We start from the raw sequence: 63,357 nt of genomic DNA, 5'->3' as shown, positions 1-63,357 counted from the left end.
TATTTAGTCGATCTGAGACAGCATGTTGTAGCTAGTCGATCTGAGTCAGCCTGTTGTATTTAGTCGATCTGAGACAGGCTGTTGTAGCTAGTTGATCTGAGACAGCCTGTTGTAGCTAGTCGATCTGAGACAGTCTGTTGTATTTGTCAATCGGAGACAGCACCCTGTAGCTAGTCGATCTGAGACAGCCTGCTGTTGCTAGTCGATCTGAGGGGCCTGTTGTATTTAGTCGATCTGAGACAGCCTGTTGTATTTCGTCGATCTGAGACAGCCTGTTGTATTTCGTCGATCTGAGACTGCCTGTTGTATTTAGTCGATCTGAGACAGCCTATTGTTGTCACGTTCTTTCAAAATCGAACCCAGAAGCAGACCAGGACAAGGAGAGTAGGAAGAAGGTGAGTATTTATTTACAAGTGAATGTGAATGGGTAGATATATCCAGGTGGCGTAGCGGGCAGCGGTGGTGAGTTGATGGGAGTAAATAGGTGGATCCAATGGGGTAGCGGAATCCTCCGACGACCAGGCGGGAATGGGGTAAATGATCCGGGTGAGTAACTGAAAACGGAGGTAAGTTTAAGGCAAGCAATACGTAAAAAGCAACAAAACAAATTCTATCCAACTTGAGGCTGACACTATGGCACAACATACTGTTCATGGCTAACGATCCGGCAGGGAATGGATGTCAGGTCAGAGCTTTTGAAGGGGAGAGGTGATGATCAGGACAGGTGTGCAGATTACTGATGGGATACAGGTGCGGGTGAACATCGATCTCACAACAAGCTAATTCGCCCGGCAACCAGACAGGGTGCGTTCCAGGACACCGGAAACACACTCCAGGACAGAAACACAGGCAAACAGACTCAGGAAGCGGGATTCGTGACAATTGTAGCTAGTCGATCTGAGACAGCCTGTTGCAGCTAGTCGATCTGACACAGCCTGTTGCAGCTAGTCGATCTGACACAGCCTGTTGTAGCTAGTCGATCTGAGACAGCCTTTTCTATCTAGTAGAGCTGAGACATCCTATTGTAGCTAGTCGATCTGATTCAGCTTATTGTAGCTAGTTGATCTGGGACATCCTGTTGTAGCCAGTTGATCTGAGACAGCATGCCTGTTGTACCTAAACGATCTGAAATAGCCTGTTGCAGCTAGTCGATCTGACACAGCCTGTTGTAGCTATTCGATCTGAGACAGCCTGTTGTAGCTAATCAATCTGAAGGGCCTGTTTTTTGCTAGTCGATCTGAGTGATCTTTTAGAGCTAGTAGATTTGAGACAGCCTGTTGTAGCTAGTTGTTCTGAGACAGCCTGTTGTAGTTTGTCGATCTGAGACACCCTGTTGTTGCTTGTCGATCTGAGATAGTCTATTGTATTTATTCAAACGGAGACAGCCCGTTATAGCTTGTCGATCTGAGACAGCCTGTTGTTGCTAGTCGATCTGAGGGGCCTGTTGTATTTAGTCGATCTGAGACAATCCGTTGTATTTCGTCGATCTGAGACAGCGTGTTGTAGCTTGTCGATCTGAGACAGCCTGTTGTAGCTAGTCGGTCTGAGGGGCCTTTTGTAGCCAGTAGCGCTGAGACCTCCTGTTGTAGCTAGTCGATCTGAGACCTCCTATTGTAGCTAGTTGATCTGAGACAGGCTGTTTTATTTAGTCGATCTGAGACAGCCTATTTTCACTCGTTGATCTGAGACAGCCTGTTATATTTTGATGATCTGAAACAGCCTGTTGTAGCTAGTTGATCTGAGACAGCATGCTTGTTCTATCTAGATGATCTGAGAAAGCATGCCTGTTGTAGCTAGTCGATCTGAGACAGTCTGTTGTAGATAGTTGATCTGAGGTGCCTGTTTTAGCTAGTCGATCCGAGTGACCTTTTGTAGCTAGTAGAGCTGAGACAGCCTGTAGCTAGTCGATTTGAAACTGCCTGTTGTAGCTAGTCAACCTAAGGGACCTGTTATAGCTAGTCATTCTGAAGTGCCTGTTTTTACCTAGTCGATCTGAGTGGCCTGTTGCAGTTCGTAGAGTTGAGACAGCCTGTTGTAACTTGTCCATCTGAGACAGCCTGTTGTGGCTTGTCCATCTGAGACAGCCTGTTGTAGCTAGTCGATCTGAGACAGCCTGTAGTAGCTAGTCAATCTGAGACAGCCTGTTGTAGCATGTCCATCTGAGACAGCCTGTGGTGGGTATTCGATCTGAGACAGCCTGTTGTATTTAGTCGATCTTAGACATCCTGTTCTAGCTATTCGATTAGAGGAGCCTGTTTTAGCTAGTCGATCTGAGTGACCTTATGTAGCCAGTTGATCTGAGACAGCCTGTAGTATTTAGTCGATCTGAGACAGCCTGTTGTAACTAGTCGATCTGAGACAGCCTGTAGTATTTAGTCGATCTGAGACAGCCTGTTGTAACTAGTCAATCTGAGACAGCCTGTTGTAGCTAGTTGTTCTGAGTCAGCCCGTTGTCGCTAAACGATCTGACAGCCTATTGTAGCCAGTTGATCTGAGACAGCCTGTAGTATTTAGTCGATCTGAGACAGCCTGTTGTAACTAGTCGATCTGAGACAGCCTGTAGTATTTAGTCGATCTGAGACAGCCTGTTGTAACTAGTCGATCTGAGACATCCTGTTGTGGCTTGTCGACCTGAGAGATCCTGTTGTAGCTAGTCGATCTGAGACAGCCTGTTGTAACTAGTCGATCTGAGACATCCTGTTGTAGCTAGTCGATCTGAGACAGCATGCCTGTTGTACCTAGACTATCTGAAAAAGCATGCCTGGTGTATTTAATCGATCTTAGACTGCCTGTTGTAGCTAATCGATCTGAAACAGCGTGCCTGTTGTAACTAGACGATCTGAGACAGCCTGTTGTAGCTAGTCGATCTGAAACAGCGTGCCTTTTGTAGCTAGTTGATCTGACACAGCATGCCTTTTGTAGCTAGTTGATCTGACACAGCATGCCTGTTTTAGCTTGTCAATCTGAGAAAGCATGCCTGTTGTAGCTCGTCGATCTGAGACAGCATGCCTGTTGTAGCTCGTTGATCTGAGACAGCATTCCTGTTGTAGCTAGTCAATCTGAGACAGCCTGTTGTAGCTAGTCGATCTGAGACAACATGCCTTTTGTCGTTTGTCGATCTGACACAGCATGTCTGTTGTAGCTCGTTGATCTGAGACAGCATTCCTGTTGTAGCTAGATGATCTGAGACAGCATGCCTTTTGTAGCTAGTCGGTCTTAGACAGCATGCCTGTTGTAGTTTAACGATCTGACACAGACTGTTGTAGCTTGTTCATCTGAGGGGCTTTTGTGTTTAATGGGAGGTTCTGTTAATGGTCTAATACCAGTTGTAATTGTCAGGGAGGAGAGATGTACATCCAATTCTCTCCAGTGGCCGGGTTTAGATACAAGGCCCTCTGTGGGTGTTCCTTGACACTGGGGGTGGACATGGATCGGACGGGCATGGCTGGAACAAGAGCCTTACGGACCGTCTAACAGACCTGTGCAGTCAGATCCCTGGCTAAGAGGAAAATCATTATTACTCTAGTGAAAATTGTATCTTCTGAAGATGGGCCAAGCCCAGAGGTCAAAAGTCAATGGAGCCAACCCAGGCCAGAGGTCAATGGGGTCAACCCAGTCAGGGGGCCATCTGAGGACAATCCAAATAACTCTTCCCAGGCTTTAAATGTTAAAGTGTAACCCGGTAAACCCACTCCTCCCTTTAATATAACAATGACTCAATCACATTGTGACTCCTAGAGCCAGGGTGAATGATCAATCTATGGAGTCAGTATTATCTCAGAGTGCTGATAAGGCTGGGCAAAGTAAACATACCTACTGAGACCAGGCTACAGGCTCACACCTGTTTCATTGGTTTGTGTTTGATACCTAGCTTTCTACATCATGTCATGCTGAACGGTCCCGTCTGATTCGTGGGTGATGTAGAGCTTTGAGACTAGGCCAACACTTGTGAGGCGTGTGATGTCATTGCAACCTACTATACACCTGCTTGCCAAAAGCTTTGCCACAGGTATGATTCATTCATAATGTGAAACCTCTCGATATGATGCCATAGTACAGTCAAGTTATCCTACATTTATATTACGTATTATTGATCATTTAGCAGGCACACTTATCCAGAGTGACTTACAGTCACTTACAGTTACCCTTTAGGCTTCCCAGGAACCATTAAGTCACACTCTTGTACAACCTGTTCATGAAGGACCACATAGTATCATTTATTTGCTGATACCAGGTACGTAATAGTGAGTTATACATGCCTTTGAGGAACATCTTTCCGATTGAGAATAGCAATAACACTAGACTTGCGTTACCATTCTCCCAAGTCTACATCAATCAAAACCGAGGCCTGGATTTCCTCTGGACTGCATTAGATCCACGAAATAGCGTGCTTCACATTTAAAGGTAATATCCAACTGAGAAGAAATCTGCAGCATTTACCTTGCATGCGATCTCAGCAAACGTGGTCACATTGCCTTTAAAAAATGCACTGTCTACAAGGGTGATCCGATTGAATCCTGGCCTAAGATAACACTGTGTTATCCAGGATTGTAAAAAAAATTGGACTAATTTCAAGGGTTACGGGGGTGACTTGCTTATGAGATGGAACACAGCAGACAAGACAGACAAGCTCCAACAGGATGGGCCATGAAGCCAGTTAACCCCTATCTGCATCAGTCTTCTACCCCACATCAATATCTCTGTTTCCCAAGCAGGTGTGGCACAAGGGAGGATCAGGCGAGACTCGGCAGGCCTTTCAACTTGATGAGCCTAGAATATTAACATTAGCCATAAAAAAATATCATATGAGGTCTGGTGGGCTGTGCCTTTGGTAAATATAGCCCACATTATGTCTCTTACCATTTGGATGAACATTCTATTCTTTTATATCCACCACAGCATAAGGGAATATCTACTGTACATAGAGTGGCACACTTTCTCTCAGACTGTCTAAGACAGAGTTTCTCATGGTTCTAACCAGAGATATATACAGTACTAGTCAAAAGTTTGGACACTCCTACCCATACAAGGGTTTTAAGTCATTTTTACTATTTTCTACATTGAAAAATAACAGTGAAGACATCAAAAAATGAAATTACACATATGGAATCATTTAGTAGTAACCCAAAAAGTGTTAAACAAATCAACATATGTTTTATATTTTAGCCACCCTTTGCCTTGATGACAGCTTTGCAAACTCTTGGCATTCTCTCAACCAGCTTCATGAGGTAGTCACCTGGAATGCATTTCAATTAAGACCCTCGAGTTACCTCTGCTGCATAGGATAAATTCTTTAAGGTTGACTGCACCTCATATTGCAACCCTAAGAAATTAACAAGCACATCTCAACATCAATTCTTCAGAGGAGAATGGTTGAATCAGGCCTTCAAGGTCAAATTGCTGCAAAGAAACCATTATTAAAGAACACCAATCAGAAGAATAGACTTGCTTCGGGCCAAGAAACACAAGCAATGGACATTAGACCAGTGGAAATTTGTCCTTTGGTCTGATGAGTCCAAAATGTGAGATTTATGGTTAAAACAGCCGTGTCTATGTAAGATGCAGAGTAGATGAACTGATGATCTCCGCATGTGTGGTTCCCACCGTGAAGCATGGAGGAGGAGGTGTGATGGTGTGGGCGTGCTTTGCTAGTGACACTGTCAGTGATTTATTTAGAATTCAAGGAACACTTAATCAGCATGGCTACCACAGCATTCTGCAGCGAAACGCTATCTCATCTGGTATGCGCTTAGTGGGACTATCATTTGTTTTTCAACAGGACAATGACCCAAAACACGCCTCCAGGCTGTATAAGGGATTTTTGACCAAGCAGGAGAGTGATGGAGTGCTGCATCAGATGACCTGGCCTCCACAATCACCTGACCTCAACCAAATTGAGATGGTTTGGGATGAGTTGGACCACAGAGTGAAGGAAAAACAGCCAACAAGTGCTCAACATATGTGGGAACTCCTTCAAGACTGTTGGAAAAGCATTCCAGGTGAAGCTGGTTGAGAGAATGCCAAGAGTGTGCAAAGCTGTCATCAAGGCAAAGGGTGGCTACTTTGAATAATTTTATTTGTTTAACACTTTTTCGGTTACTACATGGTTCTATATGTGTTATTTCATAGTTTTGATGTCTTCACTATTATTCTACAATGTAGAAGATTTTCAAAATAAACAAAAACCCTTGAATGAGTAGGTGTGTCTAAACTTTTGACTGGTAATGTATATCGGAACTGTTAAACAGAAACCACATTAGCCCAACTCTATACAGTCTATGACTCTGGATATATCTATGGAGACCTCCAAGAGAGGCTAAGTTAGTTGTTTTAAATTTGTACAGAATTCTTTCTTGACTTAATTTCCTGCCTCATGCTCCTTCCTGATTCCTTGGGACACATATACATTCTACTGCATGAGAAGAGACAATAATACTGCAGGCAGCAATGAGACAGTGATCTTTATTTTATTGGCTTTGTAGGACAGGCTTGTTAGTTCATGGCCTCTTATATTAGGTCTATCCAAACACTGCTGGATTATTGGTGGTACAAATTGTAAATAGGTGACTGTGTGTATACTGCGAACACTAACATTGCTTTATCAGTGTAATACTGTGAGTTGGGTGGACTTCAGAAGGACAAGAAATTGAACCATTGTTCACTCAACAAACTCGTCTCACAGTGGGATTAATGTATAAAAACATGTTGAGTCGAGGTACAAATTCATGTTTGCCTTTTGAATGCAACACTGTGAGATAGAGAGGGGGAGAGGGAGGGAGAAATATAGAGAGAGGGAGAGATGGAGAGGGAGAAATAGAGAGAGGTAGAGGGAGAGAAAGATATAGGGAGAGAGAGAGGGAGAGAGGGAGGGAGAGAGAGCAGGAAAGATAAAGGGAGGGAGAGAAAGATATAGGGAGGGAGAGGGAGAGAGAGCAGGAAAGATAAAGGGAGGGAGAGGAAGATTGCTAGGTGGATGACACTTAACTACTTTTCTCCTTCCCCCTTCTGACAACCAGCTGGTGACTCGCATCTCTGCGTGCCTGGCAGACATCTCAGCATAGATGTCGGCCCACCACCTCAAACTCAACCTCGACAAGACGGAGCTGCTCCACCATGTCCCTCTCCCAGAGTGCAAAGAACCTTGGAGGGACCCTGGACAACACCCTGTCATTCTCTGCAAACATCAAAGCAGTGACTTGCTTCTGCAGGTTCATGTTCTACAACATCTGTAGAGTACGATCCTCCCTCACACAGAATGTGGTGCAGGTCCTAATCCAGGCACTTGTCATATGCCGTCTGGACTACTGCAACTCGCTGTTGGCCGTTGCCATCAAAACCCTGCAACTTATTCAGAGCGCTGCAGCACGCCTGGTGTTCAACTGTCCTAAGTTCTCCCACGTCACCCCATTCTTCCGCACACTCCACTTGCTTCCAGTCAAAAAAAAAGCAGGGTGCTTGTCTACGGAGCAGCAAGAGGCACTGCCCCTCGCAACCTTCAGGCTATGCTCAAAACCTACACCCCAATTCGAACACCCCATTTTGCCACCTCTGGTCTCTTGGCCCTCCCACCCCTACGAGAGGGCAGCTCCCGCTCAGCCCAGTCAAAGCTCTTCTCTGTCCTGGCACCCCAATGGTGGAACCTAGATTCCCCCTGAAACTAGGACAGCAGAATCCCTGCTCATCTCCCGAAAACATCTGAAAACCTTCCTCTTCAAAGATTCTTAAATAATCTCACAGCATCCCTTCCTCACCCCATGGAAAGAGATCGAGCGAGACAGAGAGTAATGTTTACTGTTAATTTTTTATTGTTTATTTCACCTTTGTTTATTGCCTATTTCACTTGCTTTGGCAATGTAAAGATATGTTTCCCACACCAATAAAGCCCTTTGAATTTGAGAGAGAGAGAGAGAGAGAGAGAGAGAGAGAGAGAGAGAGAGAGAGAGAGAGAGAGAGAGAGAGAGAGAGAGAGAGAGAGAGAGAGCAAGAGAGAGAGAGGGAGAGAGGGAGAGGGGGAGAGAGAGAGAGAGAGAGAGAGAGAGAGAGAGAGAGAGAGAGAGAAAAAAAGAAGAAAAAGAAGTAGAAGATCAATTAACTGCCAAGAGAATGGCATCTGAGAAAACAGCCTGTAAGAATTTTCCCAGCAGCTTTATTGTACAGTGCCTTGCGAAAGTATTCGGCCCCCTTGAACTTTGCGACCTTTTGCCACATTTCAGGCTTCAAACATAAAGATATAAAACTGTATTTTTCAAACTTTTTTAACAAATCAAAAACTGAAAAATTGGGCGTGCAAAATTATTCAGCACCTTTACTTTCAGTGCAGCAAACTCTCTCCAGAAGTTCAGTGAGGATCTCTGAATGATCCAATGTTGACCTAAATGACTAATGATGATAAATACAATCCACCTGTGTGTAATCAAGTCTCCGTATAAATGCACCTGCACTGTGATAGTCTCAGAGGTCCGTTAAAAGCACAGAGAGCATCATGAAGAACAAGGAACACACCAGACAGGTCCGAGATACTGTTGTGAAGAAGTTTAAAGCCGGATTTGGATACAAAAAGATTTCCCAAGCTTTAAACATCCCAAGGAGCACTGTGCAAGCGATAATATTGAAATGGAAGGAGTATCAGACCACTGCAAATCTACCAAGACCTGGCCGTCCCTCTACACTTTCAGCTCATACAAGGAGAAGACTGATCAGAGATGCAGCCAAGAGGCCCATGATCACTCTGGATGAACTGCAGAGATCTACAGCTGAGGTGGGAGACTCTGTCCATAGGACAACAATCAGTCGTATATTGCACAAATCTGGCCTTTATGGAAGAGTGGCAAGAAGAAAGCCATTTCTTAAATATATCCATAAAAAGTGTTGTTTAAAGTTTGCCACAAGCCACCTGGGAGACACACCAAACATGTGGAAGAAGGTGCTCTGGTCAGATGAAACCAAAATTGAACTTTTTGGCAACAATGCAAAACGTTATGTTTGGCGTAAAAGCAACACAGCTCATCACCCTGAACACACCATCCCCACTGTCAAACATGGTGGTGGCAGCATCATGGTTTGGGCCTGCTTTCCTTCAGCAGGGACATGGACGATGGTTAAAATTGATGGGAAGATGGATGGAGCCAAATACAGGACCATTCTGGAAGAAAACCTGATGGAGTCTGCAAAAGACCTGAGACTGGGACGGAGATTTGTCTTCCAACAAGACAATGATCCAAAACATAAAGCAAAATCTACAATGGAATGGTTCAAAAATAAACATATCCAGGTGTTAGAATGGCCAAGGCAAAGTCCAGACCTGAATCCAATCGAGAATCTGTGGAAAGAACTGAAAACTGCTGTTTACAAATGCTCTCCATCCAACCTCACTGAGCTCGAGCTGTTTTGCAAGGAGGAATGGGAAAAAATGTCAGTCTGTCGATGTGCAAAACTGATAGAGACATACCCCAAGTGACTTACAGCTGTAATCGCAGCAAAAGGTGGCGCTACAAAATATTAACTTAAGGGGGCTGAATCATTTTGCACGCCCAATTTTTCCGTTTTTGATTTGTTAAAAAAGTTTGAAATATCCAATAAATGGGTAGCTATTTGGTTAACTATTTCACTAACTATTTAGCAGTCTTATGGCTTGGGGAAGAAACTGTTCAGGTTCCTGTTGGTTCCAGACTTGGTGCATTGGTATCGCTTGGCGTGCGGTAGAAGAGAGAACTATGACTTGGGTGGCTGGAGTCTGACAATTTTTAGGGCCTTCCTCTGACAATTTTTAGGGCCTTCCTCTGACACCGCCTGGTATAGAGGTCCTGGATGGCAGAGAGCTCAGCCCCAGTGATGTCTCGCAGACAGATGCCAAGCAGTTGCCAAACCAAGTGGGAATGCAGCCAGCCAAGATGCTCTCAATGGTTCAGCTATTGAACATTTTGAGGATCTGAGCGATCATGCCACATCTTTTCAGCCTGCTGAGGGGAAAGAGGAGTTGTTGTGCCTTCTTCAAGAGTCTGTTGGTGTATTTGGACCATGTTAATTCCTTTGTAATGTGGAGAACGAGGAACTTGAAGTTTTTGACCCACTCCACTACAGCCCCATCGATGTGGATGGGGGCGTGGCTCGACCCTCCGTTTCCTGTTGTCCACGATCAGCTCCTTTGTATTGCTGACGTTAAGGGAGAGGTTGTTGTCTCATTGTCGCCGCGTCGCAACGGTTTGTGTTAAGAACTGCAACACTGCTGGATTTTTCATACTCAACAGTTTCCCGTGTGTATCAAGAATGGTCCACCACCCAAAGGTAATCCAGCCAATTTGACACAACTATGCGAAGCACTGGAGTCAACATGGGCCAGCATACCTGTGGAATTCTTTCTCCACTTAGTAAAGTCCATGCCCAGATGAATTGAGGTTGTTCTGAGGGCAAAAGAGGTGGGGGTGTGCAACTTAATGTTAGGAATGTGTTCCTAATGTTTGGTATACTCCGTATATATAAGGATGACATTTTGTGACATTTAGCCCGTTTTTCTTCTTTTTAAGTTTTTAATCTCTACAGGATTGGTGTGTCCCCCGCGAGATGGTTGAGCTTATCGTAGGCTAATGTGATTAGCATGAGGTTGTAAGTAACAAAAACATTTTCCAGGGCATAGACCTATCTGATATGAGCAGAAATCTTCAATTCTTGTTAATATAACTGCGCTGTCCAATTTACAGTAGTGATTACAGTGAAAGAATACCATGCTATTGTTTGAGAGTGCACAGTTATGTACTTGAAAATGTATCAATAAACCAATTAGGCACGTTTGGGCAGTCTTGATACAACATTTTGAACAGAAATACAATGGTTCATTGGATCAGCCTAAAACCTTGCACATACAGTACGCTGGAGTTGTCACATCTTGAAATAAAAAGTTCTATGTGATTCCAGGTGTTCTCAGGAACATGACTAACCCCTGCTCACTATCCGTCATTTCTCAAGAAGAATGTATGCCGGTCAGGAAATTGAGAAACACCTTGTGTAGGGAGTGGAACACAATCGGAATTGCGCCGATCCTGGAATAATACAGTGTGGCCTTTCTCTTGCATTTCAAATATGATTTAAAAAATAAAAAAAAAACATGTTTCTTTATTTGTATTATCTCTTCCCAGATCTCGTGTGTTATATTCTCCTTCATTCATTTCACATTTCCACAAACGTCAAAGTGTTTCCTTTCAAATGGTATCAAGAATCTGGATATCCTTGCTTCAGGTGCTGAGCTGCAGGCAGTTTGGTTATGTCATTTTAGGTGAACATTTAAAAAAGGGACCGATCCTTAAGAGGTTTTAAGAAGCTTATATTTTGGGGTTCTGATAGGGTAAGACAGTTGATCTAAAGTCATGAGACATTTATGAGATACATTCTTCAAGATTCCATGGCATTAGCCTATATAATTTAATCTATATAAGTCCAAAAATGCGTTTACCAATTCTGGATTGCGCCTTTTTTACGCCTGTGTGGTTTGCGATGCAAACTGGCAGGGACATAGAAAAGGTTCTATGTGATTCCAGGTGTTCTCAGGAACATGACTAACTCCTGCTCACCACCTGACATTTCTCAAGAAGAATGTATGCGGGTCAGGAAATTGAGAAACACCTTGTGTAGGGAGTGGAACACAAATACATTAATAACACATTACAGTTCACACACGTGGTTCATATAATACATGACCATATTTGGGTCCAGAATTAATAGTATATACAATCAGAAAATATTTCTGATTACCATCACTCTGTTGTACCAGTCCATAATTAATATACATTGATTACTTACTTTGTGACATTTTAACTAAAGAGATGAAAATCTCAAATTACAGATGGACTTTGACATGGAATAGTTACAAACTGAGGCAAACAAAAATTCACATTTGAAATTACAGTATATTGTAGAGTTTCAAGTTTGAGAGTGCAAAGCCAGACAAAGGATTCTATTAAAAAAAAGTGCTTTTGGTGCACAGAGGAGAGAGGGAGGGAACTTGGAAAGAGAGGAGTGTTTAGGGGGAGGGACTGTGGGGGCCAGCAGGGTTATAAAGTTTGAGCGGCTTCCTCTCTGCCAATGCTCTGTGTGTCTGTGTGCTCCTGTTTCTGCCGGCCCACTCTCAACTCTCTGTGCCTTTCTCAATCTCACTCCATCTAACAAAATGAGTGTCAAACGAAGCAGCGTCAGGGGACCCGGCAGTGGGTACGGCTACTCCATCACTCACAGCTCTTCTGCTCCCACCTACCGGGCCGCCAGCACTTATGGTGGTGCTGGAGGTCAGGGGACCCGAATCTCCTCTGTGTCCTATTCGGGTGTGCGAAGCGGGATGGGAGGGATGGGGGTTGGGATGGGAGGCTCCGGGGGCTCCATGTCCAGCAGCATCCAGGTGAGCGCCAGCGGGGACACTGCTCACATCATGGGCAATGAGAAGTTTGCCATGCAGAACCTCAACGACCGCCTGGCCTCCTACCTAGAGATGGTGAGGAACCTGGAGCAGGCCAACGGCAAACTGGAGCTGAAGATCAGGGAGGCCATGGAGAAGAGAGGCCCAGATGTCAACGACTACAGCCGCTACAACGCCATCTTGGATGACCTGAGGAAGAAGGTGAGAGGCCAGGGGGAGGAAGGAGTACTGGCTGATATGAGATGCTGGACAAATCTACACCATAGAGCTTTAGGGAAGTAATATATATTTCAAATGCAAGTTCACTGTAATAGAATGGTCTACCCGACAGAAGAGAGTAACAGAGTGACAGAGAGTAGTTTGGGAGTGAAAGAGGAAACACAGTGGCCCTACTATGTCCTTGTCAGGTTATTGACCTAGGTAGTAAAGACCCAGTGTAGCTGGTTCGTCCGTTAGAACCCTGCTGATTAGTGATGGCAAGGTGCCGGCATCCCCAGGCAGAAGGTCAAGGGGCAGACAGAAAGCAATAAGAAGGGGAATTCCAAGGGGTTCTGCTAGCTGACCTTCGACATGGCCAGAGTTCCAGGTCCAGCTAGCATTTTCAGGGGTCATGGATGTGTTTATTTGACTTCCTGTTATTAGTTAACTGTTTAGCACAAAGATTGTTAGCAATGAAATGATGATACTGTAGCATTTCAAATGATTATCTGCATTATAACCATCAAGAGTCATGCACAAATTTAACCATGAAAACTGGGAGAGTCGTTACAGCTGTAGGTAAAGTTAAAAAGGTTATTTTGATATTTTCTCTCAGCTGTGGAAAGTGTGTAGCAGTAAATTAAATGAGAAAACTCCATCATAGACTATAGATGAGAGAAAGTTGAACTCCTTACACAAGGCTGGGCACAGACGTCAATTCAACGTGTATTCCACGTTGGTTAAATGTAATTTAATTGAAATTAAGTTGGTAAACAACGTGGATTCAACCAGTGTGAGGTCTGTGGGTCTTTTATGGTGTGGTTTTACTCACAACTTACACAAGGCTACTATTTCATGGTGTGGTCCTTACTTTGATGGTGGAGCATGGTAAATGAGTTTTGGAGTCAATGTACTTTGTCATTAAAAAGTAGTCTGTCTAACCACGTCATTCCATTCCCATTTCTCTGATAGTGTTCCATGTATATATACCATGTATATATATAACAGTACTGAATGATTGACATATGGGTTTATAATGGTTTATGTGTGTATACTGTTGGGCGAGCAAGGATATTCTGAGTCATTCAACTGGAAATGTTCAGAGCTGCTGATACTTCGGAAAAATACTGTTCGACATCTAGTAAACAGTCATTATTATAGGCCTATTGCATCTGCAACAAGTTACTCTTGTACTTTAAAGCATACAGTAAATACTGCCTGATACTATATTATATTATTTATAAAAATATAAAAAAACATATCCGAAAAGCTCTTTCCATTGGATTCTGGAACATTCCAGTCATGCTTCTGTGGTTTTGCTGTGTAGACCTTGCTGGAGCAACGTGCCAAAGTCAAACCACCCAAAGTGACAAGAGTAATAACTATGCAAAATATGGAGATTAGATGCAAGATACCAATAGCGAGAGACAAAATGCAAATATATCACAAGACTATCATTACAGAATTGATATTGCTAGCTACCTGAGCTCCGCTCCATTGTGAATTAAGTTCCTGATGAACTCCACCAACAGAGTGGAGCAGAGACCAGGCTTTGTGGAATTCGGCTCCGACTACATCGTTAGTCACTTCCTTCACCATGGAGTGGAGTTCAGTCACTTCCTTCACCATGGAGTGGAGTTCAGTCACTTACTTCACCATGGAGTGGAGTTTAGTCACTTCCTTCACCATGGAGTGGAGTTCAGTCACTTCCTTCACCATGGAGTGGAGTTCAGTCTGCTATCTTATTGCTTCTCTTTGTCCCTTTGAAAAAAATTCCAAACAAGGACATTGAACTTAACCTTGAAAATTAGAAAAACAAATGGTAAACTGAACATGCTGTGTGTAAGAGCTGTGTAAGAGCTGTGTGTAAAATATATGTGTAAAATATTTGCTAAAATATTTGCTAAAATATTTGCTTTGTCTGCTGCTCTTGTAACGGTTGTCATTCTGAAGCATTACATAAAAGGTCAGGGTAGGAATGTCTAGGGAGTTAAACTGGTGTTTGCCAACATGGATGTGTTGGCTTTACCAACTGCCCATGGCACGTAATCAACCCCCAACGCATAGATCACAATGGGTTCATTTTTCTTTGTCGTGATACCAGGATGTGACCGCTAGTTCAAATATTCCTCCTTTACAAAAACAAGGCTTCTCCCGACAGGAACAACAGGAAACCCAACCCAGTAACCACCCCCTCCCCATCACACACACACCACCCCCTCCCCATCACACACACACCAACCTCCCCCCACACACACACACACACACCAACCTCCCCCACACACACACACACACACACACACACACACACACACACACACACACACACACACACACACACACACACACACACACACACACACACACACACACACACACACACACACACACACACACACACACACACACACACACACCAACCTCCCGCCTGATGCAAATCACCAGCCTCCATCCTGACATGTAGTCCACTGCACTTTCAGCTTGGCTGTTTGTTAATGATTGCCTCCCGAACTTTGTAACCTGCATCCATCCATCGCCAGCCTTATCTACTATACCATGGAGAGCAAACACTGCGGCTGTGGGGCAGCTGGCCTCCGCTGCTCCTGGCTGCCACTGTCATCAGCCTTGTCACTTTCATACTCATTACACAATAGTACAGCATTGAAACTGCTGTGAAATAAATGAAATGAAAAGTATGTTGACGTTAACTTGTTTTCTCCTTGTCAATGGCAGGTGTTTGATGCCACAACAGACAACGCCCGTATGTGTCTTCAGATCGACAATGCCCGCTTAGCAGCTGATGACTTCAGGGTGAAGTAAGTCAAGCTAGGCAAAGCAGACAGTTGCACACGCACCTTAATTAACGGTGACTAAACAAGCAGACGGTTGCTGACACGCCTTAATTAACGGTGACTAAACAAGCAGACGGTTGCTGACACGCCTTAATTAACGGTAACTTAACAAACACCGTTGATGTGCCACATTAACTGCATACCCTCCATACTCTACAGTCTATGCTTTAACTGTCCAATGCAGCCGTTTTTATCTCAATATCCAAATATCTAAATACCTTACTGTGATTGTTTTCAATTCAAATGGTCAAACTGACACAAAAATAGCTTCTTAGCAAAGAGACATTTCTCAATAAATAATTTAGGATTTTCTGGAAGTGTTCTTAGTGGGGAGTGAAAAACTGAAAACTAGGTGTTATTGGCAGAGAGGTTTGGAACTCTCTTTCTAATTGGTCTACTAACCAAATGATCGCCTGGTGATGTCAACAGGCAGGCCAAAACCCCATCCCACCAAAACAGGCTGAAATTTCAGGATGTCTTTTCAAACAGCTCTTACACTAATTGGGCATTATCATAATTCTAACACTTTCACAGCATATATTCAAATCTCATATGATGGAAGTATATACAAAACACAGGAAAATTATGTTTTGACCTCACTGGGCGTTTAAACGGACACTTTGGAGAATATTTCACCGTAGTTCTCCAGGGCATTGTATCTGATGCTGTTTGCTGTGTGTTGCAGGTTTGAGTCTGAGCTGTCCATACGCCAGTCTGTGGAGGCTGACATCGTCGGCCTGAGGAAGGTCATAGATGACACCAACATGGGCCGCATGAACCTGGAGAGTGAGATCGAAGCTCTGAAGGAGGAGCTCATCTTCCTGAAGAAGAACCACGACAACGTAAGTTCACCATGGCCCAACCCCCCCTTTCAACCACCAAACCAATATAGTACACAACCCCACCCCTCTTGCACCACCAAACAAATGTTTACCATCTCCCTTGTCATCACAATGGCTTAACTAGAGCAAGACCTAGCATGACACCATCGGAGAGAGTCAAACATACTGTAAAAACAGGGGTTGTTTCGTGTGAGATCTTTGGGATTTAGCGGGGGTGTGGTGGGTGCGGCACACACATATGACGCACCCAGGGGGCCACGTTGAGTACCCAAATGAACAGCCTAAATACGGACGCTGACTTCACTCTTGAAAACATATTGCTTAATGAATTTTAACGTTGTTGTCCTTCTACCCCAACAGGAAGTAATGGAGATGCGTAACATGATCTCCCAGTCTGGAGTGCAGGTGGACGTGGATGCTCCTAAGGGCCAGGACCTGGCCGCCATCATGGCTGAGGTCCGGGCCAAGTACGAGAAAGAGGCCCTGAAGAACCAAGAGGAGCTCAAAGCATGGCATGAAACACGGGTAACACCTACCAGCTTATTCATTTTCCACACACTGATGACTTCACAGTGAAAGCATCACAGAAACTCCTACTTAACCAATGATTTTAAAACTGACATCTGTATCACCTCTATGTCCCTTCCAGATCACAGAGGTGCAGTCTGTGGTGTCACAGAACACAGAGGCCCTCCAAGGCGCACACACAGAGATCAACGACCTCCGTAGACAGCTACAGACACTGGAGATCGAGCTGGACTCACAAAAGAGCTTGGTAAGATCCCTCAACAATACTATATTCACACAGCCAGTGTGTACAAAATACATCATGGCATCAATACTATTGGTTAAACTCTATCTTTTGGTATTTATTTCATTAGCCTATTGTTGATATTGTCCCAGGTTTTACATGTCAGCCGTATTTCTATATTTTAAAAGTTATATATCTTGAAAACTGGATTGCTGACATGCACCACATTTTGGGACTATATCAACAATGGACTTATGAAACAAACACCGAATGATAGTTTTTTGGGTGGAGTTTTTCTTTTAAGTTTTATGTTAATTTACAAGTTACAATCACCTGTACTGACTGTCTTTACTCTTCCTCTCTCTCTGTCTAACAGAAAGGATCTCTGGAGGGGACGCTGCGAGACACGGAGATGCGCTACAACATGGAGATGGAATCCTTGAACAAGATCCTCGTGGGTCTGGAGTCTGAGCTGACCAACCTCCGCTCCAACATCCAGCAGCAGACGCAGGAGTACGAGCACCTGCTCAACATCAAGATGAAGCTGGAGGCGGAGATCGCCACATACAGGAGACTGCTGGACGGAGGAGACTTCAAGTGAGTAAGACAGAGGGAGAGAAATCCTTAATTGGTGTTGCATGCATAATTCCTATAATTAAGCAGACTTGAGAAAGGGAATTAACATGAAGTTTGTTGCCAGCCAAGAGCCTACTGTGGTAAATAGTCATCCAATGACCATTTTCTGTCTTGGAGGCATAAATATTTTTATGTTGACTGATAGTTATGAATCTCTCTCTCTCTCTCTCTCTCTCTCTCTCTCTCCCTCTCTCTCTCAGGCTCCAGGATGCTCTGGAGGACCAGCGGACAGTGAAGACCAAGGTGATGACCGTCACACAGACCCTGGTGGACGGGAAGGTTGTCTCCTCAAGCACAGAGACAAAGGAGAGGAACCTGTGAGACTACATCCATCATTCCACATTGTCCTGATTGTACAACACCATCCAACACACCAAAGACACAAGATAACATCTAGCTGGATAAGAAGAAAATTATCTCCACTTTATTTATTTCATCATGTTTCTTTTGCTTTTGAGTCTTAAGTGTTTTTTAACTTACGCATTTAGTCGTATATACATTTACAGTAGAATTTCAGAACTGAGTAATTTGGGATGAAATTGGCTTTAACCAATATGATTTTACCTTTAAAACTAGCAATTGGATTAAGTAAAATATCTGTAAACCTGTAAAATGTATTTTTCTACCCTTGTCATCTTAGTTTTCTTTCTGTCCAGTTGAATTTGCCTTGTGTGATGTACTTTCATTGTCCAATAAAACATTGGTCAGACTCTTGGCTCTTCTCTTTTAATGGCTATGCACTTGCTGTGTAACTCAACAATCAGGTTTTATAGGTTATCACTTCTCATAGATTGTGGTCAATGTCATCATGGCAACTTTAATACAACAAATTGACACCAATAATTAACAAACATTGAACAGAGAAGTTAATCATTTACACAGATCTGAAATATGGAAATCAATTTTTTAAAACCTTTTTATTTAACTAGTAAAGTCAGTTAAGAACTAATTCTTATTTTGAATGACAGCCTAGGAACAGTGTGTTTACTGCCTTGTTCAGGGGCAGAATGACAGATTTGTACCTAGTCTTGCAACCTTTCGGTTACTAGTCCAACACTCTTACCACTAGGCTACCCTGCCACACCTGTATCTTTTATAGTTAGTGTTATGTTACCTACTGATAGTGCTTTACAAAAGATCAAATATGACATTTTAGTCATTTAACAGACGCTCTAATCCAGAGCAATTTACAGCAGTGAGTCCATACAGTTTCATGCTTTTTAGATACAGGTCCCCTGTGGGAATTGAACCAAAAACCCTGCCATTGCAAGCGCCATGCTCTACCAACTGAGCCACATGATGAAAGAAATATTTGCTTCATTGGTTAGCTTTGATTCAGAGGGGTTGGGTTATCTACGGAAGACACATTTCAAATCAAATGGTATTTGTATTTGTCACATGCTCCGAATACAACACAATACGATACACATGTGCTGTGTACGTGTACAGTAGAGCCCTTAAGCCCTTAACCAACAATGCTTTAAGAAGTTAAGAAAATAAATAAAAATAAGTGTTGAGCAAAAAAATAGAATAGTAAAAAATGTCAAATAAAAGTAACAAATAGTTAAACAGCAGCAGTAAAACAACAAGTGAGGCTATCTCCTACGGCTATCTCTTCGGTTGAAGGCATTCAGTTGTGCAACTGACTGGTATTCCCTTTCCTTTTCCTTCCTTAGCTATTGATATTAGATTACAATAGAACAGCAGTTTTCTTTCAATATTGATTCTGAATGACTTCCGAATAAGAGTCTATAACTGCTATTTTAAATTCAGTACATTTGCTATCTACAGTTCAATCTTACATAAGTAGCATAGACTACACTTTCCCCTTCCTCATTGACAATAGTTACCAAACCACAGTCACAATGTGGGGTGGAGAGGTGGAGAGGACAGAGTCTATGTAGGAGACTAAAGGTTAGAAAGTGATAGTGATCGAAGGGAGTGGCGCATCAGAATGCAGCCTGGTATATAAAACCTCTAACATCCATCCTCCTCGCGCTCGGTAGAATCAATCTGTGCCAGTGTCAGGTGGTTCTCTGTTTCTTCTTCTCTTCTTCTTGGATTTCCTCTCTGAAGACATGGAGTCTGTACGTATCAGTACGCATCCTGGATTTACTTGTCATCGTGCTGAAAGTGGCAGTGGAGGCCTATACGCAAAGCCATGGAGCTCACAGAGTGCCCATGGCGGTGGCGGGGTACACGGGACCAGAATCTCCTCCGTCCACACCAGCAGGCTCGGGGGCTTCAGAGGAGGGGCAGAGCACCAGGTGTACACAGGTGTTACAGCTGATGGTGGCTTCACTATGGGTAATGAGAAGCTCAACATGCAGCTCCTGAATGACCGTCTGGCCACCTACCTGGAGTCAGTAAAGAACCTGGAGCAGGTCAACAGCAAGCTGGAGCTACAGATCAGGGAGGTACTGGAGAAGAAAGGGCCTGCTAGGGCAGACTACAGCCGCTACGAAGCCACGCTGGAGGACCTGAGGAAGAAGGTGAGGCCCTCAAATAACGACGTTAAATTCAAGCGTGATTCATACAAAGTATTATGCGTGTGGAATCATATCCTATTCAGGGTTTTAAATCAAGTCAATTCAGAAAGTAAACCAAATTCCAATTCCACATTTTTTTTCATTGAAAATCACTGTTTTTTGGGGGTACTTCCAGAATTGACTGGAATTTAAATGGAAATGACCCCAACCCTGATCCTGACTGCTCCAAACTGCCCCTACTGTATGGTTAATTGAGTCTCCCCACTCATTAATTTCACAATATTTAAAGCCAATATTTGCAGTTCTCAAATACCCCCAAAAGTACACATTTTTGCTATAACCCCAGACAAGCACTCCTGATTGAACTCGTCAACTAATCATCAAGCCATTGATGAGTTAAATGAGGTGTGTTTGTCTGGGGCTACAACAAAGTAATCTATACTGCTGGGGGTACTGGAGGACTAGAGTTGGGAAATACTGTCTCAAGCCTTTTATTAGGCGAGGTTTCACAGAACCACCTCACAGTAAACTGAAACGATTTACAGCACATCTTATCAGAGGTGGCTCCAACATGTTGACGCTGTATAGATATTTAAGTGAGTGTCACTTTGTTTCTACCTGCACAAAGATGGAGTGACAGGTTTCACCAAGGGACATGTTTATGTTGCTCCACCCTGTAGAACAGATCCACAGATATACCCAGAATCATCCCTCTCCTCCCTCTAATATTCCCTCAGATATCGGAGATGACAGTGGGCAATGCACAGATCGCTATCCGAGTTGAGGGTGCCGGCCTAGCCGCAGAGGACTTCAAGGTCAAGTGAGTGCTTATAAACAAAGAAACGTGTCATGTGCTATCATCTGTTGGCATGAATCTATAGGGCCAACATTCTTTCATTATGGCTATGTCCACGTCTTTACATTCTTAATGTTGTTGTCAATAGGCATGAAAGTGAGATTGGGATGCGCCAGACTGTCGAGAGTGATGTCGCAAATCTGAGGAGAACACTTGATGACACCATCGTGCTCCAGCTGCATCTGGAGAACGATATCGAGTTTCTGACAGAGGAACTGATCAACCTGAAGAAGAACCATGCAGAGGTAAGGAATGGTTCCTGTCAACTGACACATTTTCAAATAGGTTACATAGCTAGGTTACTACCATAAACACCATGTCATTAATTGAATGGATTTCCTGTTTCTTTTGTGTCAGGATGTGCTGGAGCTACGTACACAGATTTCCATGGCTGGAGTGCAGGTGGAGGTGGATGCTTCTAAGGGACACGACCTGGGAAAGATCATGGAGGAGATGAGGGCCAAGTACGAGAAGATGGCATTGAAGAGCCAGGAGGAGCTCAAAGAGTGGCATGAATCCAAAGTACGACTCATTCCTAACACTTTTCAATGTTCTGCACTGTATTACTGTGGGTTAACATGTTGGTGTGTGTGTGTGTCCAGATCACAGAGGTGCAGGTCCAGGTGTCTGAGAATACAGAGGCCCTGAAGGAGGCACACACCACATTCAGTGAAAGCAGGAGGAGCATTCAGTCCCTGCAGATTGAGCTTCAGTCCCAGATCAGCCTGGTAAGAATTATTATTTTATACAATAGCTACCAAACCATTTCAAAATGAACTCAATCTTGGTGGATCCATCCTACGACCACGTACTTTCCTCCCAACCACAGAATGCGTCTCTGGAGGGGAACCTTCATGACATTGAGATGCGCTACAACATGGAGTTGCAGAAATACAACGCCGTCCTTCTGAGGCTGGAGGCTGAGCTGACCCAGATCCGCTCCGACATCCAACATCAAACACAGGACTACCATATCCTGTTCAACATCAAGATACAGTTGGAGGCTGAGATCGCCGAGTACAGGAGGCTGCTGGACGGAGACTTGAAGTGAGTAAAACAAGGAGAGATGACAGGTGGAGCTACATGTCCTGCTTGGTTAGGGTAGTGTAACAACTACAATACCTGAAGTATGTTGAGATGATAAAACTATCAAGTTACTGGAGCGATACAGCTGTACTAGTAGCTTATCATTAAACGGCTGGCCTTGTTCTATTGTTTGCTTGTTATTCTATGAGGCATGGGAATATTTGCAAATTAGATTCAAACTAGCTTCATGCGACTATGCACAAGGGCTCAGGTCTGATATGGAAATGACTGTGTTGTAGTTATGGTATCTGTCTATTCATCTGTGTCTCTCTAGAGTTGAGGTTGCTGTCGAGAAGAAACCAACTAAAGCTTTCCGAACAAAGACGCTGATTGTCACCCAGACACTAGTGGATGGCAAAGTAGTGTCTGAAGGAGTGACTGAGGATGTCAAATCTGAAGGAGGGATTGAAGCTGTCCAAGCATAACCACCCAGTCAAGAAACATCTTCTCTCTCATCATCATCATCACCATTTTCATCATCACCACCATCATCATCATCACCACTATGACACACCACAACACTCCCAGAATAACTGTTAATTGTTCACAAAATGACCAATGAAACAATCACAATAAATGAAGTCAAACACTTAATGTAATGGTTGTATGTGTATGTCTCTGTTTTCATCTACTGTAACCAATCAGGACAAATCAGTTGGTTTCCTCTCTAAATGCATACAGGAAATACATGCTAAATTGGGGCTCCATTGAATCTGTATTGCTGATAGTAATGTCTTATTGAGCCAACATCAGCAGCATTTATTTATATAGCACATTTCAGACATGAATGCAACTTAAAGCACTTCACAGGAAAAAACATAAATAAAAATAAAAATATATAAATATTTACTACACAACAAACATAAGAGGATGAAAAACAAAAGAATAACAATAAAAACTAAGGAAAAGCAAAGCTAAAAGAAGGTTTGCTTTAGGATCTGTTTTAAATATGTACACAGTTTCGCCCCCCCTGTCACGCCCTGGTCGAAGTATTTTGTGTTTATCTTTATGTATTGGTCAGGCCAGGGTGTGGCATGGGGTTTTTGTATTGTGGTGTGTTTTGTCTTGGGGTTTTGGTATATAGTGGGATTGTAGCTAGTGGGGTGATCTAGCAGAGTCTATGGCTGTCTGGAGTGGTTCTCAATCAGAGTCAGGTGTTTATCGTTGTCTCTGATTGGGAACCATATTTAGGCAGCCATATTCTTTAGTTGTGTTGTGGGTGATTGTCCTTAGTGTCCAGATGTCCTTGTTCTGTGTTAGTTTACACAAAGTATAGGCTGTTTCGGTTTTCTTTACATTTTGTAGTGTTTGTGTTTTTTCGTGTCTACGTTGTTTATTAAACATGGATCGCAATATACACGTGGCAGTTTGGTCCGACTCTCCTTCACCACATGAAAACTGTAACACCCCCTCAGGTTCTCTGGCAGGCTATTCCAGAGGCCTCTGCTAACACAGAGACATTGCCTTTACATTTAAATCACACTGTAACTCTGAATTTCCATGATACAGATAAAATAGAGCTCTTGATGTGACGTGGAAAGCAACATCACTCAAGCAACAACAACGTAAAACCCAGACACAGATATACAGCTTTAAAGAATTGGCACACCCCATCCAGCTCTGTTCCCAGTCTAGCCAGATACGTACATGTCTATGAAGTTCTCTGGAATTCTGGGTTCATTCTGCATTTTGACCCAACATTCTCTCTCTACCCCCTTACTGATGGACTGGGCCTCCATTCCAATGCTATTTCATTACTCACAGTCCACTCTTTTCCTGCACATTAGCTAGTCTGCACTTTATTTGAGGAACTTTTTTGGTCTCTATGGTGATTCACTTGCATCCTTTATGACGATCAGACATCCAGTTCAATACGTTAATATCAACAGGTTGTTATTGGTCAGTTCAAAGTTAAAAACTAGACCTCACACAGATATATGTTGTTAGAGCCAGAGATCCCCAGCCGCCTTGCATTAGAGGGATGGAAGCAGAGCAGCGAGTGTATCGGGGAGACTGAGCATGCCAGGCTAATTCCAGAGACAGTGTGCATAATCTCTATACTGCATACCTGCCATTCCTCTGCATCCATGGGCTCCACTGGACTCTCCTGCCAAGAGATTACCCCTGCAGGCCATCAAAGGTGAGCCGTTATTAGTCCACAGGGATCAGATATGCTATTATTCTGTCTCTCATCCTGTCAGATTCAAAGGAATACACAGGAATGTCCATGGAGTTTTTCCTTGGAAGTACTGTCGGCCTATTATAATAATTGAATTGTGCCATATAGTAATATATTATTAGACAGTCGGATATTACAGTAGGGGGGAGGATTCATACAGTAATATATTACAGTAGGGGGGAGGATTCATACAGTAATATATTACAGTAGGAGGGAGGATTCATACAGTAATAGATTAGACAGTTGGAGGGAAGTGTCATTCAGAAATATATTACAGTAGGAGAGAGGTGTCGTACAGTAATATATTAGACAATAGGAGGGAGGTGTCATACAGTAATATATTACAGTAGGAGAGAGGTGTCATACAGTAATATATTACAGTAGAAGGGAGGTGTCATACAGTAATATATTACAGTAGAAGGGAGGTGTCATACAGTAACATATTACAGTAGGAGGGAGGATTCATACAGTAATATATTACAGTAGGAGGTGTCGTACAGTAATATATTACAGTAGGAGGGAGGTGTCATACAGTCATATATTAGACAGTTGGAGGGAGGTGTCATACAGTAATATATTACAGTAGGAGGGAGGTGTCGTACAGTAATATATTACAGTAGGAGGGAGGTGTCATACAGTCATATATTAGACAGTTGGAGGGAGGTGTCATACAGTAATATATTACAGTAGAAGTGAGGTGACATACAATAATATATTACAGTAGGAGGGAGGTGTCATACAGTAATATATTACAGTAGGAGGGAGGTGTCATACAGTAATATATTACAGTAGGAGGGAGGTGTCATACAGTAATATATTACAGTAGGAGGGAGGTGTCATACAATAATATGTTAGACAGTAGGAGGGAGGTGTCATACAGTCATATATTAGACAGTATGAGGGAGGTGTCGTACAGTAATATATTACAGTAGGAGGGAGGTGTCATACAGTAATATATTACAGTAGGAGGGAGGTGTCATACAGTAATATATTACAGTAGGAGGGAGGTGTCATACAATAATATATTAGACAGTAGGAGGGAGGTGTCATACAGTAATATATTACAGTAGGAGGGAGGATTCATACAGTAATATATTACAGTAGGAGGGAGGTGTCATACAGTAATATATTACAGTAGGAGGGAGGTGTCATACAGTAATATATTACAGTAGGAGGGAGGTGTCATACAGTAATATATTACAGTAGGAGGGAGGTGTCATACAGTAATATATTACAGTAGGAGGGAGGATTCATTCAGTAATATATTACAGTAGGAGGGAGGTGTCATACAGTAATATATTACAGTAGGAGGGAGGTGTCATACAGTAATATATTACAGTAGGAGGGAGGTGTCATACAGTAATATATTACAGTAGGAGGGAGGTGTCATACAGTAATATATTACAGTAGGAGGGAGGTGTCGTACAGTAATATATTACAGTAGGAGAGAGGTGTCATACAGTAATATATTGCAGTAGAAGGGAGGTGTCATACAGTAATATATTACAGTAGGAGGGAGGTGTCGTACAGTAATATATTACAGTACGAGGGAGGTGTCGTACAGTAATATATTACAGTACAAGGGAGGTGTCATACAGTCATATACTGTATTAAACAGTATGAGGGAGGTAGTGCCGTCTCATCTACTGTCTTTTCTTAGTCGTATATTTGACTTTGCTCTGGACTGTTTGAGGCCATTCATGGTCAGTGTTTCAACAAGACTGGAATGAGATTTAGAACCAGTAAAGTGCTCTAAAATGGAATGGAATGAAATAAATTATGTGCAATGAAGAGACAGCCAAAGACAGCACAGTAAAGCACTTAGTAGAAAGAATATCCGCCAGTTCAAAGGTTATCTCAGCCTTATTTCAAACCTCATTCAAAAGTAAAGAAAAACCCTGCAGCACTAGATAATGAACTTCAAAATAACTGACTTGTAGCAGGCAGGGGGAGGCAGGGGTTTGTGGGGGAGGAGTGAGATGGCCGGGGGAGGCAAGGGGAAGGAGAGGGGTGGATTAAGTAAGAATATAAGTGTGAAAGAGGCCACTGTTCACCTAGCTTTCGGGCTCTCCCTCCTTTTCATTTTCCATTTCTGGTGCCTGGGTAGAAGGTTGGACATTTCAGGCGAACCGCACAAAAGGCGTATTTTGGCTGTTCCGGTGGTGCATGAGTCACTGGTCTGGTCCCAGTGGTCTGGTACAGTGGTCTACTCCCATTGGTCTGTCCAAGTGGTCTGGTCCCATTGGTCTGTCCCAGTGGAAACTCTAACCAGAGAACTGAACAACCAGTCACAGAGAGCCACACAGTATAGTATCACTACTTTTGGCTAAAAATACAGCTCCCTGGTGTGCAGAAGTAAGCAAACGTCTACTTCTTGATGTAAGATTTCACAGTGTGCCATTCATTCTTACAGTATATCTGTGAGGAGTTACCATGAAAACACATCTGGGAGTAAAATGAGTTTTGAATTTATACTATAATAATTTAAACTATAATAATAATTTAAACTATAATAATTCACCCACTATTATGAAATCAAACTAAAGGGACAGGAACTTATTATTCTATGCGTGTACCAAACGTAAGCTCATCTAAAACCTAAGCTTGGCATCCTTGGAATGAGTAACTAACTCAAACTCCACAATTGAAGTTAAATGATTAGAACAAGTAGTAATGATGTCTGACTAGAGAAACTCAGGATATTTTAGTTCATTGTGTACAAAGACCACTGTACTTTGCTATGTGAATACTGTGTAGAGAAAGGAATGTTATAGCAGGAAGGGAGAGTCAACATTTATAGTGAACAAAGGATGAAATGACCCCCCCCAATTAAAACAACCCACCCACAAACCTGCTGAGTTCATCAACAGGTCTTTCATCCAACATGAAACGCCAATAGACACGTCAGGTTCACTTTGTCAACCTGTTCTGGACAAGACCTTGGAAAACAAGATCCAGCTAGTTTTCTGTTTACCGTTATGAGTGGAAAATATGGTCAGGGTAGTCCTGTCCACCCCATTCACATTCCTTTATATCTGGGCACTGATACAAAGGGCAAGACAGGCGTATCTGACCAGAGGAATGTAGGGAGTGGAGAGTGGAGGAGAAGGCATGGGATTAAATGTTAAGTCTCCTAAATGGGGGAGTTTGAGCAGTTCTGGACCGGCTCCAAATGACATTTCTGTGAGCTTCTTTATAGCGCCAGAAAGACCGATCTGTCTGCTCTCCGTTTCCACTCTTTCAGCAGAGCTGACTTCAAGTGTCAGATTTCAGACCCCACATTTGCATAGGGAGTGACAAGTCACATTTTATGGCCTATTCAGAAAAATAATCAATGTTCTTCTTTCTCTGAGTGACTTTCTCTGACTTTCTCTGAGTTGCTCTGAGCCGCTCAATGGACGTTTAGAGATAAATGATCTGTTGTCAGTTATATGAAATGGTGCACTAATTATGATGATCATTATTTTACAGTTATAAAAAAAGTGAAATCTTATAGTAAGTCATTTATATTTGATTGTTACTAAATTTAGAAAAATCATTTCAGTCATTTCAAGCCCTATTTGTTGTATAGGGAAAATATCATACCACATTTTTCAGATTTTCATTGTATGTTTACTTGAGCTTGTGTCCTTTGCAATTTTTAACTATTTTTTCCAGACCTTTCTAAAACAATGCAACATTACCAGTTATTGTTTATGGCCATCCCATGAAAAATAATACATTTTGTGTATGTCTATTTGGGCTGAAATATACATTTTGCCCTATCATTCCAGTTAACAATGGTGCCATTTGATGATTAGGTCAGACATTCCCTCAGAGCCCCATCCACAGCCCTGTCCAAGTGTTAATGATCTGGGAATCCATTTTAGGGTGCGTTCATAAGCTCACTCCGGCTATCTACTCTGATTTCAGAGCACTCTCGTCTGAGTGTGCCAGAGAGCAGAATAACTGATGAATTTACGCACGCTCAACACCCGTTGAATAAACTTTGGAAAAAAAGCGTAATTAAATTGTTGCCAGCAGCATAGTTACAGGTCACCAAAGCTCTAGATAACATGAAAACAGCCTAACCAGCTCTGCTAGGGTGAGTCAAATGTGAGGTGTTCTCTCATTTGTGTCCGGAAGTAGCAAGCCAACGTTAGCCAGTTAGCTTGGGTGCTTGACTGCCGTTGTGAGGTCAGAACGCTTGGATCAACACTACTCCTTGGCACTCCAGTGTGCACTCTGAGCACTCTGAACTTACGAATGGACAATCTGACAACACTCTGAGCGCACTCTGCCACTCCAGATAGAATTTATGATCACACCCTGAGAGGCATCTCTCCCACTCCTATACTGGAGGGTGTCCACCTTAGTCTATTTGTTGTGAAGGTCCTTCGTTGTCAAGGTCCAAAGTCTTCAGGACATTGTGTCAATCCTCTGACTTGACTTGGCATCTCTCTAGTCACACATTGGATGTTTTGTGTAAAGCCCGTCTTTCATGACATTTATTTCCTAGACTATGTTGAGAGGAGAGGTTTGTGTTTATTGACAAATTTTAACTAAGGAAATGGGCCAACATCCATCAGGTTGGCATCAGGTTTTGTTTACATTGAGGTCGTCAGGTAATTCATGCCAGCAGCATACCACCCTGCATCCCACTGCAGTCTTGCTTCTGAAGCTAAGAAGGGTTGTTCCTGGTTGGTCCCTGGGTGGGAAACCAGATGCTGCTGGAAGTGGTGTTAGAGGGCCAGTAGGAGGCACTCTTTTCTCTGGTCTTAAAAAAATTCAAATTCCCCAGGGCAGTGATTGGGGACACTGCTCTGTGTAGGGTGTTGTCGTTTGGATTGGATGTTAAAAGGGTGTCCTGACTCTCTGAGGTCATTAAAGATCCCATGGCACTTATCGTAAGAGTAGGGGTGTTAACCCCGGTGTCCTGGCTAAATTCTCAATCTGGCCCTCAAACCATCATGGCCACTTAATAATCCCCAGTTTACAATTGGCTCATTCATCCCCCTCCTCTCGCCTGTAACTATTCCCCAGGTTGTTGCTGTAAATGAGAATGTGTTCTCAGTCAACTTACCTGGTAAAAAAAAAATTAAGGAATAAGAATCCTTGTTTGCCCAGTTGTTCTGGCAACATATACGTTGTACATCAACGTTTTCAGTTAATGTTGCCAGAGCAACAGTGGCAAACACACTAACGGCCTCTGAGTAAATCATCTTTATACTATGAAATAGATTATAAAGTAGCATTTTACATAAGTAATATTCTCTAGCTGTGAGAAATGATTGGTCTGCCTGGACTGGACGCATGTCATCAGGGAGTGTATGACTGTGACCGCAAAGCTGTAAAAGGGGCCACAGTGGCTGTGACCACGCGGCTGTAACGGTTACCACAGTGACAACAGGGTCATCAGGAGACTGTCACCACCATCACACCCCTCTACTGGCCATGCCCCAGGCACGGCGAGTCACAGACCCTCTACTGGCCAGGCCCCAGTCACGTCTGGTCACAGACCCTCTACTGGCCAGGCCCCAGTCACGTCTGGTCACAGACCCTCTACTGGCCAGGCCCCAGTCACGTCTGGTCACAGACCCTCTACTGGCCAGGCCCCAGGCACGGCGAGTCACAGACCCTCTACTGGCCAGGCCCCAGGCACGGCGAGTCACAGACCCTCTACTGGCCAGGCCCCAGTCACGTCTGGTCACAGACCCTCTACTGGCCAGGCCCCAGTCACGTCTGGTCACAGACCCTCTACTGGCCAGGCCCCAGTCACGTCTGGTCACAGACCCTCTACTGGCCAGGCCCCAGTCACGGCGAGTCACAGACCCTCTACTGGCCAGGCCCCAGGCACGGCGAGTCACAGACCCTCTACTGGCCAGGCCCCAGGCACGGCGAGTCACAGACCCTCTACTGGCCAGGCCCCAGTCACGTCTGGTCACAGACCCTCTACTGGCCAGGCCCCAGTCACGTCTGGTCACAGACCCTCTACTGGCCAGGCCCCAGTCACGGCGAGTCACAGACCCTCTACTGGCCAGGCCCCAGGCACGGCGAGTCACAGACCCTCTGCTGGCCAGGCCCCAATCACGGCGAGTCACAGACCCTCTACTGGCCAGGCCCCAGGCACGGTGAGTCACAGACCCTCTACTGGCCAGGCCCCAGTCACGTCTGGTCACAGACCCTCTACTGGCCAGGCCCCAGGCACGTCTGGTCACAGACCCTCTACTGGCCAGGCCCCAGTCACGTCTGGTCACAGACCCTCTACTGGCCAGGCCCCAGTCACGTCTGGTCACAGACCCTCTACTGGCCAGGCCCCAGTCACGTCTGGTCACAGACCCTCTACTGGCCAGGCCCCAGGCACGGCGAGTCACAGACCCTCTACTGGCCAGGCCCCAGTCACGTCTGGTCACAGACCCTCTACTGGCCAGGCCCCAGGCACGGCGAGTCACAGACCCTCTACTGGCCAGGCCCCAGTCACGTCTGGTCACAGACCCTCTACTGGCCAGGCCCCAGTCACGTCTGGTCACAGCAGTCATGCAGAACTTCTGCTTTACTCCTCGTGACTTCCTGCTCCTCTGGAGAAGATGGTGACCAACATGGGATCCCTCTTTTCCAATGACTAATCCACAATCCTATTGCTATAGGAATGCATTGGCTTGTATGCTAGTTATACTATCAGATCACTTCCAGTATTTACAGATACACACGTAACAGCCATTGGACCATTTGAGAATACGACAGAAAAAAAAGTTGTAATTATATATAATTACCGGCAGGCTATGTATGACTCTAATTTCATGCATACTAACTTGTCTTATCTGAGTATTTCAACTGAAAATTCTCCTGGCATGACAGCTCTGACTGTGAAACTAAACATGAGCAGTCCAGGCCTTAGATGCAATCATGCAGCTTTGCTAAGTCTTCCTCCCTTTGGACTACTTGGCATTTGGCCTGTCATTCCAGTCAGATAAGACCAAAAAAGGAACGTTCTGCTACTGCTGAGAGTCAGGCAATATCTCTCCCCTAGACAGAAGTGGAAAAGAACTCTGCAGTTGTTGGGCAGAAGGGAGAAATGTTGTAAACCGCTACTTGGCTTTAGCACTAATACTCATAAAATACTATGCCAAGGGTCTAATAGAACCCAGAGATGAGTTACCTGACTGTAAGACACTTTCTATCTGAGAGTGACATCAATCTGGGGAATCATCATATCTTGTTACACTGTATTATCGGCTTGATCATTGTGTAGTTTGAGTGGGCAGAATACCATAGTGTCAAAACCAACTCACATCGGAGCTTTGGGACTGAAGTTCCAACAGGACACATATTCATAGCTCTGTCTGATGTTATATGCTCTACGGTCATCTGGGGTGGGAGTGGTTGAGTCTAGGGGTAGGGGTAGGAGTGGTGGAGTCTAGGGGTAGGGGTAGGAGTGGTGGAGTCTAGGGGTATGGGTAGGAGTGGTGGAGTCTAGGGCTAGGAGTGGTGGAGTCTAGGGGTAGGGGTAGGAGTGGTGGAGTCTAGGGGTAGGAGTGGTGGAGTCTAGGGGTAGGGGTAGGAGTGGTGGAGTCTAGGGGTAGGGGTAGGAGTGGTGAAGTCTAGGGGTAGGGGTAGGAGTGGTGGAGTCTAGGGGTAGGGTTAGGAGTGGTGGAGTCTAGGGGTAGGGGTAGGAGTGGTGGAGTCTAGGGGTAGGGGTAGGAGTGGTGGAGTCTAGGGGTAGGGGTAGGAGTGGTGGAGTCTAGGGGTAGGAGTGGTGGAGTCTAGGGGTAGGGGTAGGAGTGGTGGAGTCTAGGGGTAGGAGTGGTGGAGTCTAGGGGTAGGGGTAGGAGTGGTGGAGTCTAGGGGTAGGGGTAGGAGTGGTGGAGTCTAGGGGTAGGGGTAGGAGTGGTGGAGTCTAGGGGTAGGGGTATGAGTGGTGGAGTCTAGGGGTAGGAGTGGAGGAGTCTCGGGGGAGGGGTAGGAGTGGTGGAGTCTAGGGGTAGGGGTAGGAGTGGTGGAGTCTAGGGGTAGGGGTAGGAGTGGTGGAGTCTAGGGGTAGGGGTAGGAGTGGTGGAGTCTAGGGGTAGGGGTAGGAGTGGTGGAGTCTAGGGGTAGGGGTAGGAGTGGTGGAGTCTAGGGTAGGGGTAGGAGTGGTGGAGTCTAGGGGTAGGGTTAGGAGTGGTGGAGTCTAGGGTAGGGGTAGGAGTGGTGGAGTCTAGGGGTAGGGGTAGGAGTGGTGGAGTCTAGGGTAGGGGTAGGAGTGGTGGAGTCTAGGGGTAGGGGTAGGAGTGGTGGAGTCTAGGGGTAGGGGTAGGAGTGGTGGAGTCTAGGGGTAGGGGTAGGAGTGGTGGAGTCTAGGGGTAGGAGTGGTGGAGTCTAGGGGTAGGAGTGGTGGAGTCTAGGGGGGAGTGGTGGAGTCTAGGGGGAGTGGTGGAGTCTAGGGGGAGTGGTGGAGTCTCGGGGTAGGGGTAGGAGAGGTGGAGTCTAGGGGTAGGGGTAGGAGTGGTGGAGTCTAGGGGTAGGGGTAGGAGTGGTGGAGTCTAGGGGTAGGAGTAGGAGTGGTGGAGTCTAGGGGTAGGAGTGGTGGAGTCTAGGGGTAGGAGTGGTGGAGTCTAGGGGTAGGAGTGGTGGAGTCTAGGGGTAGGGGTAGGGGTGGTGGAGTCTAGGGGTAGGGGCAGGAGTGGTGGAGTCTAGTGGTAGGGGTAGGAGTGGTGGAGTCTAGGGGTAGGAGTGGTGGAGTCTAGGGGTAGGAGTAGTGGAGTCTAGGGGTAGGAGTGGTGGAGTCTAGGGGTAGGGGTAGGAGTGGTGGAGTCTAGGGGGGAGTGGTGGAGTCTAGGGGGAGTGGTGGAGTCTAGGGGTAGGGGTAGGAGTGGTGGAGTCTAGGGGTAGGGGTAGGAGTGGTGGAGTCTAGGGGTAGGGGTAGGAGTGGTGGAGTCTAGGGTAGGAGTGGTGGAGTCTAGGGGTAGGGGTAGGAGTGGTTGAGTCTAGGGGTAGGGGTAGGAGTGGTGGAGTCTAGGGGTAGGGGTAGGAGTGGTGGAGTCTAGGGGTAGGGGTAGGAGTGGTGGAGTCTAGGGGTAGGGGTAGGAGTGGTGGAGTCTAGGGGTAGGGGTAGGAGTGGTGGAGTCTAGTGGTAGGAGTGGTGGAGTCTAGGGGGAGTGGTGGAGTCTAGGGGTAGGAGTGGTGGAGTCTAGGGGTAGGAGTGGTGGAGTCTAGGGGTAGGAGTGGTGGAGTCTAGGGGTAGGGGTAGGAGTGGTGGAGTCTAGGGGTAGGAGTGGTGGAGTCTAGGGGTAGGAGTGGTGGAGTCTAGGGGTAGGGGTAGGAGTGGTGGAGTCTAGGGGTAGGAGTGGTTGAGTCTAGGGGGGAGTGGTGGAGTCTAGGGGTATGGGTAGGAGTGGTGGAGTCTAGGGGTAGGAGTGGTGGAGTCTAGGGGTAGGGGTAGGAGTGGTGGAGTCTAGGGGTAGGAGTGGTGGAGTCTAGGGGTAGGGGTAGGAGTGGTTGAGTCTACGGGGAGTGGTGGAGTCTAGGGGTATGGGTAGGAGTGGTGGAGTCTAGTGGTAGGAGTGGTGGAGTCTAGGGGGAGTGGTGGAGTCTAGGGGTAGGAGTGGTGGAGTCTAGGGGTAGGAGTGGTGGAGTCTAGGGGTATGGGTAGGAGTGGTGGAGTCTAGTGGTAGGAGTGGTGGAGTCTAGGGGGAGTGGTGGAGTCTAGGGGTAGGAGTGGTGGAGTCTAGGGGTAGGAGTGGTGGAGTCTAGGGGTAGGAGTGGTGGAGTCTAGGGGTAGGGGTAGGAGTGGTGGAGTCTAGGGGTAGGAGTGGTGGAGTCTAGGGGTAGGAGTGGTGGAGTCTAGGGGTAGGGGTAGGAGTGGTGGAGTCTAGGGGTAGGAGTGGTTGAGTCTAGGGGGGAGTGGTGGAGTCTAGGGGTATGGGTAGGAGTGGTGGAGTCTAGGGGTAGGAGTGGTGGAGTCTAGGGGTAGGGGTAGGAGTGGTGGAGTCTAGGGGTAGGAGTGGTGGAGTCTAGGGGTAGGGGTAGGAGTGGTTGAGTCTACGGGGGAGTGGTGGAGTCTAGGGGTATGGGTAGGAGTGGTGGAGTCTAGGGGTAGGGGTAGGAGTGGTGGAGTCTAGGGGTAGGAGTGGTGGAGTCTAGGGGGAGTGGTGGAGTCTAGTGGTAGGAGTGGTGGAGTCTAGGGGTAGGAGTGGTGGAGTCTAGGGGGAGTGGTGGAGTCTAGTGGTAGGAGTGGTGGAGTCTAGGGGTAGGAGTGGTGGAGTCTAGGGGTAGGAGTGGTGGAGTCTAGGGGGAGTGGTGGAGTCTAGTGGTAGGAGTGGTGGAGTCTAGGGGTAGGAGTGGTGGAGTCTAGGGGTAGGAGTGGTGGAGTCTAGGGGGAGTGTTTGAGTCTAGGGGGAGTGGTGGAGTCTAGGGGGAGTGTTGGAGTCTAGGGGGAGTGGTGGAGTCTAGGGGTAGGAAAGGTGGAGTCTAGGGGGAGTGTTGGAGTCTAGGGGGAGTGGTGGAGTCTAGGGGTAGGGGTAGGAGTGGTGGAGTCTAGGGGTAGGAGTGGTGGAGTCTAGGGGGGAGTGTTGGAGTCTAGGGATAGGGGTGGTGGTGGTGGAGTCTAGGGGTAGGGGTGGTAGTGGAGGAGTCTAGGGGTAGGGATAGGAGTGGTGGAGTCTAGGGATAGGGGTGGTAGTGGAGGAGTCTAGGGGTAGGGATAGGAGTGGTGGAGTCTAGGGGTAGGGGTGGTAGTGGATGAGTCTAGGGTAGGGATAGGAGTGGTGGAGTCTAGAGATAGGAGTCTAGGGACAGCATTTGTGTTTAGGGAGTCCTTTAGATTAGAGGCTATAGGGATGTCCAGGGATGTTATCCTGTGTGAATATAAGTGTGTGAATTGGACCATTTTCCTCTCCTGCTAAACATTCAAAATGTAGTGAGTACTTTTGGGTGTCAGGGAAAATGTATGGAGTAAAAACTACATTATTTTCTTTAGTAATGTAGTGTAGTAAAAGTAAAAGTTGTCAAAATATAAAAAAGTAAAGTGCAGATACAACAAATAACTACTTAAGTAGTACTTTAAAGTGTTTGCACTTAAATACTGTGTTTTGTCATAGGTACGGCTGAATAAAAAGAGACAGTACACACACCTACTTGACAGCTGGTCTTTCTCACACTCACAAATACTGTACATACTCCTGCATTCATATGGGAATGTTATCTAAGGCTTAAACCTGGACAAAGTATGCCAGAGATCTGTGTCTGCTGCAGTGTTGGGAAAGCTACTCTGAAAATATAGTTTACCAAGCTACCAATTACTTCACAATGGAAGAAGTTCAGCTATATCTACATCTGATATGTAATAGACTACAAATTGCAAGGACATATCTCTCTGAAGTCAGATGTCAACAGAATGTGTGATTTAGCCTATTTAACACAAAAAAAAGTGAGAATTAGGCACACACATTGTATTCAAGTCAGAATTAGGCTGGTCTGATGCCGAAAAAGAAAGATCATTTTTGCAAAAAAAGTATTGCGTAGTTCCAGTAGTTAGCTACTGTCAAATATATCATTAACTACTGAAATCACTACCCAGATTTGAACTCATATCAAACATTATTTGTCATATTGCCCGACTACAACAAGAGTAGACGTTATAGTGAAATGCTTACTTACAAGCCCTTAACCAACAATGCAGTTTTAAGAAAATATCAACAAAAAAAGTAAGAGATAAGGATAACAAATAATTAAAGAGCAGCAGTAAATAACAGTAGCGGGGCTATATACAGGGGGTACCGGTACAGAGTCAATGTGCGGGGGCACCGATGTCGAGGTAATTGAGGTAGTATGTACATGTAGGTACAGTAATTAAAGTGACTATGCATAGATGAATACTTAGAGTAGCAGCAGCATAGAAGAGTGGGGGGCAATGCTGAGCGGTGATGTACTGGGCCGTATGCACTACCCTCTGTAGTGCCTTGTGGTCGGAGCCTGAGCAGTTGCCGTACCAGGCAGTGATGCAACCCGTCAGGATGCTCTCGATGGTGCAGCTGTAAAACCTTTTGAGGATCTGAGGACCCATGCCAAATCTTTTCAGTCTCCTCAGGGGGAATAGGTTTTGTCATGCCCTCTTCACGACTGTCTTGGTGTGCTTGGACCATGTCAGTTTGTTGGTGATGTGGATGCCAAGAAACTTGAAGTTCTCAACCAGCTCCACTACAGCCCCGTCGATGAGAATGGGGGCGAGCTCGATCCTCCTTTTCCTGTAGTCCACAATCATATTTTTTGTCTTGATCAAGTTGAGGGAGAGGTTCTTGTCCTTGCACCACACGGTCAGGTCTCTGACCTCCTCCCTATAGGCTGTCTTGTCGTTGTCGGTGATCAGGCCTACCACTGTTGTGTCATCAGCAAACTTAATGATGGTGTTGGAGTCATACATGGCCCTGCAGTCATGATTGAACAGGGAATACAAGAGGGGACTGAGCACTCCCCCCTGAGGGGCCCACATGTTGAGGATCAGCGTGGCGGATGTCTTGTTACCTACCCTCACCACCTGGGGGCGGCCCGACAGGAAGTCCAGGATCCAGTTGCAGATTGAGGTGTCTAAGTCCCAGGGTCCTTAGCTTAGTGATGAGCTTTGAGGGCCCTATGGTGTTGAATGCTGAGCTGTAGTCAATGAATAGCATTCTCACATAGGTATTACTTTTGTCCAGGTGGGAAAGAGCAGTATGGAGTGCAATACAAATTGCATCATCTGTGAATCTGTTGGTGCAGTATGCAAATTGGAGTGGGTCTAGGGTTTCTAGGATAATGGTGTTGATGTGAGCCATGACCAGCCTTTCAAAGCATTTCATGGCTACAGGTGTGAGTGCTATGGGTCGGTAGTCATTTAGTCAGGTTACCTAAGTGTTCTTGGGCTCAGGCACTATGGTTGTCTGCTTTAAATATGTTGATATTACAGACTCAGACATGGAGAGGTGGTCAGCGCATGCTCGGAGTACACGTCTTGGTAATCCGTCTGGCCCCGCAGCCTTGTGAATGTTTACCTGCTTAAAGGTCTTATTCACATTGGCTGCGAAGAGCGTGATCACACAGTTGTCTGGAACAGCTGATTCTCTCATGCATGTTTCAGTGTTATTTGCCTCGAAGCGAGCACAGAAGTTATTTAGCTCGTCTGGTAGGCTCGTGTCCCTGGGCAGCTCTCGGCTCTGCTTCCCTTTGTAGTCTGTAAGGGTTTGCAAGCCCTGCCACATCCGACGAGTTTCGGAGCCGGTGTAGTACGATTCAATCTTAGTCCTGTATTGACGCTTTGCCTGTTTGATGGTTCGTCGGAGGACATAGCGGGATTTCTTATAAGCTTCCGGGTTAGAGTCCCGCTCCTTGAAAGCGGCAGCTCTACCCTTTAGCTCACTGCGAATGTTGCCTGAAATCCATGGCTTTTACTCCAATCGTCATATTAGAGTAAAAGCAAAGATACCGTAAGAAAATTAAAAGTGAAAGTCACCCAGTAAAATACTACTTCAGTAAAAGTCTAAAATTATTTGGTTTTAAATATACATTAAGTATCAAAAGTAAATGTAATTGCTAAAATATACTTAAAAAGTAAAAGTATAAATAATTTCACCTTGCTTATAGAAAGCAAACCAGATGGCACGATTTCCTTGTTTTTTAAATTTACAGATAGCCAGGGGCAAACTCCAACACTCAGACATAATTTACAAATTATTTGTGTTTAGTGAGTCCACCAGATCAGAGGCAGTGGGGATGACCAGGGATGTTCTCTTGATAAGTGTGTGAATTTGACCATTTTCCTGTCCTGCTAAGCATTCGAAATGTATGGAGTAAAAAGTACATGATTTTCTTCAGGAATGTAGTGAAGTAAAAGTAAAAATTGTCAAAAATATAAATAGTAAAGTACTAAAGTAGTAAAAATCTACTTAAGTAGTACTTTAAAGTAGTTTTACTTAAGTACAGCAATGGAATTTAGTTCAACTACCACCAAGCTACTGCAAAATGTACATGTAGTCCACTACTCCCCAACAATGGTCAGCTGACACAGTCGGAATTCAACGATACCATTTGAGTTGCACTTTCTTGGATCATGTAGAATTGACCTCAAAATTCCACATTTAGCCAGATATCCCTGGTGTTACTTAACAGGACTAGATGTTCTGCCCTCCTCCCAGGGTTTTCCTGTCAGCCTGTTGTGTGGAGTGAGCTGTGAGCTGGACACAAAGGGGTGGGATAAGTCAGAGAGGATAACAGCTGAAGTATAATGAAAGTTATTTGTTGGAACAATCTCCACCAAGTTGACCCGAAACAGTTTCACTGACATTACAAAATCTGTCTTTTTTGCAGAGGAGTTGTCTCACCTTCTGTACACCATTGGCTGTTTATCCTCCCTGTGCAAATAAACCAGCTTATTTATCAAATGCCAGCCCAGCCAAACGCTCCTTATTAAAACAGGAAAAACAGAATTAGCTCTATGTGAGTGAGGAGTTTGGTAGGATCAGGATGTTCAGATCACATCATATTTATACAAAACATGCCCGTGGGAACACAAACAGGTCTTTTTTTAAAGCAGACACATAAAGCTACGCAATCAAATGCACAACAATAATACAAACTGTTATTCCTTGGTTTCTTTTCTTCATTTTCCCAACTATGAGAATCAGAGAGATGCCTAGATACCACAAGGGTGAAATTATGACCTCAAGTGGGCCCTTTATTTGAAGCATGCTATGTATCTGGCACCACGTGTCCATAGTTGGCCCATATTATCTCCTGACTGTAGACATTACAGCTGAGATCACACACTAATCATCAAGGCCCAGACAGATCAGACAGACACACTGAGAAATACTAGCTATCTTGAGCTGAACGTTGAAATAATTTCTGTACCCATACACACAGACTAATGGGAAATCTCAAGAATTAAGATAATTAAGAGAACTGACTTATTAACTACCAAAGCTGACAAAACTGCTGACAACAAGTAGATGTAAAAACGTCTGTTTTGAATTCATCTAGATCACCACTCCCTCGTGTGGTAGAATATTGCTGAGGATATCAACCATCTACACTCTCTCACTCCCTCGACAAAGCAATACTTAATCTAGCCTTTTGGGGCCCCAAAGCAATTCTACTGTTTTTGCCTTGGGGCTAGACTAATTTACAAATCTAACAGTTGTTAGCTGACATGGGCTAATTGAGTGACTGTCAGTGACTGACATAACAAGAGAAAAACTGCTGATGCACAACCAAATGTCAAACTTGCACCTTGTAAGTTATACAATTCTAACTCTCAACAGTAAAAAAAATATTTTTGCAGTTTTAAAGTGTGTTTTTTTCCCCCATCAAAATCTGTCAGTTTAAGCTAGAGACACCAGATTTTTTGCGTGGGCTCAATCCACTGCATCTGCCCATGTCTGCCTTCTGCATATGACTCTCTGGAAAGGGGAGACTCTCACGAACACAATGGTGTTCTCCGTTTTTCTCTATGACCACAACAAGCGTCCCGGGACTCGTCTGAATGTATCCCATACAAACAAATGGAAGTACAGCATGGAGGTAGTTTTGCGCCCCCAAAACTATGGAGTTTAAATATGTGTAAAAAACAAAACGTCCTAGATATAGGACCAACATTTTAAAACCTTATTCCTTATGATTTATTTTATTTTTTATATATTTCTTGCAATTTATGAATGTGTTATTCAATTAGTTTCTATGGGCTATAGCAGTAAATGCCAAATGCAGTATTTATCAGATTATATTATATCATTTTTTGGGATACCTAAAGGGCTCATGCACATTTTACCATGGGGCAGAGAATTCTTTTTCGATTTTATGACAAACTGTATGCAATTCTACAAATTTTGCCATGGGGCAGAGATTTTTGTTGTTGCAGTTTTACTGTTAATTTCTTACAATTCCACAGATTTTTCTGTGATTTATGCCATGTTAATGATATCTGAGTGAGAGTGACTATCAAAATCAATGGGGGACCTCTGGGCACGTGCCCTGCGTGAGCAGTCAGTATTCTGCCATTATTACTGGCTAGGCTAACGTACTTATCTAAAAAGTGTTGGCTGACATGGCTAATTGAGTGACTGACATAACAAGGAACAATTTGGTGATGCACAACTTGCACCTTGTGTACTCTACTATTCTAACTCGAAGTTCAGACCTGACTGAGTTACTGCAAAAAAAAATGTTATATATATTTTTATTTTTGGTCTGGGGTTCCCTAGCGTCCTGGGGCCCTAAGTGACCACTACGTCATTTATGCCTGTAGCCAGTCCAAACTTCATCAAAGGGATGTCAATGTTATTGTTCATGAAATCATCTCCCATCCATGGTAAAATCAAACCCAGGTCAGTTAACAAAGTCCTGTATCTTAGATTCCCAACCTAGATTCCTCTGTCTCCGCTTAGTCTCTCCTCATCAGTGCTCTTCAGTAAGGATGAGGAGAGCTGACATTTTTGTGATGCAGGCATCTGTAAAACCTCAGGAGACTAGTTTGCCTGCCAAGAGAGAGAAGGGAGGGTGTCATTAAAATGGGGCTTTAGCATTGTAATTTAATGCCACCCCTGCACTCTTTACTGCCACTGCTGCACACACTTGAATAGTTTCAGATGGAGCGTGATCCAAAGCAAACATCCCCCTTATCGCTGTAAAATCATATTAAACTAATTTACCAGCCCTTTTCTCAGCTCTGCTGTTTGCAAATCAAGGAGTGTGAGAGAACAGATCTTTAATCAATCACGCAGTTCATCTGCATACCTTCTGCAATGTTGACAGACCTGCCTTTTGGGGAGCTCACACGTAGATGTCACTGCAAATAACACAATCCATGTGGAATTTAGTGCAGCTGGACAGCCACTGCAGGTATGGCTTTACCAACCTCCCCCTGCAGGTTTAAACACATTTTCTGACCTATTCCATGTCTTTCTACAGCTCACTCTGACATCTTTGTTCATTGTTTTCAAGACAGATCAAACACAGCTTGAAAAGCTTGAAAACGTGTTTATGTGATTTCATTGCTAACAATAAAATAGTATAATTAAGAATAGTGTTTACTTCCAAACTTCTAATTGCAGTAATTCTCTGAGCATGGTTTGGACTATATACAATTATTAAAGAATTTGGTTAAAGGACTTGGTCCCAGCATGGTCAGTGTGGTTCTTTCTAAAGAGACAGTGTGTGGTCAAGTAAGTCTTATGATCGTGTAAGTAATGAGCTTGAGCCAGCATTCCTTCTGCTTTCTGTGTTGAAAAATCAAATAAATGAGTAACCACAGAATAATCTTGGGTGGACCTGGTTACGCTGTTCCCAAGGGAGATCATCTTGCCTTTTTAAGCCTTTTAGTGTAATTCATTTGTTTTGGTTATTACATGCCAGTTACACATTTAGAGTGAAACACAGCTTACTTTGCGAATAGCTGATTCTACAGGCTATATTATAATACCATCTGAAAACGGATAAAGTGAGAACTATAACAAGTGAGCTGGAGGTGTTGCACTGTGAAGCCACAATCTGTAGATGCCAAAATGAGGCCATGTCAGTGTGAATAGGGGAACACATGTCACCCATGGAATGTAATAAATATCATAACGTAATATCATTGGTTAAGAGCATCAGAACTACACAGAAAACATATCTGTCAGGAGAACTTTAGATCATATGTCGGTGGAACTTGCAGTGAAATGAGACATCGGTTCTAGTGACAGATCTAAGGAACTGTGCACTCATCACTTGATGAGGTTTTTAAGTGTAACCTTTATTTAACTAGGCAAGTCAGTTTAGAACAAATTATTATTTACAATGACAGCCTAACAGGGAAACAATGGGTTTACTGTCTTGTTCAGAACAATAGATTTAAAACTTGTCAGCTCAGGGATTTGATCCAGCAACCTTTCAGTTACTAGCCCAATGCTCTAACCACTAGGCTACCATGCCACCTGAGATGTCCTTGAACAAGTCCAATTTGTTATTATTAATCCATTGAGAAATGTTCTATGAGTGTTATGAGATGCTGTTGAAAGGGTACTTACAGTACAGTAGTCGATTAGCAGGTGCTGACTGATGCTTTTCGGGGGAACCAAGAGTACATTCCAAAAGCAAAAGGACAAGAACTCACTTAGTGACAAAAATCTTTTAAAAAAATATATATATATGTATATATAAACTTTCCCAACAATAAAAAAAATAACCCTGAAACACTGAATAATTCTCTATCATTCCATGTATTCTGTGAAAATGGTACCCATATGTTTTGTGGATATACACTGTACTGCTGGTATTGTACAAAAACATATCTGTCAACAATTAATCCCCTGCACACACACACACACACACACACACACACACACACACACACACACACACACACACACACACACACACACACACACACACACACACACACACACACACACACACACACACACACACACACACACACACACACACACACACACATCAACCATAATGAAATGATTTCCAGTAAGACTCTCTGTAAAGGAGCAGGGAACCCACAAGTTGAGCCGAGTCCAACCGACCAGACTGGCATCCACAGCCTTGTGCTGTAACAAGGACCCTGTGATGGTTATGGGAAAGAGAGATGGAAGAGAGAGCATACACTTGGCTCACTGGGTTTTCCATTCTGTCATCTACCAGCAGCTTCTAGCTTAGCAACATACAATGGCGCAGTCTTATAAGTCTACTAAACAAAATCTGACTCAAAATGAGTCAGACCACACAAAGATGTATTGTGTCCAATGTAAATTGTAACAGTGTTTGTTAAATTAATTTGACTTGATCTATGATCTAATAAGCAACACTCGCAAAGACAAAAAAAAATCTATAGACATACACACACACACACACACACACACACACACACACACACACACACACACACACACACACACACACACACACACACACACACACACACACACACACACACACACACACACACACAATCAGGCCAGGCTCCAGACCGGAATAACTAATTTCCTGCCTAGTCATTGAGCAGAAACTCTGACGTTCAACGGTGCTTTCCATCATCATGAGGGTTTAGCCTAAGGCAAAAACGAATGGAAAATATGTGTACAGTATATCAAATGAAGGACTACAATATGTAGAAAAAAAGAGGTAGGGAAGTGCTGCTTAGGTACACAATAGTAGATTTTGGTAGACAGAGGGTGCTCTTTGGTAAATGGGGTAAATTGATCATGGTAAAGAAAGGAGGACCAAGGCACTCTTCGTATAATTAATAAAAATACCATTATTTGTATGGAAATGTCACGCCTATTCCTGTTGCCTCCTGATACTTTGCCATTGGACAAACAGATAACAATCAGGGACAAACATGTACAATGAAATGGTTTCGCAATTGAGCAGTCAAAATGTCCTTCAGTATAACAGCAGTATCTTTTCACTTAACAGATAGAAATGACCTTATGACATATTTGTCAAGCACAACCGAATATTATCCAACTAGCAGGTTAAGTCAAACCAAATAAGATAGTAGTGGAAGACCAAGGTTTTCATTACAAAGTTTTATCACAGTGACATTGTACTTCCAAGTCTAAGTCTACAGGCTACTGTGTGGAATGCATGTGGATTCCTGTTGTCAAAACACTGATTGAAGTGTTTTGGAGTAACTAAGTATTTCAGATCTTGGTTTCGGTAGCCAAGGAAATGAGTGAGGGAGTTAAGATCTCCCCTTGGCCCTAACCTCTGACTTGTGTGATACGCCACATCCGCATGCAGCCACACACACAATAAACCCATCCAAAATACTGTCTGTGTTCTTCAAAAGTTATAAGGCATGGGGAAGCTGTTGCCACAGTAGCTCCAAAGTTTAGGGCAAAACATACAATGCAAAAAGGGGACGTTTTGAGCAGACAGACATACTGTAGCCAACACGTGCATAGTTATTATAATATATGCTTGAACCAAGTAATATTTCCACTTACCTTATTGCTTAATAATGCTTACATATTTTGCAATTCTCATCACACATGTATATTTGTTTATTTTATTTATTTAACTTTATTCTGTCCTATTCTACTGTTTCTTAGTCTATGCTCTTACATTGCTCGTCCAAATATGTATATATTCTTAATTCCATTCCTTTACTTTAGATTGTGTGTATTGTTAGATATTACTTGTTAGATATTACTGCACTGTTGGAGATAGAAACACAAGCATTTTGCTACACCCACAATAACATCTGCTAAACATGTGTATGTGACCAATAACATCTGCTAAACATGTGTATGTGACCAATAACATCTGCTACACGTGAGTATGTGACTAATTACATCTGCTAAACATGTGTATGTGACCAATAACATCTGCTAAACATGTGTATGTGACCAATAACATCTGCTACACGTGAGTATGTGACTAATTACATCTGCTAAACATGTGTATGTGACCAATTACATCTGCTAAACATGTGTATGTGACCAATAACATCTGCTAAACATGTGTATGTGACCAATAACATCTGTTAAACATGTGTATGTGACCAATAACATCTGCTAAACATGTGTATATGACCAATAACATCTGCTAAACATGTGTATGTGACCAATAACATCAGCTAAACATGTGTATGTGACCAATAACATCTGCTAAACATGTGTATGTGACCAATAACATCTGTTAAACATGTGTATGTGACCAATAACATCTGCTAAACATGTGTATGTGACCAATAACATCTGCTAAACATGTGTATGTGACCAATACCATCTGCTAAACGTGTGTATGTGACCAATAACATCTGCTAAACATGTGTATGTGACCAATAACATCTGCTAAACATGTGTATGTGACCAATAACATCTGCTAAACATGTGTATGTGACCAATAACATCTGCTAAACATGTGTATGTGACCAATAACATCTGCTAAACATGTGTATGTGACCAATAACATCTGATAAACATGTGTATGTGACCAATAACATCTGCTAAACATGTGTATGTGACCAATAACATCTGCTAAACATGTGTATGTGACCAATAACATCAGCTAAACATGTGTATGTGACCAATAACATCTGCTAAACATGTGTATGTGACCAATAACATCTGCTAAACATGTGTATGTGACCAATAACATCTACTAAACACGTGTATATAACAAATAACATCTGATTTGGATGGATATTCTCCACTCAGAACAGACCAAACACCTTTTCTACCAAATACAGTAAATGGCATCATATTAAGGTCATCATGCAATAGGATTAGCATAGTGAATATAGGCATATGTTCACTGTGCTAATTCTACTGTATTTTAGTCTATGCTCTTACATTGCTCGTCCAAATATTTATATATTCTTAATTCCATTCCTTGACGTTGAATGTGTGTATTGTTACTTGTTCGATATTACTGCACTGTTGGAGATAGAAACGCAAGCATTTTGTTACACCCTCATTAATAACTTTTGAAAACCTCTCATTCCGTCAATTAGGCCTAGCCTGCTCTCCAGTGGTGATAGAGTGATCTACACCACAGTGATAGAGTGATCTACACCACAGTGATAGAGTGATCTACACCACTGCAAATCACGAAAACACTATGCGCAGCATGCACGCGGATACTTGTGTGCGTCTCCATCCAAGATACTTGCCCGCGTCTCCATCCAAGATCCTGGCAGTTGTTCTCCAACATTGCGACGTCAGGTGAGAATTATGTTAGCTAAATTCTGCATGGGCCGGGTGTTTATAGAAAGGGATGGATTTACCGTTTTGAAATGCATACTTTTTCCGGGTGTGCCGACTTCACATGCTTTGTGTCAGGAGGGGCTGTATCGTGGCGGACGCTGCAGGGAGGGAGTGGGTATGGAACCATGTAAACATCGCACTTTACAGGGTAACGTTATTTTTCTCCGAAGACCAGCTGGTCATTGTGCACAGGAATGATCATGCGCCATCATAGATAGTATGCAACTGTCGCAGTCCCAAACAAACTATGTCAACACAATGAGTTATATCTGCAGGGTTGTAGAAATATGTACCCAAAGTTATATAGACACTTGACCTGACATCTATGTAAACAAAGATTAGACAGCTGTCTAGCCTCCGTTGACAGTGTCTGGGGCATGCGTAGTAGACCAGGGTGGGGGGTAGTTTATGTTTTTGTGGTGCGTCAACATCTGATGGAGGAGGGAATGGGTAATGGCCTCATTTCATGCTCTTCTGCAAGTCTGTAAAGTGAACATCCACATTACACACGGTTCTGTGACCCATGTGGCGGGCTTGGAATGACCCTGTTAGTCTCTTTGCAGGGATATTATTTTCCGTCAATGACTCACTGCTAAGTGCAACATACCCAAACACTTTTGCCTGATTCAATCCCTTTGGCCCAAAAGCAAGCCACACTGAGTTGTACACTACTGGGATGGCCAGGTTACCCGTCCACCCTTATTGCTGGAATCATAGTGTCGCTACCCTGGGTTTATAAGCGCTGTGCTTTTGCGGCACAGTCGATAGCGTGCCGGACCTCTGGCTCGAATGTCGAGGGTTCGAGACCTGCTGTAAAGCATAGTGTAAAAAATATATGATCCAAGCCAGCACAATAAGGCCAAAGACAGTATGAAGATATGTTACATGTCCTTCTCCACTATAATCCCCAATCACACTTGTAATGTGTAAAAAGAAAAACGTCATGACGATGTTGGCTAGCTAAACTAATGCGTGGAAACACGTAATCGTGTTTAGCGCCGAACTGCGCATTTGCAACTCAAAGGCACTCCTTCAATATAAAGTTGTTTTTGACAACAACAAAAAATGAAAAAGTGTCTTTCGGTCACTTTCACGAGATAGGAGTAATAACATGTTCAACTATTTAACACATTGGCTCGAATCTAGGTTGTGCCTTTAGATTTCGAGGGAAATTCTTCCATAGAGAGGGGGGTGCAGCAGCACTACCATTTTCATGTCACAGTGAGTCTTGTCAGAAACTTGCCAAAGAGCTGTTTGACCATTATACAATGTCACCCTCTCCTCACAGCAGCTAAGGAGAAGGGGAATAAGACCCTATCCCTGACTAACTTCCTGGCAGAGGACAAGGGGGGTAATGCACCCCCTAGTTACCCCCCCACCAAGCCCACTAGCAGCTGGGCCGAGGAGACAGATGACCTAGACACAGAGGGTGAGATTCTTCAGAAAAAGGATGCAGCATCAGAGTTATTTGTTCTCCTTTCTCCAATACATTGAGTGTTCCCAACCAGGATAAATGTTGTTAAGATTTGGCTACTGTAACTCATGTAGGCCCAATCCCGTTCTGTGACATTCATCTCTGGTCAGTACACAGAACAGCATCGGACCCATCTTATCGTAAGGATCTGTACATACCAAGGCAGCATCTTAAAAGGGAAATTTGCAGTTTAAACAATGACAAAAATTGCGACCCCGGCACTGTTTTTGGCAACTATCTGAGGATTGGGGCTGGAGAAATGTAACCACTCTCAAATTCATAGACAGAGCTATGCATGCAATGACACATCATCCATGAGATCAAAATTATACTTTCAACCATGTTTTGAGGCTATAAAGTGTTTGTTTACAATTACATTGTTTATAAACAATGGAGTAAAAGTGAAAACTGTAACTAGGCCACTCAGGAACATTCAATGTTGACCTGGTAAGCAACTCCAGTGTATATTTGGCCGTGTGTTTTAGATTATGGTGCTGCTGAAAGGTGAATTTGTCTCCCAGTGTCTGTTGGAAAGTAGACTGAACCAGGTTTTCCTCTAGGATTTTGCCTGTGCTTAGCTCTATTCCATTTATTTGTATCCCCCCCCAAAAAACTCGCTAGTCTTTGCCAATTACAAGCATACCCATAACATGATGCAGCCATGATCATACTTGAACATTTGAAAAGTGGTGCTCAGTTATGTGTTGTGTTGCATTTGCACCAAACATAACACTTTGTATTCAGAACATTAAGTTCATTTCTTTGCCACATTTTTAGCAGTTTTACTTTAGTGCCTTATTGCAAAAATGTATGTTTTGGAATATTTGTATTTTGTACAGGCTTTGTTCTTTTCACTCTTTTTACTCTAGGTTAGTATTGGGGAGTAACTGCAGTGTTGTTGACCCATCCTCAGTTTTCTCCTATCACAGCCATTAAACTCTGTAACTGTTTTACAGTCACCATTGGCCTCATGGTGAAATCCCTGAGCGCTTTCCATTAAGGTGTATTGTGTGTAGGTGAGAGACACAAAATCTGAATTTAATACATTTTAAATTCAGGCTGTAACACAACACAAAGTCAAGGGGTGTGAATACTTTCTGAAGGCACTGTATATTATTAATTTGAAAGTTTTAAAAATCATGTTCAATCATCGATTGGCCCTTTAACCTCCAATCCCTCTAAATTTCTCCCTTCTCCCTCCAGTATCCACCTCCTGGCATACAGAGGAGGATATTTCCCGGGCCCCAGCCATCGACCGCTCCATCCTGCCCACAGCACTCCGTTCAGCCCGGGAGCCAAACGTTGACCGCTCTTGTATTCCTTGCGGTCCCCCTTACACCGCCTTCCTGGGCAACTTGCCCTACGACGTGACTGAGGAATCCATCATGGACTTCTTCAGGGGCGTGGGGGTAAGTGCATTTCACATTTAGCACATGTTTGGCCCGACCCAAAACATAACATTTAAGCCTAAATCTGTTGTGTTACACAGTTAATTCCTTTGTGGGTCCTCTGTAGCTCAGTTGGTAGGGCATTGCACTTGTAATGCCAGGATAGTGGGTTCGATCCCCAGGTCCACCCGTACGTAATATGTATGCAGGCATGACTGTAAGTCTCTTTGGATGAAAGCATCTGCTGAATGGCATACATTATTATAAGCCCTCAAACTGAAATCTGGACCTTGAACGCAGTTCCACTGCTTTTTTCTTTCCTTCATTCTATCCCTCTAATCAGGGACTGATTTAGACCTGGGACACCAGGTGGGTGCAATTAATTGTCAGGCAGAACAGAAAAGCAGCAGTAGTCCGGACCTCGTAGAGTAAGATTTAAATACCCCTGTTACCCCTGTTAATATCCCTGTTATAACGTATTTGCCAACTTGCTGCTAGAATTTGTTCAATTAAACCCAGACATACTATATCTTTGTTTGACTCTGTCTGTCTGTCTGTCTGTCTGTCTGTCTGTCTGTCTGTCTGTCTGTCTGTCTGTCTGTCTGTCTGTCTGTCTGTCTGTCTGTCTGTCTGTCTGTCTGTCTGTATAGATCAGTGCAGTACATCTTCCTAGAGAACCCAGTAACCAAGACCGCTCGAAGGGTTTTGGCTATGCTGAGTTTGATGATGTGGAATCTCTCCTGAGTGCCTTGAGTCTAAACAAAGAGGTTAGTCCATTTTACAAAGTGAGCTTCAAGGAAAATAGTCATTAGGTTTAGCCACTAGCTGGTGAAACGGCAGTCAATAGGTTTGGCCACTAGATGGCACATGTCATCCATTACTTTTTTAATGTTGTTTGCTCTTCTTCCTCTTCCTCCATGCAGAACTTCGGAAACAGAAGGATCCTTGTGGACATTGCAGATTGGTCTTGTTGGATTTGACATTTTGAACATTGAGATAATAAAGACATGATAGATCAGACGCATAGTATATTAAGGAGTGAGATCTGTAGAAAGAGAGTGGCTGTGGAATGTGTTGGGTGGACGGGAGGAGATCAACGGATTGCTATTGGGGAGACGGATGGACATCTGTGGACTAGAAGGAGGAGGGGTTGAGGTCAGGAGGTGAGGTCAGATCCCCTGAAGGTAAAGGTTACTAAAGGTTTACTACCCTCTTCCTGTGGAACCATAAGATTTAAGGATTGGAGAGAAGGAGGATTGTCTTAAGGGGGATGTATATAACTGTGATGGTGAGAAATGTTGGTCTGTCTGACCCTTTGAGCAGAATTAAATTTGGTTAAAGCTTCTCTAGAGTCTGTGAGTTATTTACTCTGAAAAATAAGAACCTAACAGTCTAAGGACAAAGGTGTGAATATTATGTTTGCGTAGCTACAGTACAAAAGCTGAAGAACATACATACACACATCTAGGTACTTTTTTGCAGGTGATGGAGTTATAGGCGAACTCATGAAAAAGGAAAACGCCACACGATGCTGTTCATGCTCCCAGGTGATTTTGTTGCAATGTTTCGACCCTTCATCCCTTAGGTCTTATCCCAAGATGGCATAGCAGTCAGACGCCCTTTGTCCTCGTCTTGGTGTATATATTTACACCTTTCTTCGCATATCTTTTATATATTTTATTCTCCAAAACCTCAACTTCAAAACACTCACCAATTAAAAAAAAAAAAAGAAGTTATTATTTACCTCAAATCTGAAATCCACAATAGAAGCAATAGCCAGAAGCTAGCCAGTCTACTGGCTAACGTTAGTATTCAGCTAACCACTGTTTGTGGTCATCAGCTATCCTTTAGCTCGAAAAGCTATCGCCAGTTTTGTACAACGCGACTCAGACCAGAACATACCGGACCTATTTTTCTTTCCATATCCCCGGAATTTCAACCGCAAGCTCTGGACATTTACACCCGGATCTCGCAGCTAGCTGCTATCCATGTAACTATTGGCTTACGTCTATCCCGGAGCAAACATCAATTATTCCGGAGCTAGCCAGCTGAAGAGTTCAATCAGCCACTCCTGGGCTACAATAACCTATCCGGACCCGTTTTACTGCCGATGTGGAGCCCCACTGGACCTTCACGACTGGACTACCGACGTTATCTGCCCGAGGGAGTTATCCAACTGGTCCCTCCGTCGCGACATTACCTGAACGCCCATCTAGCTAATCGTTAGCTGTCTTATCAGCTGCTATCTGAATAGGTCTATCGGACAATTTTTCTTGGGTCACTATAACTATATCTATTTTGTCAATTGGATTGATCCCCTCTACCACACGGAACCCCACTAATCTACCGACGGAAAGGCACGAGGTGGCTAAAAACAGACCTCCATCCTATGCTAGCTGGATGGCACGGCTAGCTGTCTGAATCGCCGTGACCCCAACCAACCTCATTACTCAATGGAGCCTTATGATCACTCAACTAAGCATGCCTCTCCTTAATGTCAATATGCCTTGTCCATTGCTGTTCTGGTTAGTGTTTATTGGCTTATTTCACTGTAGAGCCTCTAGTCCTGCTCACTATACCTTATCCAACCTATTCCACCAACCACACATGCGATGACATCACCTGGTTTCAATGATGTTTCTCGAGACAATATCTCTCTCATCATCACTCAATACCTAGGTTTACCTCCACTGTATTCACATCCTACCATACCTTTGTCTGTACATTATACCTTGAAACTATTTTATCGCCCCTAGAAACCTCCTTTTACTCTGTTCCAGATGACCAATTCTCATAGCTTTTAGCCATACCCTTATCCTACTCCTCCTCTGGTGATGTAGAGGTGAATCCAGGCCCTGCAGTGCCTAGCTCCACTCCTATTCCCCGGGCGCTCTCTTTTGATGACTTCTGTAACCGTAATAGCCTTGGTTTCATGCATGTTAACATTAGAAGCCTCCTCCCAAAGTTTGTTTTATTCACTGTTTTAGCACACTGCCAACCCAGATGTTCTAGCCGTGTCTGAATCCTGGCTTAGGGAGACCACCAAAAATTCTGAAATGTTCATCCCTAACTACAACATTTTCAGACAAGATAGAACGGCCAAAGGGGGCGGTGTTGCAAACTACTGCAAAGATAGCCTGCAGAGTTCTGTCCTACTATCCAGGTCTGTACCCAAACAATTTGAACTTCTACTTTTAAAAATACACCTCTCTAAAAATAAGTCTCCCACCGGTGCCGCCTGCTATAGACCACCCTCTGCCTCCAGCTGTGCTCTGGACACCATATGTGAACTGATTGCCCCCAATCTCACAAAAAACTATCAATGAACCTACCAGGTACCACTACAAAGCCGTAAACACGGGCACCCTCATAGATATCATCCTAACCAACTTGCCCTCTAAATACACCTCTGCTGTTTCCAACCAAGATCTCAGCGATCACTTCCTCATTGCCTGCATCTGTAATGGGTCAGCGGTCAAACGACCTCCACTCATCACTGTCAAACGCTCCCTGAAACACTTCATCGAGCAGGCCTTTCTAAACGACCTGGCCGGGGTATCCTGGAAGGATGTTGATCTCATCCCGTCAGTAGAGGATGCCTGGTTATTTTTTAAGAATGCCTTCCTCACCATCTTAAAAAGCATGCCCCATTCAAGAAATTTAGAACCAGGAACAGATTTGGCCCTTGGTTCTCTCCAGACCTGACTGCCCTTAACCAAAACAAAAACATCCTATGGCGTTCTGCATTAGCATCGAACAGCCCCGTGATATGCAACTTTTCAGGGAAGCTTTTCAGGAAACCAATATACACAGGCAGTTAGAAAAGCCAAAGCTAGCTTTTTCAAGCAGAAATTTGTTTCCTGCAACACAAACTCAAAGTTCTGGGACACTGTAAAGTCCATGGAGAATAAGAACACCTCCTCCCAACTGCCCTCTGCACTGAGGATAGGAAACACTGTCACCACTATAATCACTATAATTGAGAATTTCAATAAGCATTTTTCTACGGCTGGCCATGCTTTCCACCTGGCTACCCCTACCCCGGTCAAAAGCACTGCACCCCTCACAGCAACTCGCCCAAGCCTTCCCCATTTCTCCTTCTCCCAAATCCAGTCAGCTGATGTTCTGAAAGAGCTGCAAAATCTGGACCCCTACAGATCAGCCGGGCTAGACAATCTGGACCCTTTCTAAAATGATCTGCCGAAATTGTTGCCACCCCTATTACTAGCCTGTTCAACCTCTCTTTCGTGTCGTCTGAGATTTCCCAAAGATTGGACAGCAGCTGCGGTCATCCCCTCTTCAAAGGGGGGACACTCTTGACCCAAACTGCTACAGACCTATATCTATCCTACTCTGCCTTTCTAAGGTCTTCGAAAGCCAAGTCAACAAACAGATTACCGACCATTCCGAATCCCACCGCTATGCAATCTGGTTTCAGAGCTGGTCATGGGTGCACCTCAGCCACGCTCAAGGTCCCAAACGATATCTTAACCGCCATCGATAAGAAACAATACTGTGCAGCCATATTCATTGACCTGGCCAAGGCTTTCGACTATGTCAATCACCACATCCACATCCTCATCGGCAGACTCAACAGCATTGGTTTCTCAAATGATTGCCTCGCCTGGTTCACCAACTACTTCTCTGATAGAGTTCAGTGTGTCAAATCGGAGGGTCTGTTGTCCGGGCCTCTGGCAGTCTCTATGGGGGTGCCACAAGGTTCAATTCTTGGACCGACTCTCTTCTCTGTATACATCAATGATGTCGCTCTTGCTGCTGGTGAGTCTCTGATCCACCTCTACGCAGATGACACCATTCTGTATACTTCGGGCCCTTCTTTGGACACTGTGTTAACAACCCTCCAGGCGAGCTTCAATACCATACAACTCTCCTTCCGTGGCCTCCAAGTGCTCTTAAATACAAGTAAAACTAAATACATGCTCTTCAACCGATCGCTGCCTGCACCTGCCCGCCTGTCCAACATCACTACTCTTGACGGCTCTGACTTAGAATATGTGGACAACTACAAATACCTAGGTGTCTGGTTAGAATGTAAACTCTCCTTCCAGACTCACATCAAACATCTCCAATCCAAAGTTAAATCTAGGATTGGCTTCCTATTTCGCAACAAAGCATCCTTCGCTCATGCTGCCAAACATACCCTTGTAAAACTGACCATCCTACCAATCCTCGACTTCGGCGATGTCATTTACAAAATAACCTCCAATACCCTACTCAATGAATTGGATGCAGTCTATCACAGTGCCATCCATTTTGTCACCAAAGCCCCATATACTACCCACCACTGCAACCTGTACGCTCTCGTTGGCTGGCCCTCGCTTCATACTCGTCGCCAAACCCACTGGCTCCAGGTCATCTACAAGACCCTGGTGGGTAAAGTCCCCCTTATCTCAGCTCGCTGGTCACCATAGCAGCACCCACCTGTAGCACGCGCTCCAGCAGGTATATCTCTCTGGTCAACCCCAAAACCAATTCTTCTTTTGGCCGCCTCTCCTTCAAGTTCTCTGCTGCCAATGACTGGAACGAACTACAAAAATCTCTGAAACTGGAAACACTTATCTCCCTCACTAGTTTTAAGCACCAACGGTCAGAGCAGCTCACAGATTACTGCACCTGTACATAGCCTATCTATAATTTAGCCCAAACAACTACATATTTCCCTACTGTATTTATTTATTTATTTTGCTCCTTTACACCCCTTTATTTCTATCTCTACTTTGCACATTCTTCCACTGCAAATCAACCATTCTAGTGTTATACTTGCTATATTGTATTTACTTCGCCACCATGGCCTTTTTTGCCTTTACCTCCCTTATCTCACCTCACTTGCTCACATTGTATATAGACTTATTTTTCTACAGTATTATTGACTGTATGTTTGTTTTACTCCATGTGTAACTCTGTGTTGTTGTATGTGTCGAACTGCTTTGCTTTATCTTGGCCAGATCGCAATTGTAAATGAGAGCTTGTTCTCAATTTGCCTAAATAAAGGTGAAATAAATCAAATAATGCATGTCCTAGGTTGGAGTGGAAGGACCTACAGTTGAAGTTGGAAGTTTACATACACCTTAGCCAAATATATTTAAACTCAGTTTTTCACAATTCCTGACATTTAATCCAAGTACAAATTCCCTGTTTTAGGTCAGTTAGGATCACCACTTTATTTTAAGAATGTGAAATGTCAGAATAATAGTAGAGAGGGATTTATTTAAGCATTTATTTCTTTCATCACATTCCCAGTGGGTCAGAAGTTTACATACACTCAATTAGTATTTGGTAGCATTGCCTTTAAATTGTTTAACTTGGTTCAAACATTTAGGGTAGCCCTACCACAATATGTTGGGTGAATTTTGGCCCATTCCTGGTGTAACTTAGTCAGGTTTGTAGGCCTCCTTGCTCTCACACGTGTTTTCAGTTCTGCCCACAAATTTTCTATGGGATTGAGGTCAGGGCTTTGTGATGGCCACTCCAATACCTTGATTTTGTTGTCCTTAAGCCATTTTGCCACAACTTTGGAAGTATGCTTGGGGTCATTGTCCATTTGGAAGACCCATTTCCGACCAAGCTTTAACTTCCTGACTGATGTCTTGAGATTTTGCTTCAATATATCCACATAATTGTCCCTCCTCATGATGCCATATATTTTGTGAAGTGCACCAGTCCCCCTGCAGCAAAGCACCCCCACAACATGATGCTGCCACCCACGTGCTTCACGGTTGAGATGGTGTTCTTCGCTTGCGAGCGTCCCCCTTTTTCCTCCAAACATAACGATGGTCATTGGCTAAACAGTTCTATTTTTGTTTCATCAGACCAGAGGACATTTCTCCAAAAACTACGATCTTTGTCCACATGTGCAGTTGCAAACCGTAGTCTGGCTTTTTTATGGCAGTTTTGGAGCAGTGGGTTCTTCCTTGCTGAGCGGCCTTTCAGGTTGTGACGATATAGGACTCGTTTTACTGTGGATATAGATACTTTTGTACCTGTTTCCTCTAGTGTCTTCACAAGGTCCTTTGCTGTTGTTCTGGGATTGATTTGCACTTTTTGCACCAAAGTAGGTTCATCTCTAGGATAATAATAATATTATTATTATTATTATCTCTAGGAGACAGAACGCCTCTCCTTTCTGAGCAGTATGACGGCTGCGTGGTCCCATGGTGTTTATACTTGCGTACTATTGTTTGTACAGATGAACGTGGTATCTTCAGGCGTTTGGATATTTCTCCCAAGGATGAAACAGACTTGTGGAGGTCTACAATTTGTTTTCTGAGGTATTGACTGATTTCTTTTGAATTTCCCGTGATGTCAAGCAAAGAGGCACTGAGTTTCAAGGTAGGCCTTGAAATACATCCACAGGTACACCTCCAATTGACTCAAATTATGTCAATACGCCTATTAGAAGCTTCTAAAACCATGATATAATTTTCTGGAATTTTCAAAGCTGTTTAAAGGCACAGTCAACTTAGTGTATGTAATCTTCTGACCCACTGGAATTGTGATACAGTGAAATAATCTGTCTGTAAACAATTGTTGGATAAATTACTTGTCTTGCACATAGTAGATGTCCTAACCGACTTGCCAGAACTATAGTTTGTTTACAAGAAATTTGTGGAGTGGTTGAAAAAACGAGTTTTAATGACTCCAACCTAAGTGTATGTAAACTTCCGACTTCAACCGTATTACTGAGGTTGGTGTATGTATTCCATGCCCTGCCAATTTCAATTCCATCCAACTTTTTAAATCAAATAAATGGCCTGCTCCCCAACTTTATTTGGAATGGAAATACCTTAAGATTCAAATGGACTGTTTTACACTTGCTTACATTCCCAACAGAATGCACACAGAAATGTCACATCTCTGTTGGAGATGCAAAGAGCACAACAGAACCCTATTACATGTGCTCGTCATGTGACTAACATCTTTTGGGGATAATGTCTGTGCTAGCATTTCATTGTGTCTAGGAATTTACATCCCATCCATCTCCACGATTTATGTCTGTTGGGAAATGTAAATATTGGTGATCGATGTCAGAATATTTTTTTAATCTAGGTCTAATTGCTGCAAAACAATGTATACCCATTGATTGGAAAGCCTCATGCTCACCGTCAATACCAAACTGGAGGGTTGACAATCTAGTAACCTCCCTTTAGATTTGGTATATTATAAAGTTAAACAAAAACTGAAAATATTTGACAAACTTTGGAAAATATATGTTGATCACATTCGACTTTTGTATAGTGGGTGTTGTGTTTTTGTTATGTTGTTTGTGAAGTCTTGTAGTATGACTAATATTGTATTTTTGCTTCCCTCGGGTAGTTTTGACTGTCGCGCCGGTGGTGGTGGTTGTGGTGGTGGTGGGGGTCGCAGGGCATTTGGCACTGGCTACAGGCATGATGAGGAAGGACAGGATAGCTACCGGCAAGATGGCTACCGACAGGATAGCTACTGACGGGATGACACCAGGGTAGTGGGGATCACAATAGTGACCGTGGTGGTGACCGATACGATAGACCGGAGGAAAGCCATTGTGACCGAGGTGAGAAGGTTTTAAATAAAATTGTAATTCTTAATGTGCACTGTCCCAGCCACACAGTACAAGGGTGTACATTAAAACCTCTCTCCTTTTTTTTTGTCCTCTATGGTCATACCCAGGTGCTGTGGAGAGGCCCAAGTTGATACTGAAACCCTGTAGCCTACCTAAAGAAGTGGAGCAGAGCAGTGCCCCGTCTGCCCCCTCGGACAGGGCTGCCTCCATCTTCGGTGGGGCCAAGCCAGTGGACACTGCTGCCAAGGAGAGAGAGGTGGAGGAGAGGCTGAAGAGGGAACAGGAAAAACTGCAGCGAGAGCTAGAAGACAGAATCACCGACCACAATCCCAGAGAGAGGTATGTTACGAAAGGAAAGAAGATCATAGGCTAACATGAGGAAATGGAGTATGTCTGTAGAATAAACTTAAATTATACTGTGTTATGTTATCTTTGACTCATTGATCCTGACCATCCCTCAGGCACCCCAGCTGGCGCAGTGAGGACCAACCTGCAGGACGCTCTCAGACTGGCAGTGAGTCTTCCCAAACCAGACAACCGTGGCCAATCTAGCAGAGGTGAGCAATTTACTGGTTATGATGGGTAATTGAGTCAGTGACGATATCAGTACTCTATTCTCTTAGACACCTTCAGAGGCTAATGTTGAGGTTCAAGCAGGCTCCTTTCCCAGGGTTGGTATAAAAGCAGGACACTCATTTCCTGTTGGACATTTGTTGACATAGGACAACAGTCATATAGTGTTTTTATTTTATTCTTCCTCTCTGATTCCCAGCCTCCAAGTGCAGGGAGAGCGAGCGCTCCACCTCCCAAGGAGAACGCCTGGGCCAAGAGGACCACACCTGTTGGGGGCTCCAGTGAGGGCGAGGCCCGGCCACCGTCTCCCCCGCAATGACACACCCCTACAGCTCACCAGGTTAGAGGTCATCCTGTAGATTAATTCTATGGTACACCTCACCCTACAATCCACAGTCCCCTAACTGAAGGTAGTTTTATTGCACCTAACTGAAGGTAGTTTCATTGACATCTGTCCTTTTTGTATTTTCCCACTCCTCTAGCTTAGCTGATGATGAAGTGCCTCAGGCAGATAAAGAAGGTAAGCATTGATTGCTGACAAACTGAATGTAACTGCTATATTCAGGTTTTAGGGATTTTCAAACGTTTCAATTGAAAAACGGATCTACTTTTCCCCCCCAATTCTCTTCAGAGGTCGATCGCAGCGAATAGATACAGTATGCAGCCTTGATATAATGGACGCAGACCCACATGACAATATGGAGGACAATGCATAGGGAGGGTGAATGAAAGAAGTGAAGGAGATGGAAGATGCAAAGAATGAGGTCTGCCCAGCAACCTGGCTGGAGCAGCTCTACAGCTCCCTTTCTGCAAACCTGCTTAAAGAGAAACCCACCCCACTGCCGGCTGGCTGCACCTTCAAGATTGGACCTAAACATAGAGAAATACTAGTCTGGGTAGTCTTTTTAGCCAACATTCCACTTCTTGTCACTCCTGACAATTTTCCAAATCTTTGGCAAGGAGTGGTATGTAATATATCAAAACAGAGACAGCAACCAGGTGAGAGAAATGCTGGACGGGTTTTTAATAAGGTTGAATTTGTCATTATAAAAAAAAATGTAAAAGGTGGGGTTGAGAGATGTGTAGCTACATGCGTCTTCACCACCCGCCAGTCTAGATGCTGGACTATGTAGGTTCTCTGAGCTCTAAACCTGGTTATACTAATGCTGGAGGGTCTATCTCAGAGGGACAGACTGGAGTTTTAAATAAAAGAAAAGACAGGAAAGTCCCCTGTTTTAAGGGGCACAAAAAAAATGTACTGTGGGGTATGCGATGTTTGTGTTTCTCTGATCATCATCTGTAGCCGTCATTAACTGGATCTTTTCAGCCACCGTCCCAATATACCGCCAATGGCTTCCTCTCCAGAAAGGAAACGCTTCCTTCCTTCCGCCTCATCCGGACCTGCCTGGAAATCTCCTGGCAACCATGTCATGAAAAAAATTGTGTGAACTGTCCTAAACGTATTGGAGGCATGATCTTCACTCACTCTTATCCATGGGCCATGTGTTGAATGGAATTGAATGCAGAGGGTGTTTTTGACATTGTATGTACTGTATGTAACCCCACTATCACAAGTGAAGAAGCACATCTCATTGGATGTTTGTTTCTCTATGTAACGTGCATGACTGTGGAAACAGACTCATGTGGTTCTTTAAGCCATGGGAATGTTGAGATGGATTTCATCAACTCCATGTGGGTAGGTCACAGAGTGGGAGAGATTTACCAAAGTGGATGTAAGGAATGTATTTTATGGTATACCACTACTAAATTATGCAAGTTTTGATTTTCTGAATCTAACCCATCACTTCACAGCTTAGTGCATTATTCACCCATTTTTTCAGTTTCTTCTGTTGAACTGGGCTATAAGTTTCTCTGTCACATTTTAGGTTCTCTTGTTCACTTCAAATAGATAAAAAATACAATATTTGACTGTTGATCTTGTAATATCCTGTATATCCTAACCACCCCTTCCACCACACCCCTGACCCCTGTGACCTTAAGCTGGGTTTTGGCCCAGGTTGTGACCTCTGACATTCAGTTCTCCACTTCAGAACGCTGATGGGAAACAGGCATTGCTGTGTAACTGAGGAGAGAGGGAGCGATGGGAGTAAGCTGTGGTCTGAGGACGTCGTGGGTCCTGAGGCATATACTGTAGTCTGAGGGTGGGGGGTCCTGGAGTGAGCTGTAGTCAGAGGAGGGGGGGGTTCCTTAGGAGTGTGCTGTAGTCAGAGGAGGGGGTTCCTTAGGAGTGTGCTGTAGTCAGAGGAGGGGTTCCTTAGGAGTGTGCTGTAGTCAGAGGAGGGGGGGGTTCCTTAGGGGGTTCCTTAGTGTGCTGTAGTCAGAGGAGGGGGGGTTCCTTAGAGTGTGCTGTAGTCAGAGGGGGGGTTCCTTAGGAGTGTGCTGTAGTCAGAGGAGGGGGGGGTGCTGTGTAGTCAGAGGAGGGGGTTCCTTAGGAGTGTGCTGTAGTCAGAGGGGGGGGGGTCCTTAGGAGTGTGCTGTAGTCAGAGGAGGGGGGTTCCTTAGGAGTGTGCTGTAGTCAGAGGAGGGGGGTTCCTTAGGAGTGTGCTGTAGTCTGGGGGAGGGGGTTCTGAAGGAGTGTGCTGTAGTCTGGGGGTGTCCTGGGAGTGTACTGTAATCTGGGGGTGGGGTCTTGAGGCGTATAATACAGTCTGCGGAGGGGGGTGACAATCTGAGGCTGGAACAGCTGCATGTCCTCTGAGTAACTGGTGAACTTGACATTTTCCCAGCATCTCTTCCTGCTTGTCTCCCATATGGTCTATTCCTGTACACGGAGGCAGGCAAGCTCCTCTGCCCCCGGGGGAAATCTACATGTCCTATCCAGGGGGGAGATGAACTCCCCGGCTGTGTTCAGTCAAGGTTAAGTGTGGTCAGTAATGGCCTCAGATCTGAATTCAAGGGTCAATTGAAGGAATTTTATAAGGTAATAAGCTCACCACAGCTGTGAGGAGTCACAGTTTAACTTTATTCCCACACAATCAACTTTAATTATATATTTTTGAATGTGACACTATCCAATCTCCCACCTCTATAACAGCCAATGATTTGGGATTCACACACACACACACACACACACACACACACACACACACACACACACACACACACACACAAAAACTCTTGATAGGTATGTTTTGTCTTTGAAGTTTCCTATTTAACACATTCCATCGCCTGTTCTGTTCCTATTTCCTCTTGTGTTTTCCATGACTACGACCTTTTGACACCGGGTTTTATGTCCGGCCTTTGTATCTGGGGGCATAGAATTGTCCAAAGTAACCAACTGACGACAATCCTACATTTGAGGATTGATTGATACATTACATGGCCAAAAGTATTTGGACACCTGCTCATCGAACATCTCATTCCAAAATGATGGGTATTAATATGGAGTTGGATTCCCCTTCACTGCTATAACAGCCTCCATTCTTCTGGGAAGGCTTTCCACCAGACGTTAGAACGTAGCTGATTAACTGATTCTTAGTCATTAAATGGATAGTTCACCCAAATGACACATTGAAAAATTATTTTCCTTACTTTGTAAGCAGTTTTATGGACAAGGTATCACAGCAATCCATGCTTTGGTTGTGTTTACATGGCCGACTGTTTCATTCATTTGTGGCCCAAATCCAATGCCAGTCGATGGTACCTATATTAGCATTTTCACGCTTAATGTCTAAATCATCCATAATGAACTTCTTTGAGTTACACGGTACATTTTTAGATACTTTAGGATGATTTGGACATGACATGCATAAACTATTCCTTTAAATATAACCAGCTTTCACATAGCCTTTTACTAGGAGCAACCTTCCTAAAGTGAAGATGTTGGTAAGGCCCAAATATTGTACTTGAATATACAGCACATTTTGTTTGTGATGAGCTTATTACTTTGGTCTTGTGGTCTGTGATATGGACCTTGTTTTTGTTCTTCCTGTTTAGGGATCATGCCCACACTTGCAAATCTGTCCTTGCCCATAGAGATAGATGGCTCTAGTGCCCAAAAGCCTGTTTTAGCATGGGCAGCACCATTGAGGATTTTTACCAATTTGAAGTCGTCAGCTTAGTGGGACTTCCTATGGGTTAAGGAAGAATCACATAATTCTATCCAGGTCACAAGGAGGGATCTGCCAATACATTATACTCATGAGAAAATGTTTCATAACTGCAGGTTGCAGTCTCCAACCTTGGCTTTATACCTGTTCAAACAACACCCTCTAGGTGGCAGTATGCACCCTTTCTGTTTGTTTATCAACTCATAAAAGTAGTAGAAGAAGAAAATGGTCTACATCAAAATGGAGATGGCCTCAATTGGTGCAGCCCGTGCTCTCACAGACGACATAATGGGACAGATACAATGATGTGATGTTTATCTAAGTCTATGGGTTTACCATATACAGAAAATTGTGTTCTATTTGATGCTTAAATGTATGTTTGGAAATAGAAAGCCACCAACAAGTGGTAGGCTATGGGAGGGGCCCCTTAACAAAATAATCACTTTTCTAGCTTTGAGAATGTGGCTCATTTATTTAACCCCCCCTCCTCCTCTGACTACAGCACACTCCTAAGGAACCCCCCTCCTCTGACTACAGCACACTCCTAAGGAACCCCCCCCCCTCCTCTGACTACAGCACACTCCTAAGGAACCCCCCCTCCTCTGACTACAGCACACTCCTAAGGAACCCCCCCCTCCTCTGACTACAGCACACTCCTAAGGAACCCCCCCTCCTCCTCTGACTACAGCACACTCCTAAGGAACCCCCCTCCTCTGACTACAGCACACTCCTAAGGAACCCCCCTCCTCTGACTACAGCTCACTGAACCCCCCTCTCTGACTACAGCACACTCCTAAGGAACCCCCTCCTCTGACTACAGCACACTCCTAAGGAACCCCCTCCTCTGACTACAGCACACTCCTAAGGAACCCCCTCCTCTGACTACAGCACACTCCTAAGGAACCCCCTCCTCTGACTACAGCACACTCCTAAGGAACCCCCTCCTCTGACTACAGCACACTCCTAAGGAACCCCCTCCTCTGACTACAGCACACTCCTAAGGAACCCCCTCCTCTGACTGCAGCACACTCCTAAGGAACCCCCCTCCTCTGACTACAGCACACTCCTAAGGAACCCCCTCCTCCTCTGACTACAGCACACTCCTAAGGAACCCCCTCCTCTGACTACAGCACACTCCTAAGGAACCCCCCTCCTCTGACTACAGCACACTCCTAAGGAACCCCCTCCTCCTCTGACTACAGCACACTCCTAAGGAACCCCCTCCTCTGACTACAGCACACTCCTAAGGAACCCCCCCTCCTCTGACTACAGCACACTCCTAAGGAACCCCCCCTCCTCTGACTACAG

General features: G+C 44.2%; 3 protein-coding genes across 3 annotated transcripts; all 3 read left to right on the top strand.

The window, feature by feature from the left end:
- Nucleotides 1–12,066: 12,066 nt before the first annotated feature.
- LOC118360607 (keratin, type I cytoskeletal 18) lies at nt 12,067–18,391 on the top strand. The gene is made up of 7 exons (XM_035739850.2): nt 12,067–12,604; nt 15,335–15,417; nt 16,139–16,295; nt 16,656–16,820; nt 16,945–17,070; nt 17,423–17,643; nt 17,883–18,391. The coding sequence occupies exons 1-7, from the start codon at nt 12,161–12,163 to the stop codon at nt 18,001–18,003; spliced, it is 1,317 nt and encodes a 438-aa protein (XP_035595743.1). The 5' UTR covers nt 12,067–12,160; the 3' UTR covers nt 18,004–18,391.
- Nucleotides 18,392–19,660: 1,269 nt separating this feature from the next.
- On the top strand, nt 19,661–23,257 carry LOC118360608 (keratin, type I cytoskeletal 18-like). The gene is made up of 7 exons (XM_035739851.2): nt 19,661–20,174; nt 20,909–20,991; nt 21,116–21,272; nt 21,385–21,549; nt 21,630–21,755; nt 21,857–22,074; nt 22,388–23,257. The coding sequence occupies exons 1-7, from the start codon at nt 19,761–19,763 to the stop codon at nt 22,536–22,538; spliced, it is 1,314 nt and encodes a 437-aa protein (XP_035595744.1). The 5' UTR covers nt 19,661–19,760; the 3' UTR covers nt 22,539–23,257.
- A 22,552-nt stretch (nt 23,258–45,809) lies between these two features.
- Nucleotides 45,810–59,913, top strand: LOC118360609 (eukaryotic translation initiation factor 4B-like; the record flags this gene model as incomplete). Its single annotated transcript, XM_052484179.1, has 11 exons — nt 45,810–45,939; nt 47,273–47,410; nt 48,659–48,864; nt 49,494–49,610; nt 49,767–49,817; nt 57,325–57,397; nt 57,514–57,745; nt 57,868–57,963; nt 58,179–58,319; nt 58,462–58,499; nt 58,611–59,913. Coding segments are annotated over 8 exons (1,038 nt in total), but the record flags the coding sequence as incomplete, so codon positions are not given.
- Between the last annotated feature and the right edge of the window lie 3,444 nt (nt 59,914–63,357).

Source organism: Oncorhynchus keta, chromosome 28 (genome assembly GCF_023373465.1).
Source record: "Oncorhynchus keta strain PuntledgeMale-10-30-2019 chromosome 28, Oket_V2, whole genome shotgun sequence".
Lineage (NCBI taxonomy): Eukaryota > Metazoa > Chordata > Actinopteri > Salmoniformes > Salmonidae > Oncorhynchus > Oncorhynchus keta.
This window is presented reverse-complemented; position numbering and strand designations above follow the sequence as displayed.

What these genes read in the sequence shown, in the direction of transcription:
- LOC118360607 (XM_035739850.2), top strand. Translation starts at nt 12,161, where the DNA reads ATGAGTGTCAAACGAAGCAGCGTCAGGGGACCCGGCAGTGGGTACGGC. An exon ending in GCTGATGACTTCAGGGTGAA is followed by an intron (nt 15,418 to 16,138) that starts GTAAGTCAAGCT and finishes TGTGTGTTGCAG; the next exon opens with GTTTGAGTCTGAGCTGTCCA. An exon ending in CTGGACGGAGGAGACTTCAA is followed by an intron (nt 17,644 to 17,882) that starts GTGAGTAAGACA and finishes TCTCTCTCTCAG; the next exon opens with GCTCCAGGATGCTCTGGAGG.
- LOC118360608 (XM_035739851.2), top strand. Translation starts at nt 19,761, where the DNA reads ATGGAGTCTGTACGTATCAGTACGCATCCTGGATTTACTTGTCATCGT. An exon ending in GCAGAGGACTTCAAGGTCAA is followed by an intron (nt 20,992 to 21,115) that starts GTGAGTGCTTAT and finishes TGTTGTCAATAG; the next exon opens with GCATGAAAGTGAGATTGGGA. An exon ending in TTCAGTCCCAGATCAGCCTG is followed by an intron (nt 21,756 to 21,856) that starts GTAAGAATTATT and finishes TCCCAACCACAG; the next exon opens with AATGCGTCTCTGGAGGGGAA.